Source organism: Meles meles, chromosome 2 (assembly GCF_922984935.1).
Source record: "Meles meles chromosome 2, mMelMel3.1 paternal haplotype, whole genome shotgun sequence".
Taxonomy (NCBI): domain Eukaryota; kingdom Metazoa; phylum Chordata; class Mammalia; order Carnivora; family Mustelidae; genus Meles; species Meles meles.
The window spans coordinates 79053260-79125348 of NC_060067.1; the positions used below are offsets into that span (position 1 = coordinate 79053260).

The window sequence follows — 72089 nt, forward strand, 5'->3', positions numbered from 1 at the left end:
TATTTCCTTCATGTGGTAAATAAGATGATTGAAAGTGGCAAAAGAGGTGAGTTTTCTTAGATTTGAAAGAATATGCCCATCAGAAAACTGGTGTCCAGAATAGATCTGGATGAGTAGAGGTAACGTGAAAAATCAATGACTGCACTGTATCTAGAAGAAATACTTGTCAATGTGGAAAGAAAATGGAGAGTATTAACTAAGTGTACCCCATCCGCAAAAGCATAACTATAATCAGTTGATCCATGGTACTTCTTTTGGTGGGCACATAAGAGAAGAAAGACAAAAAAAATTTAGGAAAAGAAAATTTCTTCAAGCTATTCGCACATTGGAATATGGCCAATGTCAGGAGATCTATAATGAACAGGGAATCACAGCGAAGAGGCAAGTAAGATACAAGTCAAAAAATCTTTTACAGAAGTGATTTTAGATAGACTTGTTGTTCCTCTATTGAGTCCATGCGAGAATTGAACCCATTTAAAATGTATAACAAAGAAGATACATATTTACAACTACAAGATGTTAGAAGATATTATTCCAGCAAAGGAGTGTTGGTCTGTACTTCAAAGTTCACAGAATTGAAACAAAATACATAGAATTTTAAAAGGGAAAAAATGCAAATAACAAATTGTGACATTTACAATGGAAAATTATAACCTATGATGTTCTTCCTAATCAGTACTTCTAATAAATATTCATTATCAACTAAAATTTTTCAACTGTTAATAATTCCATTTAAATACTGTTTCTCATTTAGTTGAAGAAACTCAGTTTCATTTGTAATGTCTTCTTAATCAGATTACTAAAATTTTACAATTTTTATATATTTGACATTAAAGTTAAAAGCATATAAGTGCATGTTTTAAGAAGGATTTTTTTAATGTTTGATGTAGTTAACATTCACAATCAAATTTATGCCCTTTAATGTTATTTTTCTAAAATCGTTTTTACAAGTCCTCATACGGAGGGATTATTTTACCCCAAATGTATGTATCTAATATAAATATTTATTTATTTATTTATTTATTGGGGTTTCTTTTTTTCATTGTTTCATTTTTTGTTTTTGTTTTGTTTTGTTTTTGCTTTTTGGGCAACAGTTAGGAAATACTGCATAGCAGGATTTTATATTAAATTATCTAATATTAAATATAAATAATCTTTAAGGGGCGCCTGGGTGACTCAGTGGGTTAAATCTTCTGCCTCCACTCAGGTTGTGATCCCAGAGTCCTGGGATCGAACCCCGCATCGGGCTCTCTGCTCATCAAGGAGCCTGCTTCCCCCTGCCTCTCTGCCTACTTGTGATCTCTGTCAAATAAATAAATAAAATCTTTTAAATAAATAAATAAATAATCTTTAAGTTTGCAGTGCTTCAGTCAGTAAATATTTGTCAGGAGAGGACTTAGTAAAAGCCTGTGATAAAATCTGAGGAGAAAATGGTAAACAAATAGACAGGTTTAGCCTCTTGCTTCCTATAAAAATGAATTAATGAATTAATTTGACTTCGTTGATAATATTTAATCAAACAAATCCACCTCTATGTAACCATATACTTCTAGTGAAGAATACAAATTAAATAAATGCACATAAAATTGATGATATTTGAATAGATTTTGCTGAGATATGTGAACACCTTCTGATCCATGTATAAACATCTAGTTGGTTATATGACTTTTTATTCAGGAGTGTCATAAGTGGAAAAAAAAAAACAGGAAGAATCAAAAAGTAGTATTCTATTGTTTAATCTCAAATATATAATGCAAAACTGTCACAGCAGACTCACACCAGACTTTACCAACTCAAATGAGGAACAAGTTCTGGAACAGAGAAACGTTTTTTCTTTAGGGAGCCAGAAACACATAAGTACACATTGATCAAGAAAGAGAGCTATTTCAGTTGCTTAACTTCTCCATTTTCACTCCCTTTAGTACTCACACAAGAAAGGTGCTTAGGTGATTACACTCCATTTTCCAGCCAGCCCTTCCCCATAAATCTATAAATTTCAGGTTGATTTGCAGGTATATCTTTATAAAAATAGAATTGTTATTTTTTAAGCTAATAATTTACAAGAAAGTCTGAAGTATTCATTAATGTATTAAGGGGAGTTTTGGTTTCACAGGTATGGAGGGACTTGGTTGTTATGTCTATCGAATAAGTTGGATAGCTGATTAATCAATCTGTTTAATAAGTGCAATCTGGGTAATAACCTTAAGCAATGTACCAATCTCCTCATAGAATCATGATATTTAAAATAAATCATATGAAACCCATTGTGTACTTGCCATAATACCCAACACGTAATATACTCAAAATAATGTTATTTACAAGTATCTTAAAGTGAATAATAATAAAGTTAGTTTTCAAAGATATTTAAGTTGAAAAAATAATTTTTTGTAGTAGCTAATATAAAAAAAAATCTATGCTATATTGTAGAGATTTGCCTAGCATTCATTGTGAAAATAGTTTCATCTGGCTAATAGGGGACATAGGAAAAGTCAAGTCCTAAGACTGCGTATTGTGTAAAAGGTTAAAAATAAAAAGATATATATTAATAAAATAAATAATAGAAAAAGGAAATTAATATAGAAAAGGAAATACTCTAAAATATGAATGTATATGTTGATGTATATTCCTAGAATAAATAATCATTATATTAAATTTATTTTAGAAATATTTTGAGCATTTTTATATGTGATTTTTCTCTTACTTGATGAAATGCCTGTTATACATTTATGAAAAGAGAAAGATGTAATATAGAAAAGCAATGTAATTCCTTAGTTTTCTTTAAAAAAGAGGCAGGTTGTTTTTAAACCTCACTGGACTATTGAATGAGATAGATCAAGGAACATACATTAATAGCCATAAATAGTTTACATAATAATCTTTATATACCTTACTGTCAAAATACCTAAAATCATAAATCTTTGACTTAAACTCATTGTTTCTATTTACTAAATTTGTGATAGCATCCCATTTCTTTAAATAAATATCTTAGTTTTCTTATCAGTACATTATTATTTTTTTAAGATTTCATTTATTTATTTGAGAGAGAGAGAGAGAGCACAGAGGGAGGGAGGGAGAAACAGACTCCTTGCTGAGTGGAGAGCCTGATGGGGGCTTCAACCTCAAGACCCTCCCTGAACATGACCTGAACCAAAGGCAGATACTCATCTGACTGAACCCCCAAGGTTCCCAGCTTATCAGTAAATTAGAAAAACAGCAATGAAGGATATCAGAAGATGTCACTTTAAGATATTGTTTATTCTGAGCTGAAGATAATTGAGGAAAAAACAGATAAAAGAGAACTTTTTTTGCCCTCACTTTATTTACTTTCTAAAAGCAGTATATAAATTTCTAGAGGTATCCATTTTTCTTTTCAGAAGAACAGAAATTAATCACTGGAGCCAACTCTAGACTTCTGTCTCCCAGAGAGGGCACCAGAGGAATTTACATACCAATCCTTAATAACTAACCCTTATCTTCCTTTAGTTTCCTATAAATATTTACCTTTCCACAGTTTGCTGCCCCTAGAAATCAAAGTTCTCTTTCTTTCTCTTGTTACTACTCTACAAAATATATTGTACTTTTGTTAAAACACTATATAAGCCCAAGTTTTAACCAGGACGTTGAGTTGCTCACTACTGAGTACTTCCATGTGTATGCAATATACACATTAATAAATGTATCTTTCTCTTTATCTTTTTGCAGCTTAATTTAAGGGCCACAGCTAATGAACCCAAGATAAGTAGAGAAGAAAAGCTTAAAAAAGGCTTTTTCCCCCCTTACAATACCTACTCTAATGGCATTTAGATCAAGAATTCAAAATTAATGTAATTTATTTTCATAACAAAAAAGTAGTAAAAATGTTAGTATTTGAAAGTATTTTTCTCTTTTCTTAATTTTTGATAATTTATTTTTCATATACTTTGCCAACTTATTTTTTTTAAAGATTTATTTATTTATTTGAGAGACAGAGAGAACATGTGTGAGGGGAAAGGCAGCAGGAGAGAATCTACAAGCAGACTCCCTACTAAACAGAGCTTGATGCAACGTTTGGTCTCCTAACCCATGAAATCATGACCTGAGCTGAAATCAAGACTCAGAGACTTAACCAACTGAGTCACCCAGGCAGCCCACATCTTTTGCCAACTTAGACAGAATTTGTATCTGCAAAGGATAGCAATCTTATTGAAAAACAAAATTGTGTTTGTACATATATGTACATATATCTATATATATTTTTAATAGATAATAGAGAAAAGGAGGCTGAGATGAGGATATATGAAACATTCAAGGAAATCTGAGTATTTTCATTTGAATGGGCTATATTTAAAAAAGTAAATATCAGTAGATTGTCAGACTCTTAGGTTCATTGCAAGTCTAATATGCTCCCTTTGAATAAAGATCATGTTTTGTATTTGCTTAAAATATTTAAAGTTGATTGTTGATTTATATGTATTTGAGGGGTAGTATACACATACACATACACAAATACATACTGTGTATACATGTGGACAATATGATAATGAATAATTAGAACTGATGTGAGAGTTTGTAGTTTATATAACTATTCATTCTATATGTAAATTCTATCACATGACACATCCAGGAAAAAAAGAATGCTTTATGGACAATAGTTTTAGGTTAAGATTTTTTTTTTAAACATCAATGGCTTTAGTTGAAATGAATTAAAAAAAAAAAACTGATAGATTATGGTTAGGAAAAAAGACACAGACAATTACTATACCTGCATTCAAGAATATGCCATGGAAATATCCTGATATATGTATGACAACAACAAAGAATGATTGTGAAGTTTTTCTTTTAAACACTATTTAGTAATAATGATGATCAAATTACTACACAAGTAAGCCAACCAACAGAAAGAAGTGAAATACTTTCACAGATGTTATTGAATTAACCATCTACCTTAAATATTATACCTTAGCATTAGATCAGGAAATGTCACTGTCTCCTGGAGATAGATGAATATTCATAAAGGGGCATGATGGCTCTAGTGTCACAATATTAACTAGGGTGTATAGGTTAAGATTATGACAGTAGGGATACCTGGGTGGCTCAGTCGTTAAGCCTCTGCCTTTGGCTCAGGTCTTGATCCCAGGGTCCTGGTATCAAGCCCCACATCAGGCTTCCTGCTCAGTGGGAGGCCTGTGTCTCCCTCTCCCACTCCTCCAGTTTGTGTTGCCTCTCTTGATGTCTCTCTCTCTTTCTCTCAGTCAAATAAATGAAAAAGAAAGAAAAGAAAAAAAAAAGATTATGACTATATTTACATAGAAATTGTAAACAATTCTTAGGATTTCACTGTTTTACCAAGAGTGCTATAACTTACAAAAACAAACAAAAAAAATGCCACTTTTTATCCCGTCCCACTTTTTTTTTTAACTGTAATATCTCTAGGCTTGTATCAGATATTGTCTTAAGTGTCTATATTTTCCCCTTTAGAATTTCACAATGTAATACATTTTAAAATGTATGGATGGAATCCTTTTGAATATATGCTTTAAGAAAGTTTTCATAAATTAATATAATCATTACATCATTTCAGAAAGTATATAAAAAAGACAAAGACTCAATTAAGAGAAATAAGTAATTGCTTCATTGACTTCATATATTATTCCATAAACACATATAAACCAACAATCAAATCGACTTTTAAGCAAATACATAGGACCTGTTCCCCCAAACTATTTACTACATTTTTCCATTCCTTCCTTATTTTTTATGGTCATGCACAGTTAGTGGAAATCTTCTGAACTTCAACCTAACAGCTTCTTTCTTACTATTTTTAATGCTAGACATATACAAATTCTAATTGAGTCTATGAAATGTAAAATGACAGGGGAACCTGGTGGCTCAGTGGATTAAACCTCTGCCTTTGGCTCAGGTCATGATCTCAGGGTCCTGGGATCGAGCCCCACATTGAGCTCTCTGCTCAGCAGGGAGCCTCCTTCCCTCTCTCTCTGCCTGCCTCTCTGCTGACTTTTGATTTCTCTCTTTCTGTCAAAATAAATAAATAAAATCTTAAAAAAAAGAAAAAAATGTAAAATGGCAAAATTTTTTAAAATTTTCTCAAAAACAGATGATGATTTTTCTGTCAGAGACTAGCTGAAAACCAATAAATAAAATTATAAAAATGACAGTAGATATGAAAGGAAGATAATCCTTAAAACATTGGAAAAAATATTTAATAGAGATTTGGGGCCTTATTAATAAAAGTGTGGTGTGGAAATACCCAAAATAAAGACAGAGAAAAATAATAGAATGATAGTTGTAATAGAAGTAGTAAAGAAAAAGGATCTCCCCCATCTGATTAAATTATAAAAGATGCTATTTCAGACACATAAAATAGTGGTGAAGATGACTGCACTGAAATGAAATTTTATTTTTACCAGTATCTTAATTATCATATTTAAAACACCTTAAACATTTTATCTGTTTATATTTTACAATTAAATGAATTTGACCTGCCCCATGTGATAAAGGTCAGTGGTTCTTACTGGAATACTGTAGCCCAATGTGGGCTTTTTTGTTTGTTTGTTTTTAATTTTCAGGGCAATTTTGTTTGTTATACAAATGGTATTATGTTGAAATTTATGGGCTAGGGCCAAGAATTCTTCCTACATCCTACATGGGGCAGGTCCATGTCCTTTATGTTTTGCAAATGTTCCAGGTAATGCTTTTGTCCATTAAAGTTCTATTTATAATTACCTAAGACTTGAGTATAAATATTGATATGTATTTTTTGCATTGATTTTATTTTATTTTTGCATATTTATCTTTAAATATACTTTGGCATATTCAGAAAGTAACTGCAACACAAATTAAGGTAAGACTTTGCTTTGTTTTGTTTGGGATTTTATCAATATTTGTTCAGATTTCAGAAAAATCACTATTCTGATAACCACCGACCATTTGTGATCATTGAGTCACTCATAAAATACAATGGGATCATTCTGTGTTTGTAGCATTTGCATTCTCACTAAAAGTTGCTTAAGTTGAAACCATCTAATTACTATATTATGCTATTAGGCTTACTCAATACCAAACACATTTTGAAATAAAATTATGCTATAATAAATCATGTCTATTTTTGTTTAATAAAAAAGAACATTTATTTTGTTTTAAGTCACATGCATTCCAGATAATTTCAGTCATGACTTTTTGGTGGATATGAAATGCAACTTCACAAATTATTTATTATAAAAATTGAGTAATGTAACACCACCAAATGCTGGTAGTAATATGCAACAACAAGGACTCTCATTCATTGCTAGTGGGGATCCAAACATTTTGGAAGTTACTTTGGAAGATAGTTTAGCAATTTATTACAAAGCTAAATCTCTACTCTTACAACTCTTACAATATGACCAACTAATTACAGTCCTTGGCATTTTCCAAAGTGATTTGAAATCTTGCATCCACATAAAAACCTTTGCACATTGTTTATGGCAGCTTTGTCAATTACTGCTGAAAAAAATGGAAACAACTAAGATATCCTTCAGTGTAAATTAAAAAAACACACACACACATGGTATAGCATACATCATGGGATATTAATTCAGTGATTAAAAAAACAATAACCTACCAAGCCACCAAAAGACATGGAGGATTCTTAGAGGTGTATTGTTAACTGAAAGAAGCCAGTTTGCAAAGGCTGTATACTGTGGTTCCAACTATATGATATTCTTACAAAAGTAAAACTATACAGTAAGAAAGATCAGTGGTTACTAAGGTTTCAGAGGAAGAAGGAGGAAAATATAAATAAGCACACCACAGAAGTTTTTTAGGCCAATGGAACTACTCTTGATGATATTGTAATGGTAGATACATGACATTTACATATGTCAAGATCCATAGGAGCATACAACACAAAACGTGAACTCTAGTATAAAACATGGATTTTTGTTAATAATAATGTACCAAGTCAAAATAATCTTTAGAAAGAACAAAGCTGAAGTATCACAGTCCAGTAGTATTTCAAGGTATACTACAAAGCTATAGTATAAATACAGCATTGCACTGGCACAAAAATAGATACATAGATCAACAGAACAGAATACCAGGCCCGGAAACAGACCTACACTTGTATGGTCAATTAACCTACAACAGAAGGGGAGAGACTATCTAATGAGGCAAAGACAGTCTCCTCAACAAATGGTGTTGGAAAACTGGATATGCAAAAGAAATGAAACTTTCTTTTACCTTGTACCATAATAAATTCAAAATGGATTGAAGACTTACATGTGAGACCTGAAACCATAAAACTCCAATAAGAATGCATAGGCAGTAATTACTTTGACATCAGCCACAGAAAAATTTTTCTAGGTATGTCTGCACAGATAAAAAACCCAAAAACAAAAATAATCTACTGGGACTACACCAAAATTAAAAGCTTTTGCACCAACAAAACAAAACAAAAAGGCAGTCTATTGAATGGGAGAAAATACTTCCAAATAATACACCTGTTAAGGGGTTAAAATCCAAAATATATAAAGAAATTATACAACTCAACACTAGTAATCATCATCATCATCATTATCATCATCATCATCTAATTAAAAATAGATTAAAAATCTGAATAGACATTTCTTTTTTTCCCAAAGAGGACATATGGATAGCCAACAAACACATGAAAAGATGCTCAATATTACTAATCATCAAGGAAATGTAAATTAAAGTCACAATGGGATATTACCTTACAGCTAGCAACTGGCTAGAATAAAAAACAACAACAACAACAACAACAAAAAACTAAAAACAAAAACAGGAAATAACAAGTTTTGGCAAGGATGTGGAGAAAAAGGAATCCTTGTTTATTGTTGGTGGGAATGCAAATTGGTGCAGCCACTGTGGAAAACAGTATGGAATTTTTTCAAAAAATTAAAAATTTTGTTCAAAAAATTTTCAAAAAATTTCCACAGCCACCGTGGAAAACAGTATGGAGTTTTTTTCATATGACCCAGTAATTCCATTACTATTTGTTCAAAGAAAATGAAAAGTTTAATTTGAAAAGATATGCACACCCTTATGTTTATTGCAATATTATTTACAATAGCCAAGATATGAAAAAACCCCAAGTGTCCATCCATGAATAAATGGATGAAGAAAATGTGGTATGTATGTATGCATGTATCTAAAATGGAATATTACTCAGTTATAAAAATGAACAAACTCTTTCCTTTAGCAACAACGTGGATGGACTTACAAAGGATAATGGTTAGTGAAATAAGTCAGAAAGAGAAAGACAAATACACAGTTTCACTCGTATGTGTAATTTAAGAAACAAAACAAAGAAAAGAGAGATGAAAAATAGACTCAACTACAGGGAACAAACTGGTGGTTGCCAGAAGCTGTGAGTAGTAGAATGGATGAAATAGATAAAGGGGATTAAGAGCTACAAATTTCCAGTCACAAAATAAATAAGTCACAGATGAAAAGTACAGCAGAAGGAATATAGGCAATGGATGCTAATAACATTGTCTGTTAACCTGATGAAAATGCTTGTCACATGAGCACTGAGTAATGTATAGAATTGCTAAATCATTATATTGTACACCTGAAACTAATATAACATTGTATGTTAATTATACTTCAATAATAATAACAGTACTGTATTAATACTGGTTCATCAATTGTAACAAATATACCACATTAATGTGAAAATCTAATAGGAAAAACCGTGTGTATGTGGAAGAGATATAGAAACTGTACTTACTGCTCATTGTTTCTGTAAACCTAAAACTGCTCTAAAAGTAAGATGTAATACTTATTTTTTAAGGGAGTAATGGTCTGATATAGTTGAGAAAATATTATTTTTAGAGTCAGAAATAAGGCGTTGGGAGTACACCTGTTTGGCTCAGTCAGTAGAGCATGTGACTCTTGGTCTCAGGGTTGTAAATTCAAGTCCCATATTGGTATAGAGATTGCTTAAAAATGAAATCTTAAAAAAAATTTTTAAAAAGAAGAAAGAGTTGATTTTGTTTTTGTTTTAGCTTGGTTGTGTTTTGGGGTTGTTTATTTGTTTTGTTTTTTGATAAACTACACTGCATCTTCAGTTATGAGCAGCAGATTCATCCATTCCTCTTTATTAAATACATGTTATTCTTCCAAAAATCTTTAGGTTTTACAAAGTACTTTTTTTTTAATATTTTATTTATTTGACAGAGAGAAATCACAACTAGGCAGAGAGGCAGGCAGAGAGAGAGGAGGAAGCAGGCTCCCTGCTGAGCAGAGAGCCCGATGCGGGGCTCGATCCCAGGACCCTGGAATCATGACCCGAGCCGAAGGCAGAGGCCTCAATCCACCGAGCCACCCAGGCGCCCCTACAAAGTACTTTTGAAAGACTTTACTCATGTTAACTTACAGACATCATTCCATATATTCCTACATTTCAGACACCATTTGATCACATGTTACAATTTAATTTGTATCCATTCCTTCATATATGAATGTCTTTTGTTGAAGGATAATAAAAAAAGGTAATTTCATAATTTGGGAGGAATATAATAAGGGAAGCCGTGAGATTTTATGACTAGTTAATAGGCTATAAATTTGAGTTTCTGAATTAGCTACACATGTTTAATATCTAATAGGGGCAGAACCCTTTGGAGTTATCTGTTTCACTGAAAATTATCCTGCACCACTACTGAACAAAAACCTATAAATTATCATGTAACTTTAATAGGCCTGGAAACTGTAAGCAATAAGAAACAGTAAGTTTAGCTAAGTACATTTTCCCAAAGAATCCTTGGATGGATTTCACCCTTATGTGACACTGAAAGGATGTGTCACCCATATTCTTGCATTATTTCTAAGTTTCAAATATTTTTGAGATGTTTTAAATCTGGATTTATTAAACAGATCTCTAAGCAAACACTTTCCTTTCTCAAAGTGGCTTCCCTTTTCCCAGAAAATGTAGATTGTGCGTTAGTTGTTTTAACACCTTGATCCATATGTTAAATTGATAAACTGTAGAGAATTTAAGTTACTGGTCTCCTAAATAAACATTTTTCTTACTCAGAGTTTACATCTTTTCCTTTATCAAGGAAATAAATTGAAAATTTACATACCTATACAGGTATAAAATATAGGTTGATTTTACATTCCTCTTACATGATAAATGTCATAAAATAGTAGACATTTAGGAATATTAGGTGGAAAGTATGTTTTAGACAATGTTAACGTTTGGATATTTACTTAAAGGTTATGGAAATACTTCGAAGTTTAAAAAATTTGTGATATTCAAAATGTCCCTTCATTAAACACTAAAGTTTAATGTTAGAATATATCTTGGTTAACTATATTTCTGATACAGTGTTCACAGGTATTATACAAATTGGATTTTCATTATTAGCTGTTAATGGTAGTATTAGTAGGATAAATATTATTTGGCTCATGTTTAACTAATAATTTAGAGCAAAATAATGCAAAATAGAGCTGAAATTTCATCTCACATAGACTGTAACACAATTCCAATATGAATTTTCTTCACTACTTTTTATTTTAATAAAACCTGCAAAATTACTTAGTACTATGTTTAAAAGAAACTTCCTTAGTGATGAAAACTAAATAGTTTTCTTTAAAGATTTTATTTATTTATTTGAGAGACAGAAATCACAAGAGGGCAGAGAGGCAGGCAGAGAGAGAGAGGAAGGGAAGCAGGCTCCCCGCTGAGCAGAGAGCCCATCACGGGGCTCGATCCCAGGACCCTGAGATCATGACCTGAGCTGAAGGCAGAGGCTTTAACCCACTGAGCCACCCAGGTGCCCTGAAAACCAAATAGTTTATAACTATTCAAAAAGCAAGATCTTTGAAATGACTTTCTATTATCATACAAAATACACCCATGTTGGACTTTGCTTCAATGTACTCTGATAGTCATTTGAGCTTGTCTGATTTAAAATTAGAATTGGTCATGAGAAGAATTATTCCTTGAGAACTGTTATGAAAAAATTCCATTCACCTCACTGCCAACTCTCAGATTCTACTACTTGGATTATCTCAAGACCTCATGAAAATGTATAGTTTTAGACATCTCCATATGGAGAACAGTTAATTTTAAATATTTTAAAAATAAGGAGAATCTGTGAACTGGCCTGTAACTTTTGTATGTTAGACCTTCTTCAGAAGGTCTAAAAATATTTTTTAAATATTTTATTTATTTGACAGAGAGAAATCACAACTAGGCAGAGAGGCAGGCAGAGAGAGAGGAGGAAGCAGGCTCCCTGCGGAGCAGAGAGCCCGATGCGGGGCTCGATCCCAGGACTCTGGGATCATGACCTGAGCCGAAGGCAGAGGCTTTAACCCACTGAGCCACCCAGGTGCCCCCAGAAAAATAATTTTTGAATAAGATTTTGGCAAACATAAAGACATTCTATTTAAATCCAATATGTTCAAAAATCTATAAGATATATTCTTAAAATCAAGAAGGTAATCTGGATGTATGGATAGCAAATTTTAAAATGAAGGAGGATTTCTCACTGAACAATCGAGAAAGAACAGAGATCTACCTTTAATTTGTTGTAAGATCTTTTCTTCTTTCTGATTTTATATGTTCCTTAAAGTCCAGGTTAAGTTATTATGACCAGGTTTAGAACTAATAAGAGAGAAAAAAGTATAATTTAGTGATTTAAATAAAGGATTTGAAGTAAGAAATGTCTGTGTTCAAATTTTAATTCTAATACTTGTTAGTTTATTTTTCTGAGAAAAATAAATTGATCACTTTGATGATCTTTAATATATATTTAATAATGTCTATCTCATTAATACATGCATACATTAAATTATATATTACTGTTCTTAATACACTAAAGTTATTAATTTATTGAATGATAAATGGCAGAGGTTCAGTTGTTAGAATTAATGGCCATTACTATTTCTATTGCATTATAGAGAACCTTTAATTGAGCAAGTGCATTCTCTTTAATTTAAGGAAGAATATTCTAAAAGGGGGCTTGCGTTTCAAAAGTTTTTCCAATTTGCTAGTTTCCTTAAGTTTGCACCAGAGATCATGTTTAGTTATGAGATAGGAAAAGATAGGAAAAGTCTTATAAAATGAATAGGAAATGGTGTAGGAAACAATCTAATTATCATTCTTTCTATCCACCCCCCAACTTGCTTTCCACTGAAACACATTTAAACATAATCACTAAGATTTTACCTATTTCCATAAAGGGGATCAGAACATTCCAATCCCAAAATGTCACTTTTCATATTGATTATGTTGAGCTAATGTTACTTGAGAAACAACAGTTGCAGGAAAGGTTTTCTGACTTCTGGTTTCCACCTAAACACATTATAAAATTTCCCATGAGAAAGATGCCCTTCCTCTCCCAGGAAGAGAACATTCTTATCTCTGGAGGGTGAGTTGATGCCAACTGTATCTGTACAAACATACCTACTAAAATAAACCTTATCTTCCATTGGTTTTGCCTATATATTTCCTAGTCCCTTTCCCACAATTTACTGCCCCAGCACAAACCCATTTATCTTGTCACTTTCCCAAAAACGGATTATTTGTTAAGCAAACAAACAAACAAACAGAAGTATATAAGCTCTCAGTCCTAACTGCTCTTTTGGTCTTCATTTTCCTTCTGAAGATTTCTGTGTGCACATAAAATTATTATATTAAATCTATACGCTTTTCTCCTATTACTGTTAATTCTCAGACCCAGTGACAAAAACTAAGAGGATAAAAGGAAGTTTTCCTCTGCACCAGACTTTCCCTTTATGAACTCAGATATCCCAGGGGATTAGTTTGATTTAAATAAAATTCCATAGATAGTTTCAGTGTTGGGGGAAGAGGAGATAGTGGAAACCAAAACATCTTTCCCAAGATGGTCTTGGGAAAATAGAAGGATTTTGAGACTTAAGCACTAAATAATGAAGGAAGTAATAAATAGCACTTATACAATAGAAAACTCTGGAAAGAGCAAGGATAAAGAGGCAGAAATTTGCCCAGGTTGGTTGTGAAACTGAATCACTGGAATTTATGATGACAACATAAAGGACATACGATAAGGAAACCTGACCCGGACAGGCAGAGTGAGAAAAAAAGAAAAATAAGCACAAAATGGTTGCCTAGCTGCATTGCACAAGCTTCTAAATCATCAGCAGCAGAAAAACAAGTGGGAGTGAACTTATGGAAACTTATTGACATGTCTTCTTTTTGCCATGAACAGTGGGTCTCCCAGTGACAATTATCTATTCCTGCTGAATTAAATCACTCCCTCTGAACACTCTTCAATAACTAGGATGCTTGTAAACCCACCCAGTCCCTTCATTACAAATAAATCGAGTATGGAGTTCTTGACTCTTAGTGAAAAAGGGAATGTCATTAGTATTGCTAATTGGGTAGGCCTGCGGATCACCAGCTTGAATTTTCCCTGGAGTCAAAAAGCAAGAAATTGTCTTAAATTATATACATAAATCTTACCACACCAAATGTAACATAAGAATATTCAAAAGTTAAGAAAATGTTATTTGAATAAGTGTTGGGAAATGAGAATGTAAAGACTATTTGATTTTTGTGTTTTCCTAATTTAAGCTGCCCTAGAAACATAGTCAAGTGATTGTTTTCAAGTTGTCTGGCTAAGTTTATTAATTTAAAACATTTATTCTTGCATTTTTATGAAAAGGCTATAGACCTATGTAACCCAAATATTTCAAATTTTCATAACCATATGACTACAAAACAAAACAAAAGAATGCCAGTTGGACCCCTCACACATAGAACCGACTGAAAGAGCCCTGCCCCTACGTGTGCACAGCTGAAGTTGTTGAAAGCATCCAGTGAAGTCTCAGTACAACAACGGACTCATATTGCCCAGGCAAACATATCTTACTGAAAATGTCAGTCTTTAATATTTTCAATACGAGGACATTGTGTGGTACGAGCAAAGACAGAAAATCAGATTCAAGAGATAAAGGATAATGAGAGAAGAACCCTGGACAGTTCTCTCAGAGTAGGCTTCTGCAAATTGGGTGGCACTCTCTGGGGATCAATGTAATAGAGGTGGATGTTCAGAATTTTCTATCACGTTCTTTGTATAAGTATTCTGTGATAAACAAGCAAACAGAAACATGCAGAATCCCCGCCTTTGTTTTTGTGCTTGGGGCCTAGGAGAATCTTTGATTCTTACACTCTCAGACAGAAAAGAAGGGTTTTACTGGGAGCTAGTGAGACTCAACTCTCCAGTAAAGGATCTAACATAGCCACACACACACAAAATCTGTATGAACACTATAAAAGAAAAAAAAAAGTTACATGACAGATAAGACCCGGAAATTTTTCCAAAAGGAAAATTGCGACTTATCATCTCACCATTAACTAAAAAACTTAAATGAAATAAGTCCTTCTATCTTTCTGAAATATATTTTTCAGTAATGTCTAGACAAAGTTTATCAGAGTACTGCATAGACTATACTCTATACAGTGATTTTTTTAATACCAGGGTTTGTTGTTGTTGTTGTTTTTAAACTGTGATCTTTAAAAAGATTCACGGAAAGGCTGAGTAAATTGTGTTTGCCTCGAGTAATGGAAAAGAGGGGACTGGCAGAAGATATAACTTTCATTATTCTACACCCTACTTTGAACCCTTTTGTAACCAGTTTATGAAAAAGTTTGTATTTTGTAACTTGTTTTTATATTATGTATCATAAATCAAAAAGACAAATAAACAAAAGTATGTAAGTAAACAAAGTTTTAAAACAAAGAAAACTTTATCAAGCACAAGTGTTGGCACTTGGTCTTAGCACTGAAAAAAAAAATGTGTGTGTGTGTGTGTATATATATATGTGTATATATATATGTGTATATCACCAGCAAATATTGTTCCTGCTGTTTCCACTACTTACATATAATCTTAGCCATCTACTTAAATCTGACTCATTTTCTTTACCTGAATTCTGGAGTCAGTAAAAGCAAATCAAAATTTTTGAGAAAAAACTCTAAGACAAACTTTGAAAACGCTTATTAAGCCTAGTACCAAAGGATACTCAGTAAGAAGTTGTTGTTACATTATTTGTATTGAAACACATTTAAAATTAACAAAGCTGTCTCATTAATTAATCAAATAAAATAAACAATAAAGAAAAACTCACCAAAGCCAAGTATTCATTCTAAGGAATTTCAAATTTGGTTCTTTCTTTCATTTAGAATAACCTCCCTTTGTAGATATTTGCTCTCATAATGAATAGTTTCAAAAGGGAGCATAGTATGGTAAACTTTTGTAAGCAGTAAATGGCGTCTCATATGAGAACATATGTAAATTGTGATCAACTTTATATATTTGATAAACTATTTATTTTGATATTTTCTGCCCTCAAATTCAGGAGACAGCACAGGAATTAGTTACTGGTGTTAAGCACCCACAGTTTCTAACATTCAATTTGGCAAATTAGATCTCTGCATCTAGCTTTTGCTCTCATAAACAGTGATAAAACAAGTCATGTTCTGCTTATCTCAGATGTAAGGTGAACAGAGAAACTAGAAGAACATATGTGAGAATTCCTTGAATACTACCTAAGTAGTAACTATCTTAACCAATTTATCCGATGATCACATGAATAACAGAAAAATGCTAGAAAGAGATTATTTTTAAACTGTTTGGATTTGAAGGAAGAAAATTATTGATTTCTTTATTTATTGCAATTCCTTTTTAATCTATATATGTGTATATGCTTTAAACCTCAGCCTCTTTTTAACTGAACTAATTTAGGTTGAAAAAATTGTAAGCAATGCATTTAAAGGATTATGATAAATCTCATTTTAAATAAAGAACTTGTATATCATTTAACTAAGAGTTGGAAGGTCAGCATTTGAAATATTGGAGTATTATTTTCCTAATTAGCAAAATAAATTAAATACATTAAAATATTTGGCAATATTTTAGTGGTTTTGTGTTCTGAAGCAGAATAGAAATAAAATTTAATTTAAACCAGAATATGATGGAATTTAGCATTATTAACTTTAATAAATTAATAATTATCGAGAGGACATATGTTTTGAAAAGGACATTATTAGTTTTACTTTTAAAAAATTCAATATTTCCAAAGCTGATGCATAATTCATTTATGCAAACTAAATGTATGACATTAGACAAAAGAATTTTTCATTTAAGTATATGATTGGTAAATGATAATATTCTGGTACTCATTATTTTAACATATTAGTTTCTAAACATCTTGAAATAATTTCCTTCAAACTGTAATTTAAAACTCAATATGCTTTGGATTATATTTTTGCATTATAATACTATCTAAAGTTTGATGATCTGTATGGAAAGCATTAGCTCTTCCTTTAAAAAATAAATGGATTTTCAGCTTAATGAAAATCACAGTTCGAATAATCTGATTTCTATTAATTTTGCTCAGAAGAAATGCTAAATCATTAGAATGTTTTTATTTTTACTGTTATTGATTAGTTTCTAAGTTCTTCTAAGACAGAATTAAGCAGCCAACTTGCTAAATGTAATGACAAATTTGGCTTAGGCAGTTAAATATTCAATAAAAAAATCCTTTGAGGTCCACTCTTTAAATGAGCAATCTTAATGAAGAGAACAGTTTTTATATTCCCATAGAGACAACTTAGCATTTGATGCTTAACATTTGTTTTTTGGATATTCTACATCTTCAAATCGTCTTGCTCTAAAACACTAAAGAAAATGTTTGAAAATTCAAAACACCTAGAATATTTAATTAGTGATTCTTGGCACATTTTATTAAAATATTAGTAAATTAATGAACAATGAAATAGAATTATGTTGAGAAATTGATTTAAAAGGGCCATAATAGCATATCCTCTTGTCTACTATTATGTTTTCACATCCTCCCTGGATGACTAAACTGTCAGTTCCCTCATTTTCCAGTTGTCATAGTTGTCTCTTACAAGGAAATTGAGTGGTAATTTTAGGAAGGACCTTAACAAATAGTGATTTTTTTTTCATAAGTATCTAACACATAGTAGTCATTCAATATATAAAGAATGAGAAAGGAAACTACAAAAACATGGACAAGAATATTGTTGGCATGCAATAATGATTTTACAATGAAATTTTAAAGAACAGGAAGTCAGATTTTTCTTCATTCCCATATTTACCTTGGAGATGAAGATTGAGAAAAAATTGTGCATAATATCTTATTATTTGTATTACTTCATTTTGGCTCTGTGGATCCTTTTCACAACATGGAGTGATATGGCAGATGTGTCATAGAAGGGTGTTTTCCTTCTCATAAAGCATAATTTTGCTCTATGTATCAATGTTGGCACCATATCTCCACAGTAAATGTGGAGATATAGAAGACATTTAGAGAGATAGTCACAGAAAGTGAAAGAACTCAGACTCCTAGTAATGTCTCAATTTGTAGATAAATCAGCCATGACTTTTAGTTATAAAGTGAGTGTCTGGCCAATAGTAATCTACGAATAAAAATGTGTTAAAATATAAATTTTCTTTTTCTTTTTTTTTAAGATTTTATTTATTTATTTGATAGAGAGAGATCACAAGTAGGCAGAGAGGCAGGCAGAGAGAGAGGAGGAAGCAGGTTCCCTGCTGAGGAGGGAGCCCAATGCAGGGCTCCATCCCAGGACCCTGGGATCATGACCTGAGCCGAAGGTAGAGACTTAACTCACTGAGCCACCCAGGCGCCCCAAATTTTATTTATTCTTTAATCCAAAAATATTCATTGAATATTTACTATGGGCTATCCATAAATTTTGAATCTGTATAGAATAAAATGATAAATTGTAGGTTAATTCAACATTTACTCTATTGATTAAATATCTAACATATTCCAGATATTACTCTTATCACTGAAATTCAACAGTTATTAAAATGGTTAGCAATTTCTTTTTTCAAGAAAGTTACAGTAAAGAGGAAAACCATAAAAGAGAATAGGTGTGACATGTGGTATGTTAAATGGTGATAGGTACTAGGGAAAAGTAATAATAAAGGGAAGGAGGATGGAATGGCAGCCAAGAAGTGGTTGTAGCAATTTAAATAGGGAGGTCAAAGTAATGAAAGGTAGTGATGCAGGTACACTGTGAAAAGGGATTTTAGACAGAGAGAACAAAAAATACGAAGACCATTTAAGATCTGAATGTACCCTGCGGGTTCTTCTTCAAGGAAAAGCTAAGTTTCCTGTGAAGAAAATGGGAAGGATAATAGTTTGTGAGTGCTTGGATAGAAAGGATGTAAGATTGTGTTTATACCCTTATAAGCCTCACTATGTAAGATAATGGTTTTCAGTTGGAGAGATACAGGGTGCCACTGGAGGGAGGAGGAGAATAGGAAACATACTCTAATGAATGCTTTTTTAGGATCACTGTGATTGCTGTGTATTGAATAGATTAAGGGGGGATTAAACAAAGTAGAAGGAAAACTTCTACTTGTGAGATTTGCAATAATCTTAGTGAAAGGTGAGTTGGGCCAAGGTGTCTAGAGATGATACATCTAGAGATGGACTTAGGGCTTATGGGTACAGGCAAAAGAAGACAAGTTAAGGAAATGACCTAAAAATTTGAGGAATAGAGAAAACGCTAAACTTTGGAAGACACTGAGAGGAGATATTCTGTTTATTTGTTTGTTTGTTGTAAGAGAGGGAAATTAGGAGTTTCATTTTTGACAAATTCCATATGCCTATTAGATATCCAAGTGAGCTGTTAGCTCAATGCATGATTTTTGAAATCAGCATAGAGATTTGGCTAAAAATATAAATTTAGGGATTATCAGAATGCTAATAGTATTTATATTCAGGATACTGGAAGGGATGGTCAAGAAATAAACTATATATTGGAAAGATATGCAGACCAAGATGTGAGGCCTTAGTTACAGCAACGTTAAGATTAGGAAACATGGGTAGAAAACACACTAGCAGCCCAAGATGGAACAGCCAGTGATACACGGGGAAAAAGTCTTTAAGTCAAATGAAGAAATTTTTCAAGGGAAGAGAAGAGACAGTTGTGTCAAACTCTGCTAATAGGTCAAATAAGATGAAGTCTGAGATTGGATTTAGCAGCAGGGAGGTAATTGGTGAACTTGACAATGGTGGTTTCAGTGGATTAGTAGCAAAAGCCTGCCTGAAATATTTTCAAAAGAAAGTGGGAGAGGAATTTGAGACAGTGAGTGGAAGAAAAGCTTTCGGTTTAGCTGCAAAGGAGAGAAATGCATTGATAGCTGTAAGGAGAGTCAATAAGGATTTTTTTCCCCCCTTAAGATGGGAGAAACAATGCCATGTCTGCATACTAATGGAAAAGTCCTAGTAGAGGAGGAATACTTGGAACCTGGCAGATTTGTTCATTTCCTGTTTAAAAATCCCTGGTGTCCTGGTGGGGGCTCCATGGGTTCTGGCGTGACCTGGGCTCCAGAGGGTCCAGGGTCTCTCAGTAGTCGCTCCTGCCACCATCAGATCTCCGGGAGGAGTTTCAATAACCAAGCCAGGTGGAGGCCAGGGGCTTTGGAGGGCCATGGGAGGGCCAAATCCCCCTGGCTTCTCATTGCCTCTCCGCCCCAGCTGTAGAAGTTATTCCTGCCTGCCTCTGCTCCGGGGTCTGCTTTTCATTTTTCCTGTAGCTCCTGGAGGAGGTCTCTTAGTTGCTGACAACTCAAGGGCTCACTGTGGCCTTTGCCTATTGCCCCAGGCCTCTTCTAAACCTCCTTAGCTCAGCTGCTCCAGCTATGGTCTAGGACAGCTAGGAGGTGAGAGAGGCAGGGGAACAAAACCAATCATCCTCTGCTTGTCCTAGAAGGCACAATTCTGGGGGTATATTTATGCAGTTCTTCCATAGTGGACAGGGACATGGAGTCCAGCCGTCCATAGGATTTAAATCTATAATTCGCTCTTTATTTGCCTTTTTCATTCCCTAACTCCCTGTTCTCCCTGCCTCTCTCCCCTGCTCCCTGTGTTCACTTACCATAAGAAGTTCAAGTATCCAGGCTTTCCTCCTGGCCCTGTTTTGTGAGGAACTCAAATTAGACTAAGTCCAAGGATTGTAATCCTAACATTATTTATAGTGTTAAAAATAAAGCCAACAGGGGCGCCTGCGTGGCTCAGTGGGTTAAAGCCTCTGCCTTCAGCTCAGGTCATGATCCCAGGGTCCTGGGATCGAGCCCCACATCGGGCTCTCTGCTCCACAGGGAGCCTGCTTCCTCCTCTCTCTCTGCCTGCCTCTCTGCCTAGTTGTGATTTCTCTCTGTCAAATAAATTAAAAAAAAAAATTAAAAAAAAGAAATTAAAACCATTTAAAAAAAAATAAAGCCAACATCTAAAACAGTGCAGGACTAGTTAAACATTATTAAATGTTAGGTAGTCATTAAAATGTGTTTTGAAGAAAATACAAAGTGTTCATAAAAAATTAAGTCTGGGGGCACCTGGGTGGCTCAATGGGTTAAGCCTCTGCCCCCTCAGGTCATGGTCTCAGGGTCCTAGTGATGAGGGAGCAGGAGGCTGGCTGAGGACAAAGCAAAAGCTGGCACCTTGCACCCCCTCTCCATCCACTCCTGTGTGTAACATTCCTCAGGCCCTCCGCTCCATACACAAAACTGAAGGAGGCTGAGATAGAAGGAAATGTAAATATAGTTAAATCTCTTCAGAACCTAAATCTCTCTAACAAAGACGCTTGATAGCAGGATTGTCACATTCCACCAGGAATCTCCCAGCTATCTTGATGTTAATGGCTTGGCAAAAGACCACATTGATTGAGCTGGAAGACCTCCAAGATACTCCCAGCACCTCTTGGGCCCTCTTTAGCATATGAAGACTCTGTTGAAACCTCCATTCCCCTCACCTTCCCTTTACCTTACCCCAACCCCAGGGTATATAACTGGCCATCCCTCACAACCCCAGGCAGCAGCTCTTCCTGCCCACAGGTCTTGTCCCCGTGCTTTAATAAACTACCATTTTGCACCAAAGATGTCTCAAGAATTCTTTCTTGTTCATCGGCTCCGGACCTCAGCCCAACAACTTCACCTAGGTTCTAGAACTTCATCACTGGGATCAAGCCCTGAATAGGGCTTTTGCTCAGCAGGGAGCCTACTTCCCCCTCCCCCTCTGCCTGCCTCTCAGCCTACTTGTGATCTCTCTCTATCAAATAAATAAATAAATAAATTAATTAATTAATTTTTAAAAAACCAACAACTAAATCTGGGGGTGTATGTATGGTTGTATTTTACAATATTCTTTTCTTTAATTAAAAACAGTTTCTTGGGGCACCTGGGTGGCTCAGTTGCTTGAGCCACTGCCTTGAGCTCAGGTCATGATTGGGAGTCCCATGTTGAAGTTCCCCAAGAAACTCCCTGCTGGGGGTGGGGTATGCTTCTCCCTCTGACCTTCCCCCTCTCAAGCTTGCTCTCTCTCATTCTCTCTCTCTCTCACTCTCAAATAAATAAATGAAATCTTTAAAAAAAATTTAAAAAACAAAACAAAACAAAACAAAAACAAGCAAACAAAAAGTGTCTTAAGTAACTTACGACATCTTTACAAACATGAAAATACAGTAAATATTACTTATGAAGATAAATGCCATCAGCAAAGCATTAAATACAGGGAGACAGTCTGTGTATTCTTTTCCTTGCCTGCAAGCAAATTGCACAAATGACTGGGTTTTAACTAGTTCAAAAGGTAGAGTGAAAAGAATAAATTTATTTTAAGGAACTGGAATGTAGCAAACAATGTGCCAAAAGGAAACAAACAAACAAACAAAAACAACACCTAAAGTAATAGCAGCTTAGAAATTTTCTTATTTTTATTTATGTTAATCGTATTTGTACTGTGTAATGACCAATATTATTGAAAGTAAATACCACACATTTATAGAGGTATATGGAAACACTCTTTTTTCATGAGCATACATGCTTACAGTCTTTTTATTTGTTTTAGTTCACTGAACAGACATCCACATTTATTTAATCATACTGATGTCTTTATACTTCTTTTTTCCTTCTTAGGAATTAATTAGTTGATGGCTAATTTAGAGGCCACCCATGGATCTAAATCATTTACAACTATTTCATTCTGTGTTTATTATCTAGTCCTTATCTATGCCATAAATCAAAATTCATGTTTTTATGAGCATCTTAGTGCATTACTGGAATCATGACATGTTAATAAAAATTACAGCATTTTATTTTATTATATAAATGGGTACTCTCCTACCAACATATTGCCAGAGAAATCCTTACAGTCTATTATGTTAATAACTCAATGGTGCACAAAATCCCCAACTGAAATAATGAACTAGAATAAATAAATAATAGGTCACATGGAAATATTTATCCATCTTATTACAGTTATCAATAAAAGGCTTTTGAAAAATCAAGAAGAATGTATTGTCCTTATAAAATCTCCATATCCTTAAGATATAGTAGATTATATTATATATTTAAGACTATAATGACTCCTTTATAACATTTATTTTTTTTTAAAGATTTCATTTATTTATTTGACAGAGAGGTAAAGAGATCACAAGTAGGCAGAGAGGCAGGCAGAAAGAGGGGGAAGCTGGCTCCCTGATGAGCAGAAAGCCCTGGACAGGGCTTGATCCCAGAACCCTGAAATCATGACCTGAGCCGAAGACAGAGGTTAACCCACTGAACCACCCAGGCACACCTCCTTTATAACATTTATAATGACTCCATGAATATTTGAAATTTCTATGATATTATATGATCTTTGAGCCTGCTTATATATCCAATGTAAAGCTTAAGTATGATTTTCTATTTAGGCAAAATAGTTAATTATGTTTAAAAAATTAAACATAAAAAAAACATAGTTAATTATGTTTAAAAATAAGACTAAAGGATATTATTATAGAACTTTATTAAATAATGAGTGCATTAATTTTGTGTTGTTATTCTTTTATTCTGCAAACATGTGCTAAATATCTTGTATGTGCCAGGCACTGTTTTGTGCACCAGACTGAAAGAGAAAACAGAACAAGCCTAAATTACTGCTTTTAATCTAGTGAAAGAGGACAATATAGGAACTTGAATTAGAAAACTATGGGATATCAAAAGGAGATCAGCGCTAGGGAGAAGAGAAAGGGAAGGAGAAGGGGATGAAGGTGAGGGTGGGGAAGCACCACAATTTTAAAGAGAGTGGAAAGGGAGTGTTCACTGACAGTAACCCACACAGATGGAGCAGGGATTAGAGCCAGCAATGAGGAAGGGTATTTCTAAGAGAGTACAAAAGCCCTGAGTTGAGACAGGAGATGATTTGGAGTGTTTGAGATTAGACAGAAGCTTTGTGGTTTGGGAATAGACTCAGTGAGGGAGAGGGGGACTATCTGAAGACAGACTGACAGATGTGGTCAGATTCCATAGGCTACCACAAGGAGTGAAAGGCATGGGACCCTCAATTCTTACTCTATCAGAGACCTAAAGCTATGAGATCATCTTCTGTATTTCCAAAATAAAGTTTTGGAATCTCTATCACTTCAGCAGAATATTCTTCATGAAAACTCAAGAATCATGAAAACTTCAAGAATCTCCATTAAACTACATGATTCAAGCTACCAAGATCATACAGACCAATGAATATCCCAAAGGAATGTCAGTATGCATAATTACTTTGAGTTTCTTGATCCAAACCATTTGTCAGCATATGTGTCTTTATCCAGACATTTAAAGCATTATTAAATTTAATAGATTTATATATTCCAAATCATTTTCATGTGTTATAATGAAGACAGGGCTTTTACTTAAACTATTAATTGTGACAATAGCAATCTAAAGACTAGCACAAATTATGAATTTGCTAAACCATGTTCACTCATTGCAGATCCCAGCAGGAGATATATATTTAGCATGTTTTATTAAAAGCAGGGAAGAAGAGGCTGACATTGCAAATGTGGATTTATTTCATTTGTTGTTGATAATTATTAATTTTTATGTTAATATTTGCAAATATAATGAAACTTACATAAATAATGGCTACTATATAGCATCTGTTATATGCAATGCATTGTGTAAAACATTTTATATTTATTACCTCCTTTTGGAATTGTAATAATAAATATATATTTTTAAGATTTTGCTTATTTATTTGACAGAGAGAGAGTACAAGCAAGAGGAGCAGCAGGCAGAGGGAGAAACAGGCTCCCCACTGAACAGGGAGCCCAATGCAAGGTTCGATCCCAGGACTCTGGGATCATGACCTGAGCCAAAGGCAGATGCTTAACTTACTGAGCACCCACACACATCAATAATAAATATATTTTAAGTAAATATTTTCTAGTATACAGCTTTAGAGTTACAGAAAAAATTCCAAAGATAGTATAGGGAATTCTCATATGTCCCACAGTTTCTAATATTATTAACATCTTATGAAAATTATGATAATTTGTTATGGTTAATAAGCTAATGTTAATACATATATTAACTTAAGTCCATCTTTTATTTAGATTTCCTTAGTTTTATCTACTGTTTTTTTCTGTTCCAGGATTACATGTAGGACATAACATTAATTACACTGATTTATGTGTTTCCTTAGGCTCGTGCTGTGACAGTATCTCAGACTTTTCTTATTTTTCATGACCTTGAAGTACTTTCATTCTTGTTGAGGTACTGAGAGTTAGGATTTTAATTTGCCTTTTTTGGGGGGAACACTATTCAACCCATAACAGTGCCCTTGATGTGATGTGATAAAAATAACACTTTACTTCTGTAGTCTTTCTCCTAAAAGAACATAATCCCATTCTAATCATGAGAAAAAAAATCAGACAAATCCCAACTGAAGGACAGTATACAATATGGATATATGTACATGTAGTGATATAAACTGTGTATATGTAGCAATTTTATGAAAAGTTTTAAACATTATCATAGCTCTAAATCACTTACAATTTCCTTTATTTTTTTCTTTTCCAAATTTCATCTTCCTTCATTAAGAATCTCAGATAGCTATACTGTAGTTCCAAGCTTATTGTTAAGCTTCTGTTTCAGAAGATTCTACTATCTTTTTTATGAAATTTAAAAATAATTTCTTAACTAACTTGCTGTTCTTATGTTCCATATCCACTGGTATCAGGAATATATTCCTAAAATATAACAATGATCATACAACACCTTTGAGGAAGAATATTCATGGCCCTTCCATCACCAATCAAATAAAATTCTACTCCCACTCAAGATTTATATGATTTAATTGCATACAGAATTTCTAGTATTACCTCTGCATTCTCTTTCCCAAGTCTCTTACTTCAGCAAGTAGAATTTTCATCAGTGTACACACATATATTCACCAAGTTATGTTCTTATTCATATTGTTCCCACTATTCAGAATACACACAGCCCACAGCCAAATGTCTGAGTCATATTTATCTTTTCTGGACAAGAACAAATGTAGTTTACTTGATGAAACCTCTCCTAATCTTTGCAGTTTGAAGTAATCTCTGGTCTCTGAGCTGCCTATGACATTTGAGTGTTTCTCCTTTTACTCACCACTCTTGATCTCACCCATGCATCTATTAATATTGAAACCAGAATGCACATCTTAGCATTTTTTAAAATCCTCCACCTCACCTAACATGATATCACCCATATTTAGTTTTATATTTATCATGAATTCATGCAGCATAAGTTTAAAAAAGAGATATTTTTAATCTTCTGCTAAATTGACAAAATTTATAAACTTTTTTTTCTTTTTTTCCAGTTAAATCTAATTATACAATAATTTATTCAGTACTTTCTCCATATTCAGGTCTCCGTATTCAGCAAACAATTTAATGGAGTTTTTCTAACTCAGGCTAATTTATAAAATCAGATATTATTTTAGCCCTGTCTCCTTCTTCCCATTATTCCCATATTTTATTCTGTATTTGCAGGAGTTGTTTTTCTCTAAGTACATAGTCATATCATTGATTTTCATATGAATGTTGCACTTTCAAAGTTAAGGAAAGAGAATCTCTCCAAGATGCCAAGCTAAAGAAAAAGTCTTTAAATTTAGGAAAATACTTATAAATGAAAATGATAACTTTCTATATAAGCCCATATTATATATTAGTCAATGACATTTTTAAGCATCAGAGAAATTTTTAGTTTCCTGCTAGGAAATGATATAGGGATGCCTGGGTGGTTCAGTTAAGTGTCTGACTCTTGATTTCAGCTCAGGTCATGGTCTGAGGGTCCTGGAATCCAGCCCCATGTTGGACACTACCCTCAGCAGGAAGTCTGCTTAAGATTCTCTCTCTCTCTTATAAATAAATCTTTTTAAAAAAAGAATGATGTAAATACTAATAAATAATTGAGAGCAATAATGGAGTGAAGAAGCAACTTGAAAACAAGAACAAAATGGAAAAACTGAATATTAAAATGCCTTCTCAAAAATAAACAAGAAAGAACAGAGTTTAATATGACCATTAGTAAAACTCATATGGCTATTGCCAATTCTTTCCAAGATTGGTCAATACTTCCCAATATTTACTTGTCTAATTAAGTAAATATTTTTCTAGGACAATATTTCTTTTTAATGACTTTTCCTTCAAGAAATATAATCAGTAGCTATTTACAAGGATATTTGACAAGACATACTGATGAATCACAAACCAACAGAATTTGCATTGAGTACTTAATGTTCCTCCGGTGCTGTTCTACACATATTAGATACTGTGTTGATAAGTCACTGCTATTTCCTCATTCTGTCAACATCTTAATAAATGGACAAAATATAAATGTTAATATATAGATTTGAAAATAATCTTGAGTAGTACTAATTCTTATAAAGCTAAATATAGTAAGGTAATATGTGAAGGTGTGGCAGGCCTGTGTGTGTGTGTGTGTGTGTAAATGGAAAGTCAACAAAGACTTCTTTGAGATATACCATTTGAGTAGGAAGCTTGAATGAAATGAAAGTGTGGGTTCTCTGAGATCTTAGCATGGGTACTATCCCTCCCCATTGGGGTTTTTGCAGACTGAAAAAAGTGCAGTTGTTTAAAGAAAGTGAAAAGTATTTGAGCAAGATAAGGATTTGTGATACTGTTATTTTATTTTGTTGCATACATTTGAAAGTTTAAAGCTTAATCCAGAACTTTTAGTATCTTTCTGCATGTATATGCACACCTGATTGCTTAAGACATACAGAGTATTGTGAGCTTTTGGTATAAGAAACTCCTTTTGAGTTTCAGTGTGATGGTTAATTTTGTGTGTCAAATTGAGTGGGGGCACAAGATGCCCAGATATTTGGTTAAATATTATTTCAGTGTGTCTGCAGGGATGTTTCTGGAATAGATTAGCATTTGAATTGGCCAAATGAGTGCACAGATGGCTCTCCCCAATGGCAGCATCATCCAATCCACTGAGGGTCTGAGTAAAATGAAATGGTAGAGAAAGATTGAATTCACACTCTGTCTGAATGTTTGAGCTGGAACATCAATCTTCTGCCCTCAAACTAGGACTTGCTTGTACATATACAACTTATAGTATCTTGGTTGTCGAGCCTTTGGATCCAGACTGTAATCTATACCATTGACTCTTAGGCTCCCAATTCTTTAAACTGCACCGCGGCTTTCCTGAGTTTCCAGTTCATAGACAGCAGATGGTGGGACCTCCCAGCCCCTATAATTATGTGAAGTAAAACTTTATAATAAAACTTCATGTGTATAATTCCTATTCATTTTGTTTCTCTGGAGAATCCTGGCTCTACATTCAGTTTCTGCTGTGATAAATGAAAATAAAACCCACTTTAGCCTACAAGAAATCTCAGGTAGTTGTTTCTTAAAAGAAACACAGATGTGACCAGAATTTTTTCATTTTAAGGTGGCACTTATTTTTGTAGACAAAGTATCACTTTAATAACAGTTTAGTGGAAGAAATGCTAACACTACTTGGAAAATATACATACAAAAACTTAATAACTGGGAAAAATCTTGTATTTATTTATATCACAATAAATGTTTACATTTGAGCTTTTTTCCATTTGGGTTCTAGTCTTCTTAATCCTTTGAATGCATCAACATGGCCACACTATATTTTATAACCCATGCTTGTGATTTTATACTCTTAGGTAACCAATCATCACTACCCATATATTACTTTGTCTTTAATTAATATTTTAAAAATATTTTATTTACTTATTTAAGAGAGACAGTGAATGAGAGAGACCACATGCAAGTCGGGGGTAGGGGCAGAGGGAGAGAGAGAAGCAGACTCTCCGCTGAGCAGGGAGTCCAACACAAGGCTCAATCCTAGGACCCTAAGATCATGACCTGATCATGACCAAAGGCAAACACTTAACCAACTGAGCCAACCAGGCACTCTTAATTAATATTTATTTAAACTCATGGTGTATTTCCCTATTTTCATTGTCTGTTAATCATTAAGTGATAAACATCTTTTGTGTATCATAGGATATTTTTGCCTTAGATGTATGTACCAGAGTCATAGTAGTTAACAATTAAAGAAGTAGTAACAATAGTCATTCTAAGAGGGGAGAAAACTCCAGACCTTCCAAGATATTTGGTAATTTCTTTGTTTATAATGTGTTGTCTGGTATGTGACTTTAAATAAATTATAATTAGATTAAGGTTTTCATTTTTAGAATATCAAAATATGTTCTTTTAGAAGATGTTTTAATGATTTGTTATCAAGAACTAGGGCTGAATATTTAAGTTAAACATCAATTTTATTATGTTCCCTATGCAAATAAGTCAAGCACAGTGACAATTAGTGAAAGAGATACATTCTTGTACTGCTAACTTCACTTTGGTACAGACAATGTGAACACCACAACTTATTAAACATATATAAACTACTTCTTAAATTTGGAGCACACACACAATAACAACATTTCATGGTGGCTGGATGTATTTAATAACTTATTGGTAAGAAGTCCTGTATAGCTTGCTTGGATCTTTGTGTAAATTTTCCAACAACCTAGGATTCCTGTGCCATTCAAATGGCACAATTCAACTCTCACACACTGAATGAATACTAGAGTCAGCCTAGTTGATTTTTGCTATTGCTTCTTAATGCCACGTTATGCATGTACCAAACATTGATAATTTGGTTTCTCTGATTTAAAGATTTCCTGCTGGTTTCATCCTAGTCAGGCCACATTGTTCTTCAAAGAACACAGTCATTTTCTTGATGTTGAGTCTGACATATGTCTTTAATATTGCAGTCATTATAGTCTGCCTTCAGATTCACATATATTTATCCTTTCCGGCTGCTAGCAATAGGATTTGTTCCAGCAATTTCTACCTGAGAGACCTATAAATGCTCTCCCACAGTCATCCCCGTTCCTCCAACAGGTCAAGCTGTTTGTCTATTTCAAATCTTAAATTAAGAAGTGTTTAATTTCCTTCCCTTCTCCAGAGACTCATCCTCTGCAAGCGGCAAACCTCAGTGATTTATGTCGATCTAAACTTGGCCTGCTGTGGTAGCTTTCATGCAGGAACTTGAATGAAACTTCCCTCACTTCCTCTTCTCATGGAGGACATTCTTGGTGATTCCAAGATGACTTTTAGTTTATTTATGTGTCCTTATTAACTACTCTCATTAAAGAAAAAGAAGTGCAAATGCACGCAGGTGTAACTTTGCCAGAATACACTCTTTGGTAGTTTCCTCACAGTAATCCTCTGCCAAGTGCCTGGCAAATTTATTTTGTCACCAATTACAAGATATCTTGATCTCAGAAAAATAAAATGTAAGAAATGTGCTACTTTGACTTTGGCAACATATTATGTAGAGTCACAACTTTCATATTATGTCCTCAAGCTGAATTTAGAGCTGTGGCATTATGCTGTGAAAGAAACTGAATGGGGGAAAATAAGAGATAAATGGTAATCTTGATTAGCATGTTCAACTCTGCTTACTCCTTAAGGGAAAGTGACGCTGCTATCTATCCATCTATTCAAGCCAGGAAACTATGTATCATCAGACTTCTTTTGCTGTCTCATTTTTTCCTGTCTCCCCCATATAATCCATCACCAGATTGTGTCAGGTCTGTCTTCTAAGTATGATTCACATCAGTCTACTTCATTTCCATTTCCACTGATGTACTTCAGCCCATGTCACTAGCATATCTGGCTTGAATTACTCTAATAGTCTCCAGCTAGAGGCTCTGCCTCTAGTGGTGTTTAAAAATCAAATCAATTTTCCACACTCTAGCCAAAATATTATTTTTAAAGTACAAATCTGAACATGTCACATTTCTGGTAAACCAAGCTATTGGCTCCCCAGTGTTCCAAGAGTGAAACTCTATATGGCTTACTAGGCTTTTCATATGGACCCTATTTTACCTTTCCAGCTTCAGCTTTTAGCATTATTCTTCCCAAATCCAGTGATACAGTGAAGTGAACTTGGCTTCAGGTAATCTGACACACTGTTCTCTTTGAATGGAATGTTCTTCTGCCTTCTCACTCTGTCAAGACCCAACTGCTCCTTTTAACCCTTAAGTGGATGCCACTGTTACAGAAAAGTCTTATCTGACTCCTGAATTTTTTTGTATACATGTCCCTAATGTAACATTTCATTCTGTATTAGGATTTCTGGTGTTACTAGTGTATTTTTACTTGTAGGTGCTCTGGTGTCTCAGGTTGAAGGCAGTAGAAAGATGTATTGTATGGTCCTAAATTTATTTTAAGTATTCTGTATTTCAGTATTATTAGATAGGGTATCCAATTTTCTAGTCTTCATTATTGCTTTTTTTTTTTTTCTATACCTGTTCTACACATTTTAAAGAATCCTGCATTTCTTCTGGGGATATTTAATTTTGTGACTTCTATGTTGCCATGTTAATTCTTTGATGCCTTCCTTTGTTTAGAGTTATATCTCCTGAAATTTGCATAATGGCTGAGTGTGTCTCAAAACACATTACATGAATCCTTTCATCAGTGTGAGTTATACATAACTTATTCACAGTATCTGTGGCTTATTACCAAATAAATAAGCCTATCTGAAATTGTTAGACCTACGTGTGCTGTTTAAATTTTCATTGTGGATATAAAGTGAATTCCTTAACCAATAATTATAAGTTATATCACTGTCCACAGAGATAGTTTACAATAGACAGTCTTTATGTTATTATGGTTGGGGACAAAAAGGAATTTCAAAATTTATAAATTATCCTTGTGAGGATCTTGAGAATATAGAATAAAACAATAGGTTTTTTCCCCTCCTGAAATTTGCTTAACAATGCCCATAACCACAAATAAAACAAAAATATTCCATAAAATTTAAACTGTATTTGTGACCAACCATGTTGCTGATTATATAAATGAGCTGCAATAACATTGGATCTAAATAGCTTAAATTCAGAATGATGTTTACTTTTCAGAAGAAAATTATTTCTAAGGGCTGCAATATTGATAATTTACATGAAAAAAAATCAAAGTACTATGAACAATATAATGATTTGAATATTTTTTATAAAAAAGCATGTAATTAATAAGGTTAACTTTTAATTTTTTTTTTTTTTAGTTTTTTCCTCACTGTACTATGTTAGTGTTCTACAATAATTCATGTCAACCTGGTATTTCTGAATGCGACTTATTTAGAAATAGCATTTTCTAAAGATGTAATTTCTAAAGGATTTCAAGATGAAATCTTCCTGGATTTAAGACAGACCCTAAGTCCAAAGAGAAAGAGACATTTAAGAAATTTAAGACAGACCCTAAGTCCAAAGAGAAAAAGAACCTAGAAACACATAAAAGCGACCCACTGGAAAGTAATACCCCAAGAAGGATGGTAGCAGCACAGTTTCCTTATTTATATTCCTGGCTTCCAGAACTATAAAGGAATAAATTTTGGTTGCTTTAAACCACTCAGACAGTGGTAATTTATTATGGTAGTCTTAAGAAACTAATATACCAATCAAGCACATAATCTTTGAGGATATGTTTTATCTACATTCATTTTCCTATAATTTTGAACTTTTCTATTGAAAATCATTCTATGCTTTTGAAGGTTTTCAGAGTTCAAACATTTCTATCTACAGTTTTCTAATGCAATGTTCAACTACATTTTTAAAACAATGGCAGCATTTGATTTTTATCTTTACTAAATAAATAATGCCATGAGAAAAATGTACACAATCCTTAAACAACCATATATAATTTCTATTTCCAGAAAAATAAAGAAATTTTTAATACAACTAAAAGCACTGCTCATTCAACTAGAGTGAAAATCAGGTGGTTTTTTTTTTCTTACAGTCTACTTAAATACGGCATTTATTTAATAATTTCAAGAGTTATAGTTTTTTGTTTTTTGGTGTTTTTTTGTTTTGTTTTGTTTTTTTGATGTTCCAATAGTGGACGATCTACTGAAGCCTTACAGTAAGGTATATTTGGGCTTCATAATTAAGAATTTTCATATTTTTGAGATGCATTATAATGTTAGGGATTTGTTATTGCCTGAATGTTTGTGCTTCTCCAAAATTCATGTGTTGAAGCACTAATCCCCAGTGTGATAGTATTTGGAGGTAGGGTTTTAGGGAGATAATTTAGTTAAGATGAAGTCATAACGTGATGTCTTCATGATGAGATTAGTTCCCTTACAAGCAGGAAGAGACACAAGAACTTGGTCTCCAATTGTGCATGTACAGAAAAGAGGTCATATTATAAAACAGTAAGATGGTTGTCATCTGCAAACAAGAAAAAGAGCCCTCACCAAAGCATTGAATTGGCCAGCACCTTGATCTTGGACTTACCAACCTCTAGAACTATGAGAAATAAGTGTTTTAACAGCAGCCCAAATTGACTACAATAGTACTCTAATTATTTCTCAATAATTACTCTCAATTATTTCAGGTACAGATACCTAGAACAAATATCCATTTTAAGTGCAATACTATGTTTAAGATAATGAGCTATGGTTCTTACACTCAAACATTAGAATGCATTGGAATCACCAGAGGACTTTTAAAAACTGGTTGGAGCTGGGGCAAGATGGCGGAAAAGTAGGAGACCCTGTTTCAACTGGTCCCCTAAAGTGAGCTAATTATCTACGAGAACACTCTAAACACCTATGAAATCAGCCTGAGATGTAGGATTATACACTTCTGGATCTCTATGGGGGCAGAAGACTCCAGTGAAGATGTAAAGTGGAGTGGGAATTGGAATGATATCTGAGGATAAATGGAAGGGGAAGGGAGCCACCAAAAGTTACCCACTGGAAAATAATACCCCAATATGAGAGTGCCCTGTGATTGCAGACCAGCATTAACTTGGAATCTGGTTAAAAGTATTCAAAAAGAGCAAAAGATCTTAAGGGGAAACTGGTGGAATCAGACAATCACAGGCACAGGCATAAGCCCATGGACCCAGGACGGCCACCACCGGTGACCACTTGTGCCCGAGAGAATGCAGTGAAGCCTCCAGGCTGTAGTTACTGAGCCCCCAGCTTTCCACTGCTTGCACCAGTGTTGGGCTAGATGCACTTCCCACCAATGCATGTGAGACAGTCTGGTGTGGACGCCAGCTGATGCTCTCTAGAATCACAGCATTTTCCACTCCGCATGTGCCCTTTGTGACTGGGGTCTGAACCACACTTCCCACCCTCACCTGAGAAAGCTCTGTGTAGGCACTAGCTGATGGTCTCTAGGGCCAGCTGAGAGTCTGAACACTCCTAGCCCAGGCTTGAAAATCTCAGTGCATTATATCTGGTTGGGATTTCTCTGGTGGTCTGTACTCCAGACAGCAGTCCCCACAAAGGCGGCCACTGGAAGCAGACTCCCTGGACCAATATTTCTCGTGGTTTTAGTGGCATGGGGATGCAGAGATAACAGGGCATTTTGGGCAAACCCTGAGATGGTGGCTAGGGAAGTGCACTGCCTGTGAGAGGTTGTATGGCTCAGCGGAGCTGGAGGAGGGGGAGTCTGTATGTTCTGGAGCACGCAAAGGGGAACAAACTGAAGTTTCTCTCTGAGTTGGAAGTCTTTTAAGATGTCTCTTAAGAAGTGTCTGAGATGGACATCTTAATGGAAGTCCATTAAAACTCTGAAAAGCTGCAAAAAGCCACCAAAGAACAAAAATCTCCAGAGAACAAAAGCCTGAAAAACTGTTTTCCACAGAACCCAGTCCCTTTATAAGGAGCAGAAGGACTCAACCCAAGCAAGACTGACTGAAAAACAATGTGGCAGTCCCCTCCCCCAGAAAGCCAGCTGAGAAAAAATGAGAGGACAATCACTATCATGTCCCCATAAAACTGTAAAACCCCAGTATCAGGGAAAAACAATGTATTAAACTCCTGGTATTGCCCTAATACCAGTTATTTCAAATTTTATTTTTATTTTTTTCAAAGATTTTATTTATTTATTTGACAGACAGAGATTATAAGTAGGCAGAGAGGCAGGCAGAGAGAGAGGAGGAAGCAGGCTCCCTGCTGAGCAGAGAGCCCGATGTGAGGTTTGATCCCAGGACCCTGGGATCATGACCTGAGCCGAAGGCAGAGGCTTTAACCTATTGAGCCACTCAGGTGCCCCCAACTTTTATTTTTAATTTGTTCTCACTATTCTTGTTTTTTTAATTTTTTAACCTATTTACCATTACAATGAGAGGTTCAATACAACAAATTCCGTAATAACATTTAACTTGAATTTTTTTCATACCTAAACCTGTGTTTTTCTTTTGCTTTTCTATTTTTTTAGATACATATAAATATAAGCTTCAAGGTAATCCTCTTTCCGTAATCAATACTACCCTTATATATATACCAGTTTTAATCTCCCTTTAACTGTGGAAAGTTGAATCCTTTAACAAAGGTATCAAGATACAGCCAGGAAGGATCAAAATAACCTTCCTTGCCCACATTGAGGATTTATAACCACCCTCCAATCTTTTTCTTCTGTCAGTGTTTCTGTGTATTTGTTTTTGTTCTGGTATTATATTAATCTTATACTTGGGGTTCATTTTGGCTAGGTTCTCCGCCCCCGCCCCACCTTGCCCTTTGCTTCTTTACTTTTATTGGTCTCTTTGTTTCTCTGTTTTTGTTTTTATACCTTATAAATGTTATCTTTGGGGCCCATCTGGCTGGGTCTACTCTTTTTTTTTTTTTTTTTTTTTTCCTGTCTCTCTATTTCTCTCTGTCTTTCTTTCTTTTTTCTTTCTTTTTGGTGGTGACTTCCAATTGCTCAAAAGCATTCCTGGATCATGGTTGATATGTTCAGCTACACATATCCTCAACCACCTCTCACTAAAATAACTAGGACGAGGAATGAGGAAAGGAAAAATTCAGAGACTGCACCCTCTCCATCAGAGCTACTTCATATAGACATAAACGTTTGTCAGAAAGGGTAACAATTATTCAGGCAGTGGCTAGGTTGGAGAAAACTATTAATAACAATATGGAATTGATTAGGTCAGAAGTGAAAGCTCTCCTGGAAGAAGTTAAAAATGCTATCAATGAGATCCAATCTCATCTAAATTCTCTAACAGCTAGGGTAACCAAAGCAGAACACAGAATTAGTGATATAGAGGACAAACTGATAGACAAAAAAGGATCAGGAAGAGGCCTGGACCAAACAGCTTAGAAGTCATGAAAACAGAATTAGGAAAATAAATGACACTATGAAATTTTTCAACATCAAAATTATTGGGATCCCTGAAGGGGAGGAGAAAGAAAGAAGACCTGAAGATATAGTTGAACAAATTCTCCATGAAAATTTTCCCAATCTGGGAAATGGATCAGAGTTCATGTCCTAGAGGCAGAAAGAACACCCCCAAGATCAACGAGTCTAGAAAGACTCACAGACACTTAATTGTGAAATTCACAAATCATAATTTCAGACAAGAGATCTCTTAAGGGCAGCTAGGGGGAAGAGATTTCTTACATGCAAAGGAAGGACCATCAGAATAACATCAGACCTGTCCACAGAAACCTGGTAAGCCAGAAAGGGCTGGCAAGACATATTCAGGGCACTAAATGAGAAGAACACGTAGTCAAGAATACTTTACCTAGGAAGGTTGACATTCAAAATGGATAGAGAGATAAAGAGCTTCCAAGATGGAAAGTTTTAAAGAGTATGTGACCACCAAGCTGGCAACGCAAGAAATATTAAGGGGGGTTCTATAAAAGAAGAAATAACCCAAGAATGACATAGAACAGAAATTTACAGAGACAATCTAAAGAAACAAGGATGTCACAGGCAACATGATGTCATTAAAAACGAATCTTTCAATAATCAATCTCAACATGAATGGCCTAAATGCTCCCATAAAATGGCACAGGGTTGCACATTGGATAGAACAAGACCCGTCCATATGTTGTATACTAGAGACCCATTTGGAAAGTAAGTATAAATCAAGACTGAGAGAGAAGGGATGGAGAAGCATCTTTCATGCCAATGGGCCTCAAAAGAAAGCTGGAGTAGTGATTCTCATATCATATAAACTATTTAAACTAAAGACTGTAGTCAGAGATAAAGAATGATACTACATCATTCTTTAAGTGTCTATTCGCCAAGAAGATCTAACAATTATAAATATTTATGCCCCCAATATGGGAGCAGCCAACTACATGAGCCAACTGTTAATCAAGATAAAGAGTCATATTGACATGAATACATTAATAGTAGGGGATCTTACATGCCACTATCAGTAATAGACAGATCATCCAAGCAGAAAATCGATAAAAAAACAAAAAAAACAAAAAAAAAACAAGAGCATTGAATGACACATTGGACCAGATGGACCTCAAAGATATATACAGAACATTCTGCCCTAAAACAACAGATAGTCATTCTTCTTGAGCACACATGGAACTTGTTCCAGAGCAGACAACATACTGGGTCACAAATTGGGTCTCAACTGATACCAAAAGAGTGAAATTATTCCCTGCATGTTATCAGACCACAACATTTTGAAACTGGAACTCAATGACAAGAAAAAGTTTGGAAGGAATTCAAACACTTGGAAGCTAAAGACCACCCTGCTTAAGAATGTTTGGATCAACCAGGAAATCAAAGAAGAACTTAAACAATTTATGGAACCCAATGAAAATAAAGACACATTGGTCCAAAACTTATAGGACACGGTAAAGGTGGTCCTAAGGGGGAAATATAGCCATCCAAGCCTCCCCCCCAAAAAAAAAATCCAGAATATACCAGCTCTCTTTACACCTTAAAGAGCTGCAAAATCAACAACAAATTAAGCCAACCCCACACACAAGAAGGGAAATAATCAAGATTAGAGCAGAGATCAATGAGATAGAAACCAGAGATACATTAGAACACATCTTTCAAAATCCTAGAGGAGTAACATAGGCAGTAACTACTTCAGCGTAGACCACAGCAACTTCTTTCAAGATATGTCTCCAAAGACAAAGGAAACAAAAGCGAAAATAAACTTTTGGAACTTCATCAAGATCAAAAGCTTCTGCACAGCAAAAGCTTTTGTTTTGTCAACAAAACAAAGAGGCAACCCACAGAATGGGAGAAGATATTCGCAAATGACACTACAGACCAGGGCTGATATCCAAGGTCTATAAAGAGCTCCTCAAACTCAACACACACAAAACAGATAATCACGTCAAAAAATGGGCAGAAGACATGAACAGACACTTCTCCGAAGAAGACATACAAATGGCTAACAGACACATGAAAAAATGTTTATCATCATTAGCCATCAGGGAGATTAAAATCAAAACCACATTGAGATATGAACTTACAACAGTCAGAATAGCCAAAATCAACAAGACAGTAAACAACAAGTGTTGGAGAGGATGTGGAGAAAGGGGAACCCTCTTATACTGTTGGTGGGAATGCAATTTGGTACAGCCACTTTGGAAAAGTGTGAAGATTCCTTAAGAAATTAAAAATAGAACTTCCCTATGACCATGCAATTGCACTATTGGGTATTTCCCCCAAAGACACAGATGTAGTGAAAAAAAGGGCCATCTGTACCCCAATGTTCATAGCAGCAATGGCCACAGTTGCCAAACTGTGGAAAGAACCAAAATGCCCTTCAACGGACAAATGGATAAAGACGATATGGTCCATATATTCAATGGAGTATTATGCCTCCATCAGAAAGGATGAACACCCATCTTTTGTATCAACATATAGGGGACAGGAGGAGATTATGCCAAGTGAAATAAGTCAAGCAGAGGGAGTCAATTATCATATGGTTTTGCTTACTTGTGGAGCATAAAGAATACCATGGAGGACATTGGGAGATGGAGAGGAGTAGTGAGTTGGGGGAAATTGGAGGGGGGAGACAAAGCATGAGAGACTGTGGACTCTGAGAAACAAACTGAGGGTTTTGGATGGGAGGACTGGGGGGTTGGGTGAGCCTGGTGGTGAGTATTATGGAGGGCATGCATTGAATGGAGCACTGGGTTTGATGCATAAATAAAGAATTCTGGAACACTGAAAGGAAAGAAAAGTAAAAGGGGCGCCTGGGTGGCTCAGTGGGTTGAAGCCTCTGCCTTCAGCTCAGGTCATGATCCCAGCATCCTGGGATCAAGCCCCGCATCGGGCTCTCTGCTCGGCAGGGAGCCTGCTTCCTCCTCTCTCTCTGCCTGCCTCTCTGCCTACTTGTGATCTCTGTCAAATAAATAAATAAAATATTTAAAAAAAGAAAGAAAATAAAAAAAAAAAAAAAACATTAAAACATAGGTTTCCAGACTTTGATCATGAGTTTCTGATTCAGTAGATTTTTGCTTGGGGCTCAAAAATTTGCTTCTCTGGCCCTGGTGTGAGGCTGTCCTGTACAGCTGTTTTGAGGAACAGTAGTAGTTTATTTCTTTTTGCATTCTTTCCCACTAGCTTGTGTGCCACTTGGAAGAGTAGGTGGAAGATTAGATGAAAATGTACCTGATCTCCTTGAGGTCCCAGAACTATCTTTTCAGTTGTGAGATTATCACTTTAGGGTGGATAACAATGAAAATAAGAAGGTATCTTTTTTATCTTTAAAAATGGTCAGTTCAGGGTGGGTGCAAAGGATTAATTGCACATTGTTGAAACAGAGGAAATGAATTACGAAGGCAGTCCAATTAAAGTCACATTGGCAACTCTGACAAATGTCAGCACAGCCAATGGTTGACCTTGGGGGCTTTGAAATAATACCACCTGTAATCTTTCACTGAAATGTGGTTCACGACCTGCACATATTTGTGGACAGCACTTAGTAGTTGTGGAGTAAAATGCAGAGTCAGAAGATAACAGAGGAAGAGGATGTGAAAATCCTTAGTATATCTGGAAAATTCTTCTGTCCTAGAAGTTGTGACAAGTTTCCACAGAAAAAAGTAAAATTTGCTGCCGATTAAGATGATGATGAAAATGATGATTTGGATGATGAGGAAGCTGAAGAAAAGGTCTAGTAAAGAAATCTATACAAGATACTCTGGCCAAAAAATGCACACAAACCAAACCAGAGTGGAAAAGACTAAAAATAATCAACACCAAGATCAAAAGGTCAAGAATCTTAAAAAAAAAAAAAAAAGGAAATAATTCCAAAAACACTGGAAGGACCTAGTCCTGAAGAAGATATTAGAGCAAAAATGCAAGGAAGTATAGAAAAAAGGTACCTCTCTTCCCAAAGTGGAAGCCAAGTTCATCAGTTAAGCAGAGTTGCTTCCAGATGACTGACCAAGAGTCTATTCAAGATCTCTGGCAATAGAACAAGTGTTTTTAAGAAATAGTTTTAAAAATTTGCTAAAATTTTCCATCTTATTTCATTTCTGTAACAGTTGATATCTGGCTGTCCTTTTTATAATGCAGAGTGAGAACTTATAAGTGTCTGATAAATGCTGTCCAGGTTCCATTGCCAAGGATGTGTTGTCCAAATTGCCTATTTAGTTTTTAAAGATGGAATTCCACCCTTTGCTTGGTTTTAAGTATATGTGGAATGTTATAATAGGACATAGAAGTGGTGGTAGTCCAACGAATAGAAATGGTGGGGACTTGAAAATGTACATGTGAAATAAGCTCAATGTTTTAATAAGGTGAAAAAAAGTTCTTGCTTCTCTAGAAGTTTTCTGGTGTTGTCAGTCCTATAGGTCTGTAGGTCTGGGGTCAATTCTGTACTCATTGAGAACTAATGGGTAGAACACAAAGAATCCTAAGTATGAATTCTTTGTTTTTCCTTAATAACTCTGAATTAAATTTTTATGAATTTCCTTATCTGTTAGAGTAAAAGTGTTAGAAGTTATCATATATTATTGTTATGTTAAATAAAACAATACACATGAGGCACATAATATAATACTTAATGCATGGTAAGTGTTCAAAGGAATATTGGTAATATTCCATTCATCTACTTCCTTCAAAGTTGGTGAACCTGAAACTCTGGAATTCTAACTATATACTTCATAGTTCCATATGTGTATGTGTGTGTGTGTGTGTGTGTCTGCCTATGTATGTGTGAGTGTGTGTATGCATCTGACTTTTGAAAGAAATATATTTCTGTGTAAATTTATTCAGAATATTTTTCACACATTTTTATTATTATTTTATGGTTATCATTATTTTGCTATTTTAATCTGAGGTTATTTAATGTAGTTTGGAGTCACCAAAATTTTCAACAGGATAAACCATCTTTCAGGATCCAGACTATTGAGATGATCAGTTTATATTACTCAAATGTTTCTATGAGGTATAGTATAAAAAATATAGATCTCAGTTTTTTTTTAATAATTCTGTCTCTCCCTAAACATCTAGCACAGTGATCTGTGCTAATATAATTAATTATCTTCTGAAATTTTTAAATTCTGTTGGAGTTCTCTATACACATAATATTCAGGCAGCAAACACAAATAATATGCCTGAAGAGTAAAATTCTGTTGTTTTATTGGTTTTCCTCTCTTTTGGTTATAATTGCATTGTTCTTTCAAGAATTTGGCCAAAGATTATTTGGTTTGCTGCTTTCACACAACTAATACATATCCAGGAACAGTAAAGTACAACAGATGTCTTTGCAGTAGCAAACTTTTTTTAAAAAACTTTACCAATTAAAACACTTTCAAAAGCCTATCCATTGACTTACACAACAAATTGGTGCACTACAGCATTACAAAGTAACAGCAGAGTTCTATCTTGGGGCAATGGTAGAATACTTAATAACCTATTGGGTGGTAGAAATAATACTGCCAGAGAGATGGATCTGCCTCATGAAAACATACAATCTTCCAAACTCTGAAAAGGAAATAGTAACAAAGTTTTATGTGATTATATCTCAATGGCAAAGTTCCAACTAAGATTAATATCAATATTATAAGTGATAATACAACATAACATTATTTTATTAATTTTAAAAGCAAAGACAAACATTTTAAAAGGAAATATAAAAAATATATATATTTTTTTCAGTTTAAGACTATAAACTTAAAATCCTGAAAAAAATTTATTTGGTGAGGTTCAACAAATATTTATTTTATCGTATTGTTCCATGCATTGCTACTTCTATCTCCAAATCTAAAATATTTTTCAATTCCATCTTTTAAAAAGAATTTCTATGGTTATGATTTAGATATTATAGTTCTTTTATCTTTTTTCTAAATAAATAAATTGCAGTATAACGTCCTACTTATTCAACAAGTATTTACTGATAACAACATGATAAAATACTGAATAGATAATGACTTATTGTGCAAAAGGCTGGTGAAATATTTGAAGCATACCTGTTCAATTCTTAAACATCCTTTTGTGGTGAAATAAGTAAATACTCCTGAAACCTATTTTGCAAATTATTCCATGAAAGGAAAAAAAAAGATATTAATAATCATGTTGTCACTTTTTCTTTCAGTAATCAATTTTGCTAGAATGGGTTGAAAGAAATTTGGCTCACCATCAATTTCCCTTGATCCTGTGGATTTCATTGAGAAACATGGTCAAATTAGATTGTTGGAACTTAAAAATTATAGTTGGTTGTGAAGAAACAACATAAGATTTCCAACAATTTCAAAATTTTTCAAGTTCTGCTTCACTATAGTAAATCAAATATCACAATTACTATTACTTATAAAGTAAATTGGACTGATGATAATAAAGAAAATCACCTATTTATGTAGCTTACATAGTTAAAGACTGTCAAACTGAATATTACTAAGGTTGTCTACTTATTTCAAGTAATAGCACAGCACTATAAAACAAGCTCATAATTCTATAAGAATTTTTATATTGTGAAACAAAAGTTATTGACAAAATAGTAACTGCTAACAACATTTAAGGTACTTTTCCATACAAATTTGACATTATAAATGTGTGCTGTCCAATATGGAAGCCACTAGCCATACCTGGTTATTTAAATTTAAATGTAAATTAATTAAAATACATTAAATCAAAGGTTTACTTTCTCAGTCATACTTGCCGCATTTCAAGTGCTCAATAGTCACATGTGATTAATGGGTATCAAATTAGACAGAGCAGATATGGGATATTTCCATCACTGCAGAAATTTCTGTTGGTCAATACTATTTTCCCTAAATCAGTATAGTTTCATTTTAATAGCAAACATTCTATATTTTATTACTAAAATTTCATGTTCAAGGGTTTATTTCACGCATTTTAATTTAATAACTGAAACATTTATATTAATTAATTTTGTGTATGTATTTTCACTTGCGTAAAGTATTTTAAAGAAGATTTAGTGTATTTAAAAAAATGTCTATTATATTAGATCAAAATTTGATCAAGTCAATATCTCTTAAATAGTTCAGTGACTTATTTGGAAATGTCTGTGGAATCAACCAGTAGCAAGCCTAAGAAATTCACGCCAAGCAAAGACACTTGATAATTTATGTCCAGCATTTGATCAGAAAATATTTATAATGGCCAGAACTAAATATTACTTCCGTATAGGTGTTGCTGTCATTACACCACTGTGATCCATGGTTACCCACTCTTTTTTTCTGTTTATTGAAAGGATGGCCCTCTGAGCAAGTTAATTAAGGGCTATGAATTTGGTTGATTTCTCACTCTCTATTCTCTGTGGGTCTTAAAAAAGAATTACAATTAACATCATTTGAAAGCTTGATACGGTACCAAGAAGTGATATATAAACAGCATGAATTCATTAGATCACAATCTTCAAAACAACTTTATAAAATATCAACATTATTTTTGTTCTATATTTGAGTAAGTTGATAATCAATGTAGTAAAATCATTGCTTAAAGGCTGTACTGCTTCTATAACCCAGAGTATAAAATGGGGTAGTCTCTTAATGGACTTTGCTGAGCTAAACTGGCTGTATTCACATGTCATGGAGTGACCCTCCAAAGGCAATTTCACCAACGAATGTGTTATGTGTATTTAAACATTTATAAAATTCATAAAGTTAAAAAAATAATAAAACTACCTAAAAAAGGAAATGAAAGAGAGAGCAGTACAGAGGAATAAAATACAGAAAAATGGGGGGTGGGGGAGAAACGATGAAAAGGTAATAAAGAATGGATGAGAGAAAAAAAAACGGAATAAAGAGTTGAGAATATATGAAATAAGAGAGTATAGCTCAGGATGAGAAAATAAAACAAAATCAGAGTTTCCGCCCATTCCTTTATAATCTAGTCAGTACCAGGTACAAAGTCTGCTTCTTTAACAAATACTGTGGACATCTACTAGTTTGGAGATGCTCTCCTAGATAACTGGAATACAAGTGTCCATGAAATATACTAATGGAATCTTGTCAGAACAAGTTCTCATGATGTATTATCCTTGAGATCTGACTATTAAACTTCCACTAATCTTGTCACAGTTTATGGGGCTCTGATCTGCATTCTACTATCTCTATACTTAAAATCTCAAAGAGAGGAGAGGAGAGGAAATCAATTCTGACTTGCCTACTAAATGAGCAGACCCCTTTATTATATCCTTGTATTAAAAAAAGTAACTTCGTTAGTTACAAAAGAAATTCACTGTCATTTAATTTTTCTGTGGAAGTGAAAAACTGATTCCCAACTTATATTGGCTTTTTTTTCACACTGATGGTGGCCTTTCTTGTCTTCTATTTTTCCATTTCAAACCATCTTTTCAAATCATCACTTTCATTTTGTCATTGCCTAACTAAAACCTACCCTACAATCTTTTCTGTTTTCTTAAATCCCAACATGTCAATCCAAGCATAGCATGATGAACTGGGTGTAAAAGGATCAATTTTTAGGAGGTCTGTATAATGTGTTAAATTCTGTTTTCCCAAAATTCACATGCTGAAGTCCTAATGTCCAGTGCCTCAGAATGTAACCTCATTTAGAAACAGTCATTGGAGATGTAATTGGTGAATTGATGTCTCCTGATGTGGAAACAAAAAAAAAGTAGCATAGGATATATGAAGGTAATACATTATTTATAGGTACCAATATTTTTATTTTGAGTAGACTTCTTTAATTGAAGTTTGTAAAACAACATATTTTGTCTAATCAAATTCACACTATGGAAACTATGGACATCATTAGTAACTAATGACACTAACTCAACTAGACAGGAGATATATCTATATATCTATATCTATCTATCTATATATATATATACACATACATATACATACACACACACACACTGTAAAATTCATACACATACACACTGTAAAATTCATCCTTTGGCCACTAATCCTTCTGGGCTTGCAAGAGCTATCTGATCAGTGTTTTAAAGTTGCTATAACATTAGTCTGTGAGAACATACAGGCACAGATGCAGATCTTGGCTCTGTCATTTTCCTCCAATGATACCTCATATATTTCATCTGTTTCAGTGTTATTATATATAAAATTCAGATAATATTTCACAGGTTTGTGGTGATATGAATAAGAGCATCTACTGTGGATCTTACTATGCATGTAAAGCTCCACTAAATTATTCACATGTATTTGACCTCGAAAGGTATAGTATGACTTGGGTTGTTGCTCTAAAAAGAAATGAAGACACTAGACTTATGAAATAACTGATTTTACTATTGTTCTTCTATTTTTCATTGGACTAATTAGTGACAGGGAAAAATTGCAGGCAAGAGAAGGTATTCCAGCCTCGTGAAGGTGGTGGCAAATGCAGAGAATGTAAATGGGGCAAATTATTTTTAACTCGTCAGATAGAGGAAAGTAGCTAAAGTTAGAGATTCTAATGAGTAACTTTAAAGGTACAGAAATTACTAGGTAATTGGGTTTTTGGGGTTTTTTTTTAGCTCGTTTTTTTTTTATTTGTTTATTTACAGCATAACAGTGTTCATTGTTTTGGCATCACACCCAGTGTTCCATGCAGTACGTGCCCTCCCTATTACCCACCACCTGGTTCCTCAACCTCCCACCCCCCCCCGCGCCTTCAAAACCCTCTGGTTGTTTTTCAGAGTCCATAGTCTCTCATGGTTCATCTCCCCTTCCAGTTTCCTTCAACTCCCTCTCCTCTCCATCTCCCCATGTCCTCCATGTTATTTGTTGTGCTCCACAAATAAGTGAGACCATATGATACTTGACTCTCTCTGCTTGACTTATTTCGCTCAGCATAATCTCTTCCAGTCCCGTCCATGTTGCTACAAAAGTTGGGTATTCATCCTTTCTGATGGAGGCATAATACTCCATTGTGTATATGGACTACATCTTCCTTATCCATTCATCCGTTGAAGGACATCTTGGTTCTTTCCACAGTTTGGCGACCGTAGCCATTGCCGCAGTAAACATTGGGGTACAGATGGCCCTTCTTTTCACTACATCTGTATCTTTGGGATAAATACCCAGCAGTGCAATTGCAGGGTCATAGGGAAGCTCTATTCTTAATTTCTTCAGGAATCTCCACACTGTTCTCCAAAGTGGCTGCACTAACTTGCATTCCCACCAACAGTGTAAGAGGGTTCCCCTTTCTCCACATCCTCTCCAACACACGTTGTTTCCTGTCTTGCTAATTTTGGCCATTCTAACTGGTGTCAGGTGGTATCTCAATGTTGTTTTAATTTGAATCTCCCCGATGGCTAGTGATGATGAAGACCCCAAAGACTCCACCCCCAAACTATTAGAACTCATACAGCAATTCAGTAACGTGGCAGGATACAAAGTCAATGTACAGAAATCAGTGGCTTTCTTATACACTAACAATGAAAATACAGAAAGGGAAATTAGAGAATCGATTCCATTTACTATAGCACCAAGAACCATAAGATACCGGGGAATAAACCTAACCAAAGAGGTAAAGGACCTGTACTCAAGGAACTACAGAACACTCATGAAAGAAATTGAAGAAGACACAAAAAGATGGAAGACCGTTCCATGCTCTTGGATTGGAAGAATAAACATTGTTAAAATGTCTATACTGCCTAGAGCAATCTATACTTTTAATGCCATTCCGATCAAAATTCCACCGGTATTTTTCAAAGAGCTGGAGCAAATAATCCTAAAATTTGTATGGAATCAGAAGAGACCCCAAATTGCTAAGGAAATGTTGAAAAACAAAAACAAAACTGGCGGCATCACGTTACCCGATTTCAAGCTTTACTACAAAGCTGTGATCACCAAGACTGTGTGGTACTGGCATAAAAACAGACACATAGACCAGTGGAACAGAGTGGAGAGCCCAGATATGGACCCTCAACTCTATGGTGAAATAATCTTCGACAAAACAGGAAAAAATATTCAATGGAAAAAAGACAGTCTCTTCAATAAATGGTGCTGGGAAAACTGGACAGCTATATGTAGAAGAATGAAACTCGACCATTCTCTTACACCGTACACAAAGATAAACTCGAAATGGATAAAAGACCTCAACATGAGACAGGAATCTATCAGAATCCTAGAGGAGAACATAGGCAGTAACCTCTTCGATATCAGCCACAGCAACTTCTTTCAAGATATGTCTCCAAAGGCAAAGGAAACAAAAGCAAAAATGAACTTTTGGGACTTCATCAAAATCAAAAGCTTCTGCACAGCAAAGGAAACAGTCAACAAAACAAAGAGGCAACCCACGGAATGGGAGAAGATATTTGCAAATGACAGTACAGACAAAAGGTTGATATCCAGGATCTATAAAGAACTTCTCAAACTCAACACACACAAAACAGATAATCATATCAAAAAATGGGCAGAAGATATGAACAGACACTTCTCCAACAAAGACATACAAATGGCTATCAGACACATGGTAATTGGGTTTTGATACCAAACTATTACCATTATCACAATTAAAAATAAACAGTCTTTGTGGTATTTTGATTTTATAGTATGTTACAAAATACATTTGCCTTTGCACCAAATTGATGCCTAATGCTTTATTTATAAGGTTAGAAATCAGAGTAAATAAACCATATCTAATCTTCACAAAGTTTAAATAGTGTGCGTGTGTACATATATGGTAAGTGTGTATTTTGCTTTTAACAAATTTCTGCTTCTTTGAATTACTAACACGTGTTAATGAAAGTAACTTTATCATACAGGAGCAAACAAACTGAATGAGTTATTGAGTTATTCTAGACTGAAACATTGTATATGTGCAGCAAAGAATTTAGTGAACTTTTAGGGCTATATATCTAAAGTACTAATAAGGTCAGAATTGAACCTGCAAATCACCAGGGTATTGAACTAAAGAGCAACATTTTCAAAGACTTCTTTGTTTATCTTTCCCTCAAGAAAATAAAAAAAAGGCTGTACAAGCATCTACAAGGCACAAGTCAAGGATGTGGTACCTAGAAATTTATTTTGACCACCTATGAAAATAAAGTGCTCCAAAACTGAATATTCATAATAATTATTTAACATTAGAAGACAAATGAAAAGTGATGTTAAAAACAAAAAAAGTCAAGTTTTCAGCTAGCTCAGAGAAAGTTCTTGGCAATGTTTAACTTTACTTAAATCTTGTGATTCTGTAAAACAACTGTAAATAAATTGTCTCATTCTGTTATGTTCCAGAAAGCTATGTCCAGGTTTCTTATTGAGAACGAGAATACTTATTAACCAAGTCTTGGACATGCATCTCTGTTTCCCTCAGTCCCTTGACTGTTGACCCACTCACCATCCAAGTCAATATACAACCCGTTTTTAACAGCTTCTCCAAGAATTGGCTGGCATCAGGGTAAAACCCACTCTGATCTACTGTCCTTTTCATTCATTCCTTCAAACTACTACTCTGCTCCCTGCTCTTTCTTATTTTGTTTTATTTATTTTTGTCTTGTTTATTCTTACCTTTAAAAGAAAAGCTAATTTTTGCCTAACTTCTGAGACACTCGTAGATCTAATGGTTGGCATTATCTCCCCATGGAAATAGTCTTTGCCCCCCAACTTGGTGGTCCATTTTCTCCTTTTGGAAAAATTTTTTTTTTATTTTATTTATTTGACAGAGAGAAATCACAACTAGGCAGAGAGGCAGGCAGAGAGACAGGAGGAAGCAGGCTCCCTGTGGAGCAGAGAGCCTGATGTGGGGCTCGATCCCAGGACCCCGAGATCATGACCTGAGCCGAAGGCGGAGGATTTAACCCAATGAGCCACCCAGGCACCCCGGAAAAAATTTTTGATATAAAGTTTCTCCTTGTCTAAATTCTGATTGCTTTTTATTTGACATAGTTCAGAATAAATACTATATATATATATATATATATATAAAGCCTTGTCATTCCATATAATTTCACTCATATATGGAATTTAAGAAACAAAACAGATGAATATAGGGGAAGGGGAAGAAAAATAAAATGAGATAAAAACAGAAAGGGAGGCAAACCATGAAAGACTCTTTTTAACTCTAGGGAACAAAGAACATTTCTGGAAAGGAGCTGGGTATGGAGGATGGAGTAATTGGGTAATGGGCATTAAGGAGGATATTTGATGTAATGAGCACTGGATGCTATATACAACTGATGAATCACTAAACTCTATCCTGAAACTAATAATACATTAAAAGTTAACTAACTTGAATTTAAACCAAAAACAAACAAACAAAAAAACCTTGTCAATCCTGATTTTGCAATGAATGAATGAATAAATAGATGATAATGATAGATGATAGATAAAAAGAAAGAAAGAAAGAAAATTTGTCATCTCTACGCTAACATTTATTATCCAAACCAAAACCAAAGAAATCATGAATCACTACTAGGTATTAGTACTATCACTTCTTGCCTTCCCTGCATCTTCTCCCACACACCTTCATTCATCATTAAAACCCTTGGGTGTAAAACAATAGAGTGTAAAACAATCCTAAAAATGGAAGAATGCACTATTTAAAATGCTTATTTCATTTTGGTTCTGCTATGGTCATCCTATTCTTATTTCTCATTTTTGGAGGCAAAGAACTTTCACAAGACTCAATATGTAAGAAGTCTGGATAAATACTTAATAAATATGATTGATATTAATAAAAATTAACCAGTTTCTTCAATATAAAAATCTCCATTAGCAGTCACTTTAATCAAAGTATATTTGAATAGGCTTCGTTGCTCATTTTTATTTTTTTAAATATGGTGGGAGGAGAGGAAGAAGCAGGTTCCCCATTAAGCCGGGAACCCAATTCAGGGGTTACCCTCCAAAAAATCTTAGTGTATAGAAATTATAAGGGTACCTGGGTGTCTCAGTGGTTTAAAGCCTCTGCCTTAGCCTTTGATCATGATCCCAGAGTCCTGGGATGGAGCCCCGCATCGGGCTCTCTGCTTAGCAGGGAGCCTGCTTCCTCCTCTCTCTCTGCCTACTTGTTATCTCTGTCTGTTAAATAAATAAAATCTTAAAAAAAGTTTTTAAAAAATTGTATTATTATTTGCTTTGTATTAAGAAAGAAATGATTAGTGATGCTAAATTAGAGTTTCAAATTCACATAAATAAGTTCTAAGTTCTTTTAATTAATATATTTGTTTTCTGTATTAGAAAGAATTCTATGCACTGCACCTAGATATTTGTGAAATGATTTTTCACTTTTTTTTTTTTTTTTTTTTGGCATGGGTTGCTAGAAAAGTCAAAGTTAAACCAGTGCTCTATTTATTTGCAGCACTATCCTTAACCTAATTGTTTGCTGCTCTCTCTACCTTGGCTCTACTGCTTTCAGTGAGGCTCCTTATTATTATTTTTTTTCTAAAGTAGGTGAGGATACATTAGTGAATGCACAAAATAGTATCTATCAGTAATTACTTTTTAAGACTCTTTCTTTAGTGAGAGAGCAAACTTTTCACAATGTTATTTAAGGCAGTCTTTATTCAATGGGAACTCTCTCTCTTGCAACTTGTCAACCACTCATTGATCGTGTCTTTTTAAAAGCCTCATTTAAAGTGTTTCTATAAAAATTGGCGAGACACTGATGTAAAGACAAGCAGAAAAGTCTTTTTAGTTAGAACATCTCATCTGGAATTCCTGTTCAACCACTTATTAGGTAAGTGGCCTTTAATGAACCATTTAATTTCTCTCAAACTTGGTTCCTTTGTCTTAAAATGGGGCTTATAAATAGGGATTATAAAATAATCCCTACTTCAGAGAAATTTAGTAAGTATAAAATGAAAGCATAAGTAAAAGTACTATTTCAAATGCCATGTAAGAGAAAGACTGATGAGAGAAAAACTGTACTCTAAGCTGGCCCATCAAACCAGCAAGGTATCCCAGTCCCTGTCTCAAAGCCCTTCTGGCTTCCTCTTCCCTCCTCTGTTTGCCGAGGGCGCCAAAAGTACTAAGTATGAGGAAGTAGAAGGGTATAAATTACCCTCTCTGCTTACCCTCTGGGCTCAGACCTTTGGAGAGCACTCTCCTCTGAGCCCGCCAGGGTGTTAAATAAAGTTTCCTATCCTCCTCGCAAGTCTCCAAGTGCTGCTTGGTTCTTCTGTTAGGACCCAGTCCAGGTTCCATAACATCAAACCAATGCTACTTATGTTTATTATACTTTAAAGAGCTCAAGGGAAAAAGTTTCTCCAGCAATGTAATGTTTCACTTAAATATATTTTAACTATATTTTTTCCTAAAGTGAATGTATAAATTAAAAACAGAAAACTAATTAATCAAATATGAAGATGCCTATATTCTCCTAGTAATTCAGGTGTGGGTAATGAGTTTGTGTGTGTGTGTGTAGAGTGTAAAAATAGGCAAAGATAAAACACTTTCAAAGTCCACACCCAGAATAAGGGCACTAGGCACTATGAACTCTAATTTTGTATACTTATCTCCTCGGTTCTGGTACTTGGATTTATACATTTTAAGTGGAATTTAAACAGGATTATTTCAATGATTGTTAAGCTGTCAAGACTCTGATGTGATTTCCTTCTTGAACAACTCAGCTCCTATTATAGGTTACCCTGTTTTATAGTGGGCATTTGAAAACCTATGACTATGCTTCATGTTCTAATTTACACCCATTTCACATACTGTATGGTTTTAACTGACTCACTTCAGAAGGATCCCAGGAGTCGCTAGAAAACCTCTCTGTTCTTTTCACTTTTCATATAGCATTAGTGTTTCAAATGATAAGGCTGTACCTGTGGGTACAGGAAGATTTAATAGAATGAACCAGTGTCAGCAAGGCTATGGCATAGATAACCACCCTCTCCCTCTTAAAGTTTCTTGCTCTTCATATAGACAATAAGGTATAATACCAGTAAAGAAAAGAGCAATACATATTTTCTTTAAATGCCAAATATTTAGGAAATACATTTTTTAAAGTTTCAAGAAAACATACATATACACACGTATATAAAAACTTAGTTAAACTACACACATATATATGTAGGTTTTACACATATATATATATGCACACACACACACCCATATATAATGCCTCTATATGTACCTATATACATGTACACATTATATATGTATAAAATATCTATTCTCATTTTTTATATTTTGGTTTTCTCTTAGGTCTCTTCAGTGCTGTGAGGCAAATGACATTCAAGATAAAGATGACTAAGAATTTCTAGCGTTTTAAACTAATCTTCCTGTTGAAAATATCTGTCATTCTCACACTTGGTGTGTGGAACTTATTTATATTCTTCAGTAAAAAAATATTTTTTCTGTTATTTTGCAGATTATATATATATATATGTATATATATGTATATACATATATATATATATATACACAAACAAACACACACATTTTAAACAGCACAACAGACCATTCTAATTCATCAGAGACCAGATAAGAGGGCAGGTCAGGGGGGTCTGGGTTGCTCAGTGGGTTAAAGCCTCTACCTCCGGCTCAGGTCATGATCCCAGGGTCCTGGGAATGAGCCCCACATTGGGCTCTCTGCTTAGTAGGGAGTCTGCTTCCTCCTCTCTCTCTCTCTCCCTGCCTCTCTGCCTACTTGTGATATCTGTCTGTCAAATTAATAAATAAAATCTTCAAAAAAGAGAGAGAGAGAGAGCGCACGCAGGTCAATCTACAGGGATTGCTTCTTAGCATTCTTGATTGTGTGAATTTTTTTGGCACTTCAAGTAAATAACCATAGCACTTAGAAAAAGATCTGAAATAAAATGCAAATAAAGAAATAGTGATAGAAGAGGTGATTGTTGCAACATCATTTCTATTCTTCATTAAAATAAACAATGAACTTTTCCTCATATTTTTCATTTTGAGAAAAGTAATACTTTTCCACCTTGTTCAAGATATGAATGTGCATGTATATACCAGAGAGAAAAACTAGTTCAATCAGGACTATTTTTTAGAATAACATTTCATAATGACACTTTTTTTCTTAAACTACTGTATTGGTTCTTTTCAATAGCTTCAAATGGCATTTTTAAAGGTTAACTGCAAAGAGCCTGTTGAATCTATTCCCACTTCAAATCTTTTATTATTTTCCCCTGGATGTTTCAAACTCTTTGTTATACTGTCGAAGCTGCTCATCTGTGATTATACTACACTGAGCTGTGTATGTGTCAACTCATTATCCCAAACAAAAGTTAATATAGCAATTCTGAAACACAATGTTATTGCCTGATTCTGGACTTAAGGAAAATATTTATCTGCTCTTAAATACACTGGTACAGACACTAGTATTGTCTTCTTACTTAAGGAAACATTTTCATTAAAAGGCAGATTTATTTTTGTAATGGCTTAGCCAAGGTTCTGAGTTTATTGTGTCTAAGATCTATGTTTCAATCATAATATTTCATACTGAACAATAAAGTACACAGCAAAATTTAGTAATTGTTTAGAAGTTGGCTTAAAATGGGAAGCAAAAATTCTATTACATTAGGATATTCCTAAAGGAAAATAAATATTCTATTTTTTCAAAGATGAAAAATAAACAGGTCGATAGCTCATGTGCTTATATACCTTATTTTGGCTGGCTAATTTTAAGGATATGGGAAGAAACTTAGAAAAAATTGTAATTATTTTCAGGTTTTTATGAAATTATTTCAACTTAACAGGATACAAACATATTTAAAAGCTCTTCTAGTTCCAAATATACAGTCTACTACATTCTTAATGACTGAGCCACCCAGGCGGCCACAATCTACTACATTCTTTAAAAAAAAAAAAAAAAAAAAAGTCCTAGTTATGTGTCATAACCATTGCTTGGTTATCCATTCAGCTAAATGGCCGAAATAAAGATATATAGACTCTATTACACTGTTGATCTCTATCCTAAGGACTTCTCTGTCATAATTAAAGTTTCTAGTGTGAACACATAAAACACTCAAGTGGTTTGGAGTGATGTGGAAGTTTTTTATTTAAAATTTTAAAGAATAACTCTAAGTAAAGCCTTTTTTATTGCAAACTTTAAAAATACATTGCTAAATTTTCTGCATTAGTAAACAGAACTAATATAAAGAATTAGTTAAGACCGTCTGGTTTTAATTAAGACTGGGTTTTAACCCAAACTAGTTTGGTGGACTACTTTGGCAAGTAACTTATCTTCTCTGTGCCTCATTTTCTCTATCTATAAAGTAGGGATACTAATTGTAAATATCTTATAGAATCATTCTGAAGACAAAGTAAGTATTTTTAAAATACTTGGAATAGAGCCTGGCACATAGGATTATTATATAAGTACTTGTTAAGAAAATAAAGGCTTAAAATAAGAACATATATCATGTTCTTGGATAGAAAGAATTGTCATAATCCAAATGAAGGAGGATTGTAGCTTGGATAAGAATGTTGGTGGTGTAGATGAAAATAAGCAATAAGCAATCGTATGAAAAAGACTTTAGGAAGCCTTTGGCTGTGAAAGATGAATATTATGCTTAGACTTGACATAACTCCAAAAACGGTGGGAACATTCACAGATACAAATTGATAAAAGTAGAATTGGCCTGGGGATGGCTATCTGCCCCGTTTTACACATGTTGCATTTAAAGGAGCATTGGAAAGATATCCTGCAAGCAGTTGAACATGTAACTTCACAGCTCAGAAAAAAAAGAAGTCTGAGGTAAAGTCTTGAATTTGGGCTTCATCTTTGTATGTGGCCATCACTGCAGCTGTCAGCATGGAAGAGTTCACCTAAGGAAAAAAAAAGGAGAGACAAGAGGGCCTAGAACTGACCATTAAAAACTGCAACAAATTATGTCTGCACAGAACACTAAGATCATTCAAAGAAGAGGAGATTGTCAGAGAAGCGAGAGATTGCTGTGATTTAGAAGCAAAGGAAAAGAGTTTCGAGGAGCTCAACAGCATCCAATATGCTGAAATAATTATGATATGAAAATTAAAACATCCATTAAATTTAGTGACGTGGAGTTAATTGGAAACATGATCAGGAGTCATTATTCTTTTTGAGTAGGAAGAGTGGAAACCAGCACTAAATTTGGTGATGAAGAGAACTAGAGTAGAGAAAGTAGAGATGCTGAATATTGACAATTTGAAGAGTTTGGCTGCTGATCTAAATATTGTAGCTGTACAATGTAGTACCCAAGGGGGGAAAAATAGATCAAAATAACCAATATTTGGAATCTGATTTTTTTTTGTTCTACATTTTTATTATCCTTAAATTGGTCTATTTGTAGACTAGGTGATAAATGAGTACATTGTCTACATCCTTTCTTGAAAATAAAATAATGAATCAAAGTTCATTTATCCTGTACACAATTACTTCCTTGCCTCCATATTTCTTCATAGCTTTTACCCAGCTTATATAAATGGAACTAAATCATTGCTTAAATTATCAATATTAGTAATATCTTATTCTGCTCTCAGAATCATGGCCCACAGGTTCTGTGACAATTGCATTAAGAAGATAAAAAGAATAAATAGCTCTCATGATTTGAAGAAATGGTATCAACTAGTTTTATGTATCTTACCTCAAAGTTTACAAATTTGTCCTTAATAAGTAAAAATGCTACTGCCAAAAGAAGATAGCTTTGACTATTCCCAAATACTTAGAAGTTTAGATAAGAACAACATGTAAAAATGAACCTTTTATCTTACCATGATATTGGCAGTCCTATCTATTGCAAGCATGATGAATGTATTTGAGAAACTTCTTTTAATAGTGCACTCTGAATTTTTTCCTCTTCATGTAATTTAAAATCCATATTAAAGTCCATATGAGTCTTTTTCTTCCCAGAGGTTAATAAAAGAAGTGAAGTGTATGGTGTATCTCTTTCTGGCAGTCAAGGCAAAAGCATCACATATGCTTTTGATTTTTCTTGAAGTGATAGTATCTTAAAACATTTCTTGAAGGAATAAGGTGCTACCATGACAATTGTGTCACTTATTGTCTGTAAGCCTTAGAGAGTTGCTTAATATTTTGTAGCCCAGATGCCTCATCAGATAAAAGCAGGGAGCATGATGTGGGGCTCAAATCCAGGGCCCTGGGATCATAGCCTGAGCTGAAGGGAGATGCTCAACCAATTGAGCTAGCCAAGCACCCCCTTGACTAGCTTCTATTCTAACCTATTTTTCAATATTATCCCCTTCTTGTTCCTGACTACTGGCTCTATATTTTGCTTGTACTACATACCAGGAATCTGGAATATCTTAATTATTTTCCTCATCTTGGCTTTCTGACAATAATTTTATCTTAAGCAATGCTATTAGATTTTTTTATTTTAAAGTCAATAATATATTCAATTTCACTGATAATCTTGCTTCTTTTTTCACAGAAGCCACAGATGTGATCAGAAGATTATGTTCTCACCACCAAATTTACTCTATGAACTCTCCTCTTGAAAGTTGTACTTCGTGACTTGTCCTCACCCAATTTACAACATTCTCCAATTCTTGCACTCTTTATCTCATCTCCTTCCATGTACTTAAAGAATATATTCCTGCAGATACCTTTTTTCTCTCATCCATTAAAAATGCACATTACAAATAACTAAAGAAAGCAGAAGGCCCCTGCTCATTTCACATACACAACAAATCATTCTTTGATCCTCCAGATTTCTCCTCCACCCTCTATGGATTGCAGAATAATGCCCCCCCTGCCTCCATCTAAAATGCCCACCTCTTAATCCCTGGAACCTGTGGGTTACCTTACATGGAAAAGACCATTTCACAGATTCGATTAGGTTAGGGATTTTAAAATCAGAAGGTTACCTTGTATTATCTGGGTGGTCCCAATGTAAGTAATTAAAAGATGAAAGAGGAAGGCAGAAGAACCAGGGGAGGATGTGCACATGTAGAAGCAGGGGCACTGAAATGGAGAAGAGGGCCATGAGAAGAGGCTTGCAGGCAGCCTCTGGAGGCTGGAAGAGGCAAGGAAGCAGATTCTTCCCTAGAGCCTCCAGAAGGGATGCAGTACTGTCAACACATTGATTTTAGTCCATTTGGACTTCTGACCTTCAGAACAGTAAGAGAATAAACTTCTGTTGTTTGGAGTCACTAAATCTGTGGTTATTTGTTACAGCAGCTGTAGGACGTGAATACAACCTCCATTCCTTCTTAAAACCAGTCCTGTCAGGGTTTCCTCTCCACAACTGAAGACAAAACATTCATTTCAAGGTAATCAACATCACTATGCCCAAACTTTCAGCAGTCTTTGAAATCCATCAAAATATTTTTATTATTCTTTGATTATTAGCTCACATTCTTTTATTCTTTGTAACATTTTTTAGGTCTGTTTCTAAAATGTGTTTTTTGAGAAAGGAAGAGTGTGTTGTTTCTGTCAGGCACTTGCCTAGAGTCTGATGGCATAACCACTCAATGAAAAATGTTAATGTCAATTCTCAACTTGAGACTTTTCAGACCACAAAAAGAATTCAGACACTCACTGAGTGAGTAGTGTATGCAGGTAGGACTTATTCAAGAAAGCTCTTCCATTACCCCTGCTTTACTCAGAACAAGATTGAGACAGGAAAGTCTCCTTTTAAGGGCCTTTTACTCCCTGAGTTCAACCATTGAGTCCTGACTCTATATGGGAATTTGTGATCCCATTTTCTACCCAGATCAGTCTACATTTTTGCCTCCTCTACTTATACATAGATGGTTCTTCAAGTCCAGGCTCCACGTCACCAGGGAACAGAAGAATATTTTGAAGGAATACACCAGCTCCAATGTTAGCTTATGCTTGTGGAATGCAGCTTTCTTGTCATTTTTGGCATCTGGTTGTTTCCCTAACATTACCACCTGCTCTGTTTTGCCTTAAAAACAACTTTGTTTAAAATATTATGTCCATCACTCATAAGAATCTATACTGGGAGCATTTTCTCTGTACATCTAGTGTGCCATCTCCTGGAAATAGAAAACCCCTACTTCTTTAAACATTTATACACTTGGCTATAGAGAAGCCACATGCTTTGATTTTCTTCCTATTGCCTTTGCGTTCCTTCTCAATTTCCTCTTCTATTTCCTCTTTTCTTTTCCAACTATTTGAAGTTGGAATAAACTAGGATTCACTACTAGGGCATCTATTCTTCTCTGTATACACTCACACTTTTTTGCTCACGTAGTTTTAAATGTTATTATTATATTGGTATCTTTGAAGTCTCCAGTCCAGAGATTTTCTCTAAGTTCTTAATTCTAAGATATATCTACCCGTTCAAAAAATGTACTTGGATAACTGATAGGTATCTCAAAATTAATATGACCAAAACAAAAAACATAATTCCTCTGCCCAAACTGTTTTCACCAATCCACAGTGTTTACCTTCTCAGTAATATTGACCCCATCCTCTCTGTTGCTCTGAGAACATACATCATTGAGTCTTCTTTTTTCCCTCATATGCCACATAAAATTTATTATGAATTTCTCCATTCTAGTTACTCTTCACCACCTTTCATGCCCCCACTTCCCCAAATCAAACTATTATTTCATCTCACTTGTTTTAGTGTAATATCTTATATCATCTCCTTGTACCAACACAGTTGCCCAGGACTTCACTATATACCTATAAAAATGTTAACATAAATGTTTGATATGAGATTTATTTTTAATTTAATACTTGTCACCTCTACTTGCCCAAATGTTTTCCATAGCTTTCATCACACTCAGACCAAAATGAAAATATGCACAAAGCCTGAATGAATGCCTAAGTTTCTTTTTGCTCAGCTCCCTGTACCATGGTCCTCCCTGACTTGGCTCTAGCCATATTTACTTGTTACTTATTCCTCAATATGTTAACCTCTTACTCTTGAAAGATTTTTGTACTTCTTGTTCCCTTTCCCTGAAATACTCAATTCCTCTGTTATCAGCCATATCTCATTTATTTAGTGTCTCCCTGTGCTTCCTTAAATGTTCCTTCTCCAGAGAAATTTTCATGATAACACTACTTCAAAAAATTGTATTGTGGAAAATTTCAAACATATACAAATAATATGAGAGAGTAATTTGGCAAAGCACTGTTTCCTATGCCCTTTGAGAGTCTTCTGGCTGGACTAAGAATCAAACTGATATGAAACAGAATAACAGGAGAAAATCAAATTTAACAGCATACCTATGTGAAATCCACAGAGACAAGAAGTTCCAAAAACGGTGAGGCAATCTGACACTTATATGAGTTAATGGAGGGGTAGCATCCAAAGATACAAAAGAGAAAAAGGCCATTAGCAGAAAGATGAAGGGGGATGTTTGGGAGACAAAGGTTGCCCTACTATGTAGATAAGTTTCTTAAATGAAGAGGAATCACTGTTAATAGTTCTCTTCCCAGTACTAACAGACAGTTGAGGGGGAGGTAAAGAGCTTTTCCTGAATCTGCTGGGTTTTGATTGCTTTTAACTTAAAATAATCTTCATGCCAACATAGCCAATCTTGGGGCTGCTCCCTTGTCCCTGACATGTCTTCGTTATTTTAGTTTCAACAATTATCACCTCATTAAGCAGAGTTTTGATCTTGCAGATGTTCATACATTTAAACATGAATAGCCTAATAGCCTAGTTCTTTGGAACCAGGACAGCCCATCATAGAAATCAAAATTGGCTGGGATGGTCCCTCAGCCAGGAGTGGCTTAAATAATCCCCCCACCCCAGAGGTTAAGGGGCCTTTTAGTTAGCTTTGATTTAGGATTGTCCTCTAAATCCTTGTTCCATTATTCACTAGAGGCCCACTGAAAAGAATAGGAAGAGGTGGAGATCCAATGGGGAACCAAACTAACCTACAAGACTGTCCATGGGATGAAGGAACATGGAGAAGGGAAAGGATCAGACCCCACATACCAGGACCTCAGGCATGGAGGACCCTCACTGGGAGGACAAATCCCCATAACACCGGGCTTTGAAAACCAGAGAGGCTTAACTTCAGGAGTTCTTGCGATCAGTGGAGCCTAACATCTGGAACTTTAATAATCAGCAGGCTCAGCTCAGGGAGAACTAGAGGATGATAAGAAACTGAGTTCCCACCTTAAAGAGATTGCATAACAAAAAGTTCCACTGAGATACAGCATAGAAGTAGGAATTTGAAAAAATGCTGGGGTATACAAGAAGAAGATCTATGTACTAATCTCAGAAGGTATGCTGGAGGAGCAGGGAGCTTTAGGATAATTTTCCAAAACAGAAGAGCTGGCAGATACTATTTCCCTTCCCTGCTCCTCAGCCAGATACAGGGACACCTGCAGAAACCGGTTTAGTGCTAATACTCTCACCTAGCTTGCTAACACCCAGCCACTGTGCTTCTCTGCCAACCTGTCCCTTCCAACCCATCCTCAGCAGCTCTTCAAAGAAACTACAGCTCCTCCCCCCAATAGCAAACCTGCACAAACCTTGCTAACACTATGCAACCTGACTGCATTCTCCTGCAGACCCATCCCATCCAACATGCCCTGCAAATCAGCACTGCAAATATGGCAGTGAATAAGCAGCTCCCACAAGGCCAGTGACACTCTCAAGTGACTTCTGTCCTAAGGAGAAAGGAAGACAACCACACAGACTGCAAAGCACTACAAGATCTCTTCTTCATAAGGCCAGTACGTTCAAGAGCAGAAGACTTAGCTGAGTTTCCTAACACAAAGAAACAGACATAGAGAGTTGGACAAAATGAGGAGACAGAAAAGTATGTCCCAGATAAAAGAACAGAATATAATTATAGCAAGAGAGCTAAATGAGACAGAGATAAGCATTATGCTTGATGGAGAGTTTCAAGTAATGATCTTGAAGAAATTTCTAGGCTTGAGAACAGTATTGAGGATTAATGAGACCCTCAACAAAGAGAGAGAAAATATAGAAAAAGAACCAGAGATGAAGAACTCAAAACTGAAAATAAATATATATACTAGAGGTCATAAATAGTAGACTAGAGGAAACAGAAGGATGGATCAGCAATCTGGAGGACAGAGTAATAGAAAGCAATCAAATTGAACAGGAGAGAGAAAATAATAATAAATGAGAATATATTAAGGGAACTCAGCAACACCATCAAGCATAACAACATTCACATTATAGGAATCCCAGAAGGAGAGGAGAGAGAGGGCTAAAAAATTTATCTGAAGAAATAACAGCTGAAAACTCCCCAGATCAGGAGAAAGAAATAGATCCAGGAGGAACAGAGAGCTCCCAACAAAATCAACCCAAAAATGTTCACACCAAGACACATAGTAATTCACAAAAGTAGTAATAAAGGGAGAATTTTAAAAGCAGCAAGAGACAAAGGAAGCAGTTACATACAAAGAAAACCCCATAAGGTTGTCAGTTGATTTTTCAATGGAAACTTTGAAGGCTGGAAAGGAGTGGCATGATACATGCAAAGTGCTGAAAGAAAAAAAGTCTGTAACCAAGAATATTCTATCCAGCAAAGCAATCATTTAGACTTGAAGGATACATCGTTTCCCAGAGAAACAAAATTGAAGGGATTCATCATCATTAATAAGTGAGTAAATAAATTAATGATTGAATGATTCTCGTTTATTATAAGAGGTTATGACATTTTGTGACAAGAACTAGCCTGGAATATGAATTGGAATCTGAGGGGTGTTTAGTATACTTTACATGATGGACATAGAAAGACTTAACAAAATTAATTTAGATCTGCTTCAAGTAGGATCCCAATTTGTTAGGCAATCTGTAGGGAAAATAAATAAAAATTATAACATTTGTGGGCCCTCTTGGTATATGGATTGATCTCCTTAAATCTTATTGAATAGCATGAAACTTTAAGTGAATGACTTCCATAAAGCCCCTTACAAGTAGTTAGAGATAATTATTGAGTCTATTGTTATTGAACCCACTTGTGAAAACCAGTCTTCCTAGGAAGAATTATGAGCATAAAGCCTTTGAGAATAACATCGTATGGTGGAGATGTGCCCAGTGAGAGTATTGCTGAGCTGAGAACAAACACTGAATTTAAGATTCCCTTCTTAAAATTTAGCAGCATTATTATTCACCCTCAGTATGTCTCCTCACCTCTCCTTTATGTCTGTATTTCACCCATCTATAAAGTCTTGACCAGTTTTTCTCTGAATCAGTTCTCTTCTTCTCTCTCAATCTCTCTCCCTCTTTCTCTTAACCTCTTTTTCTCCCTCCTTCCCCTCTCTTCTTTTCTGTAATGTTATTTATTGATGTTGTCATACACAACCCATTCCATACTCTATTGTACTTCTGGTCACTTTTGATCTTAGTAAGGATTAACCATGATGCTTGAGTGATGAAGCCCCTGATAGGAATTTTCTGTTCAGGGACCAGAATGGTTGCCATGCCACAATACTAGAAATGTTCCCATTAAGAAAGGAGCAGAACATTCTCCCAGAAGTTTTGTAAAGATAAGTGAACATAGGTGCTTTGGCTCAGGGTAAAGAAAGGGAGTATGATAAACCAAAAAATCAGATGATGAACTGTAAAATATGTGCCTTATGCAATGAAAGTCTGGGGGAGGACATGTTGAATGTAATTTCTGAATCAAGAAGAAAAAGCCACTTATATTTAAAGCTAGGAAATTTGTTACAGGTTATAGAGACATTCTGCTACATTTAAGCACATTTTGGTATCACAAGAGCAGATTCTGCAAGAGAGCAAAAAGGAAGATGATATTTAACCTCAAGAAATTATGGGTACTTTTGGAATAGCAGATACTGATAGACCTTTAGGCAAATAAAAATTTTAAAATATAATAACACTTTTAGCACTTGTTTATATATAAGATATATATACATATATATATATTCTAATAACCGTTTTCATCAAAATAACATTACCAGCAATATAAATAATACAATAAAGTAACTTAAAGACAGTGTTTGAATTTGAGATTTTTTTTTTTTTTTGACTCATTGTACTACTGCACAACCTACCTCCTTCTTATCTGTGATTTGGGCTAAAGCCATTGTAGGAATGTTAAACTGGTCTTTAAGGGCACCTGAACTCCATGTCTTCCATAGAGAAGTCCATAATTAACCCAATGCCACTATATCCTGTACCTATTTGACAGCATGGTGTAATGAAAAATTGCATTGAGAATTAGAGATATGTGCTGTGGCCCTAACTGGATAACACTTACTAGCATTTGGCACAAGGCAAGTCATGAGTCTGAAACTTAGTACATTTGTACATCCAACCTATCTATGAAGGGATTTCCAGGGTGATGCTGTAAGTGAAATTGCTCTGATATCTCTAAAATATGATTTCAATGCAAAGTGCTCTACTTAAATTACAGCATCACCAGCTCCTAGAAAAGCAACATGCTATAATGAGTTTAAAGCATTCTTAAAACTCTGCATGTCCAAGTAAATATAAGTAATTTCTTGGTTCCCATGTGATTATTATATGGTTTCTCCTATTGAATAATTAGAAATATTTAACTAGAGTAACATACCAAGAAAAAAAAAATGTTTATTCTTTTAAGACCCCCTCTAGTACTATTTTGCTGGCCATTTAATAATCCCATTTTAGGTACACATTTAGTTGCATGTAATATTAAGAAGAAAAAAAAAATCCTGAGTGCGATTTTGTCAGACCCACCATCTGGCTCATTATGTAAAGGACACACTCTTAATTTAAGCATGAAAAACATTCCTTCACTTAAGGTGGAGCATAAGGTAGAACTGATCATCTGGAAACCCATAGGTCAAGTGGAAAAAGCTGACTGCTAGTGATGAACCCAAAGGCTTTCCCACACTCAGCCTGGCCAGCTTCTCTGCCAGTGGTGGAAAGGCCAGCAATCTACCACTTTGTAGCTAAATCTACAGGAAAAAGACAACCAAGACCACAAGCCCTATCAGGACACCCCCTACCCCATCACTGGGTGTATGCTGAAGCTCTCTTTAAGTTATAAAGTGACTTATTTTCTTCCAGTCCTTTCCCATTTTCCCACATTTTCTTCTAGTTTTTTCCATTTACTTATTACTGCTTTAAAAAATCTACACTGGAAATTTTTTTAACTATGCTGGAAGAAGAAAAATAAAATGACATCTAAAGTCAAGATAAAACTTTAAAAATCAGAGGCACCTGGGTGATGCAGTGGGTTAAACCACGTGGCTCTTGGTTTCCGGCTCAGTTCCTGATCTCATGAGATGGAGACTTGCGTCAGACTCTGTGCTCAGCATGGAGTCTGCCTGAGATTCTCTCTTCCTTTGCCTCCACCCCGATTCTTGCTCTCGCTCAAATAAATAAGTAAATCTTTAAAAAAATCTGAGTATTAATAATTTCAGTGACAATATATCCTCAAATGAAAATTCTAAAAAAAAAATGAGGAACATGTAAGTTAAGACAAGAATAATGAAATAGGGATAGAGATGGCAAGTTGGCAAAACTTGCAAATAATCAAAATCTTGGTGAAAAATAAATTTTTAGTCACAAGAATGGACTCCAGGAATAATCTTAGTAGACCTGAGGCAATTATAATTGTGTTTCCCTTAAGACTTTCAGATGTTTTCTTTTGTTGTTGGGAAAAAAAAATGATAGCTAAAGAGTATACTTGGATCAACAGAAAAATCAGTAAATAAAATTAGAATAGATTTAGGGCAAACCTATCTTCAAAGCCTTAATGCAACCTACTGGTTATTTATTTGATTTTAGATAGTAAAATTACTGTTTAAGTCTCCTGAGTCTCAGCTTGTGACCTGACTCCTTGGGTTGTTTTAAGTAATAAATCATAAACTTATGTAAAATACCCATGGTATATCTGTGCCCAGCAAATATTAGAACTATGTCATGCTTGTTGTCTCCTCTAGCATGAATTTTTAAAGCCTTATTCATTTGGATTTCTTAATTCCTACATAATGCCTGGAGCACAGAGAGTATTTATTAATGAAAAAAACCTTCTCTTGAATATTTGAAAATTGGCAATGACTTATGGTTCAAAAACATTTAAGTTCTTAACTTTTTTTATTTTATAAGGGAAGAAAAGGTAGTCACAGTATTTTAAAAAACAGCTTTAGAATTGTTGAAATACTTTCATTTCTGTTGGTGCAAAGAATAATAAAAACATTGTTTAAAAATCTAGGCATTTGAAACAGAAGATTAACAAGTGTGTTAATTTGGAAGGTGATAACTTTCCATTAGTTGGCACAATTTCTACTAGTGAAAAAAAATTCTAAACAGCATATAATCCAGCAAAGATAATTTCAATAATGCCAAAAACATGCATAATTTAACTATATCTCACAATAATTTTGCTATCTTTTGTTGCCTGTAGAACTCATAAAGCTTAATCTTTTTTCTGTAACAATGATTTCTTCTCACTCCCCAAAATATTTAACAAGACTGACCATTCTTTACCTTTCAGGCAGCTATGATAAATGCATACATTCTTTTAGATAGACACACATGCACACACACACACAGAGTGATTCCAAAGAAATTAAAAATTCAAAGTTTATTTTGTTGCTGCTTTTGTGTTAGTAGTAAAAATGGCACGTGTTAAAGAGGATGATTTGTAACATCACACCAAGATACCCATGTCTGAAGTGCATCCAAGACTATTTCAAACAGCTGCTTTTGGCATTGAGCTAAATTTAATGCAGTTTGTCACAAGACTACTCTCAGTACCATTTTAAGTGACAATACCGCTAGAGTACCATCCAACTTGTATTAAACTCTCTTTTTCAAAATCTGTAAGTATAGCTAGAAATGCTGATTTGTTATGAAATACACTCACATGCCAGGGGTTTTATCTAATAGTTACTTTTCCAATGTCATAAAATTTGACAAATTTTTAATAGAATTCTTTGTTACATGAAAATAATCACTGCAAGAGCAAAAAGGAAGTATTTAAAATTAAAAAATTGTACTTTTTCATTATATATATATGAATTTGCTTATTTTCCACAGCAGGGGTCTGCAAAGTATGACCCCTGGGTTAGGTCTGGACCCTTTATCTTTACCTTTTTATACATTAATGAGATAAGACTGGTTTTTAAATAGTCTTTAAGAGATGTGAAATAAGACAAAAGAAGAATTTGTGAGAGAGACCACATGTGGCCCTCAAAGCTTAACATATTTATTATGTGGCCCTATAGAGAAAAATGTATAGACCTCTGTTCTAGAGTAATTCTCTAATCCACACTTGTATTTAGAGTATGTTTTAACAAAATATTTCAAAAGAACAAAACATTTTCTCCCTTCTTCCTATGACATTTTAGTGATTCTTTATGGCATAATAGTACAATTCCTTCCCATTTACACATTGATCTGTCAAATTACCATGATTTATAAAATTAAAAGCTTTTAACTTAATATTTTTGTAGCTATTTCACTCACTTTGGACCTAATTTTCTCAGTACATTTTGTTTTAAGTGTGCAAAATGAATGTTGACTCTATGTCTGCACTGGTACTAATGTATACATTTTAAAAGGCTGAATTTAAGCCATAATTTTGCCATGGGGACTTTAAATAGACATACCAGACTTCTAATAGATCTGGGGAAATGCTGAATTTTTATTTATGTCTTCAGGTGACAAGCTGTGATGGATAGCCTGACAAGGTTCCATAGTCTAGCTTTGCAGGGCCAGGGAAATGATCGTGGCATCGCCCTGCAAGTTTAGTTATCAACAGTTAGCAGCCTTAAGGTAGCAGTTTAAAAGTCATTTGTTTGCACTTCTAACAAGTACATTCTATTGTGTCGTTTATTCAAGTAAGCATAATTTTATAAGAAGTTGTTAAAAGCCCTTTGTCAACAATAAAAGTCTCTTTTCCTGGTATGAGCAGTCCTAATAATGGAATATCTTGAAAATTGTATACTCTATTTAAAATCAAAGCAAACACTTCAGTAAATATTGCTAAAGTAATTAGTGTGGCATAATTTTTTGTTATTCTGCCATCAGATCCTTCTTATGTAATTTTTTTTTCTTTATCACAGAAATCACTCATTTAAAGTGGATTATTCCTCTCCCTCTTATCATGAGGTGAAGGCTGTCACCCTGTGCTGTTGTCAGGGAATGCATATTTCCAAGAGGAAGGTATCTAATTTTAGCAGTCATAGCTAAAAATGATGTTACTGTTAGTTGTCAGAGAAGTGATCATTAAGGAGTCTATTTTCTCTTTGATGCAAGCAATTCAGATCAACTTTTCAAGGCACTTAGAATTACCATGAATATTCCTCCAATTTTCACCTCATTCTTGCTACTGTCTTATCAATGTCATTTGTTATGAATGTAATACAAATAATAAAAACCATTTTTCTTGTTCATTTTTTCCAGATATATGTTTTCTGAGTCAATTACTTTTTAAAACCATTTGTGACAATTACTTTAACTGATTAATTTTATTTATTTATTTATTTTTTTAAAGATTTTATTTATTTATTTGACAGAGAGAGATCACAAGCAGGCAGAGAGGCAGGCAGAGAGAGAGGAGGAAGCAGGCTCCCTGCTGAGCAGCGAGCCCGATGCGGGGCTAGATCCCAGGACCCTGAGATCATGACCGGAGCCGAAGGCAGCGGCTTAATCCACTGAGCCACCCAGGCGCCCCTAACTGATTAATTTTAAAAGGAAATTCTATTTTTCATGTTTGTGCTATTAAAATTCTGTGTCGTTACATGAAAATTTTCCAAAATAGAAAAACATCTAGATTTCAATGTATTTAACTCTTACTGATAATAAGCTTTTGCTTCATTTTCATGAGGGATATAATGGGAAAATATTTGGGTTTAATTTGGTACTTCCAACATCCTATATCTTGGCTTAATACAGTAGTTAACTGATAGTAACTTTCTTTTAATTTTGTCCTCAAGAGTCTCAAGCATTGGGTTGAAATTAGATAACATATCTGTATTGTTCATAAAAATACTAATTTATAACACATTTTTCTAGAAAGTAAATGTATATGTATATAGAAAGTAACTGTATATGTATGTGTATATGTATATAGAATGTATATGTATATATGGAATGTATATAGAATATATAAATGTATATGTACATAGAAAGTAACTATATAAAACAAGAAAAGAAAGCAGTTGAAAAGAGATTCCATAGAGCTGTAAAAGGTATCTGAAAAAATTTGACATAACCTCCGGAGAGTAGGAAATAAAATAATATTGAATTTAGAAAGGAGATGAACAACTGTTTTCACTTTTGCTCATTTTTTTTTTTTTTTTTTTTTTTAGATTTCGCTTATTTATTTGACAGAGAGATGGTGAGAGAGGGAACACAAGCAGGGGGAGTGGGAGCAGGAGAAGCAGGCTTCCCACTGAGCAGGGAGGCAATGCTTGATGTGGGGCTGGATTCCCAGGACCCTGGGATCATGACCTGAGCCAAAGACAGACACTTAACGACTGAGCCACCCAAGCACCCCTTTCCTTTGCTCCTTAGTGGAAACCAATGGTAATATATTTGTAAGCCTAAGATAGAGACTGAACCTGTTCTCACTGGGGTGCATGAGGGGTCCTGAGCCCTCTGCCACCTCCATGAACAGAGTAGCTCTATTTCTCTGGGTGATGGGTTCCATAGGAGATATTTCTGATCTAAGGATTAGTATCATCTTTTGTAGAGATCTCTCTGGTGGTTGTGGAGCTGCAGAGTTGAGAAGGCAGAATGGATTCAGTTTAGTTTTTGCTTATTGTGTCACCAAGGGCCTCCTGGTCTACTCTGGGCTACATCCCTGAGTGGCAGCACACAGCACACAGGCAATAAGTTCTTCTGTTTTATTTTCATGTACAGTCTCACATGGAGACTGATCCTTCACAATTCCTCCATCTCCTTTACTGTCTACATATCAATATTGCAATCTATTTGCCATGTTATGAAGATTCTTTATATATTGTAACATACACTTCTTTTAATAGCTCAAGCTAAGCTCTCAGGTCTTTAAAATTCAGTTACAGTTTCTGACACATCTGTCTCTATTGAGAAAAACAAAGGTACCCAAACACTTTTTTAAATAATGGAAAAGCATACTATTAGTTACAAGATGAAGTTTTCTTTATCTCAGGAAAATCACTGGAAAGCATCCAAGGTTGGATAGGGCTTTTCTATAGGTGGGTAGTGCATAGATGACAGCACAGCTGTAGAGGCGGGTAGCAAAATATGAACTAAAATATATGAAAAAAGAAAATGTGTTTTGAGGTGGTCTAGAAAATATTACAGACAAGAAAATGTAGTCGTACCGTGGGGAGCTCATGTGAGGACAAGCAAACACAATATGGTATTGCCGAAATACTAACAGTCCTACTTTATCCTGGACCATACACCTAATTCCTCGGTTTTAAAAGGTCGGTTTCTCAGTGAGACAAAGACATTTATTTTTGCAAAGGAAAACATCCAGATGAGAAAAAGCCAGTCTTTCTTTACCAAAACACTGTATTTGAAATTTATCAAAGGTAAGATGGTCATAATATTCAGTGGGCCATAAAAAAGGTAGGAGTCAAAAGAAAGATGGAGGCTCAAGGGAAACTGGAATTAATTCTCCAGTAATTAAAGAAAAGGTTAAGATACTGAGAGAGAAAAGTCGGTGATCCTGGTAAGTAAAATAAAAATGCCTCTCTTCCCACAGGAATCATCTGAGGTTCAACATCAGGGATTTGTGAAGGAAGAGGAACAGTTCAGAAGTATAGTAGGTTAGAATTACACCCACTTTAGGGTGTGCAGTATAAGCATCAGATGGGAGAAACAAGGGACTCCTCACATGCAATTCCATCACAAACTAGAGCATGATAAGGTCAGGAATGTGGAAGCATGTGAGAGAATATTTTTTTTTTTAATTTGTACTTCTAATTAAGCAATTGTTTGATTTTTTTCCTTAATTGAAAGCCATTCTTTTACTTATCGTTGGATAACAAAGTACTCCAAAACATCGTGGGTTAAAATAACAGCAATAATATTACTTCATCTCACAGCTTCCATGGGTCAGGAATCCAGGTACAACACAGACGTCTGGCTCAGTGACTCTCATGTAGTTACAATCAGATGGTGGTTGAATCTTGAAGTGGGGGAAGCTGGAGCAGCTTACCAGGAATCTCTTTCTTTCAAAGCAGTCTCAAGTCATTTGGTGTAAAGACTCACGTGGTTTTTCCATGTTAGCTAATTGGGATTCCTCACCCCTTGGTGCCCTCAGAAGATTTGGCCCACTTATGTGTTGACAGAATGCTTCAAGTGTTAGAATCCCATTGGATCAGGCAGAAAGCAGCAACACTATTTATCGCCTGGCCTCAGAAATCATACAGCCTCCCTTCCGCCACATTCTTTTGGTTATAGCCAAGCCAGGAGCCCTTGATGATGGCAGAATATCTAGGTCACATTCTAGAAGTGCATATAAGATGGAGATATTGTTGTGGTTATATTTGGAAAATCTGTCGCATAGGCAAATGAAAACCAGACATACCATAAAGTGCTGCATGCATATTACTGGTATGGATATGACTGGTATTGTTGCCACGATGCTCCTGTAAACCAGATGCTGTTGCATGGCTGACACCAAAAACAATTCTCCATGACCACTTAGATTTAGTATCATGGCCTCCCAATTCAAAGGTTGGGTCAAATTCATCTGCTTAATTTCAGATGCTCAAGTATTAGTCTAAGAGAGGCTAAAAAGTGATTAGCTTGTCTTTAACCTTCAGTGATGCAGGGTGATTTATAACTCCCACCAGTTGCAAGACTCACAGCATAATGTGGGTCATTAACTAAATATTCTCAATAAAGAGGTATTCCTAGGTGGGGCAACCAAGAAAATTTCTACTTCACAAAGTACATTATTCCTACAGTAAATGGACACAGAAAAAGGAGGGTTGTATAAATCTGGCAGCGGTTTATGAAAATTAAAATACAACATCTCTATAAGGTAGGCCTGAGCAAAATATATATAACTACATACATACTGTTATATATAGTTACACACACATATTATTTTAACACAGCCTCTTAAAAATATTGATACAGAGTTTTTAAATCTCCAAAGTGACTTGAAGAAAGTCAGACAATATAAAAAAGGTATGACCTAGTAAATTTGTCTAAATTATTAGCATAAAATCAAGTTTAAGTAGAAAATCTATTAGTATTTTCTTGATAATTTATAGAGTACATACACATGCATATTTGCTTTTATGTATATATATGCATAATTGAATATTTCTAAATGTATATTTACATGTATAAATGTAGACTATTTTTATATACTCAATGTTATTTAACTGCTTTTAAAATATTCATTAAGGGTGTCTATAAAACAAATATATAAATAAAATGTCACACACAATAACACAAAATTTAATACAAAAAGACAATTCCTTTTGTTCTAGCTTGTTCTGTTATGAATGCTGTTTCAGCTGCTTATCCCATTACTTTAAAAAACATTAGTAAATATGTTTCTAACTACACTGAGCCTGTAACTATTAAAAAAAAAAAAAAACCAGAAATAACACTCACTGCTTTCTGAATTGAGGTTTTTTAATTCTTTAAACTCCAATAAGACATTTTTATATAAATTATTGCTATCTTATGAATGTCATTTATATTAACTCATTTTTAAGTGGTCCTCAGCTACTATTTGGTGGTTGGACCTTTCAAGTGTGTTCATAAATCTTTAGATTAATGATGA

The 72089-nt window shown here is 34.6% G+C and overlaps 1 pseudogene; it reads left to right on the forward strand.

Moving 5' to 3' along the window:
- The first annotated feature begins 39803 nt into the window (after nt 1-39803).
- Nucleotides 39804-40561, forward strand: LOC123937266 (annotated as a pseudogene).
- The last annotated feature ends 31528 nt before the right edge of the window (nt 40562-72089 follow it).